This window comes from Theobroma cacao, chromosome 5 (genome assembly GCF_053813885.1).
Source record: "Theobroma cacao isolate CCN51 chromosome 5, ASM5381388v1, whole genome shotgun sequence".
Taxonomy (NCBI): Eukaryota; Viridiplantae; Streptophyta; class Magnoliopsida; order Malvales; family Malvaceae; genus Theobroma; species Theobroma cacao.
Window position 1 is genome coordinate 43,787,778 of NC_142643.1, and position 72,089 is coordinate 43,859,866.

Consider the following 72,089-nt stretch of genomic DNA (forward strand, 5'->3'; position numbering starts at 1 on the left):
ACATATATGCAAGATGTAATGTTGCCATCTGTGAACCGACAACTTATAGTGAAGCTGCTAAGGATGACAGATGGACATAAGCTATGAATGAAGAAATGGAGATCATTTTGAAGAATGGAACTTGGGTTCTAGTAGAAAAACCTATTGATCAACACATTATAGGTGTCAAGTGGATCTATAAAATCAAGTTAAATGCAGATGGCTTAGTTAACAGATTCAAAGTCAGACTTGTGTTGAAGGGTTATGCTCAAAATTCATGGAGTTGACTACTGGGAAACATTTACCCCAGTAGCAAGACACAACACAATTAGATTGCTCACAGCAGTGGCTACCAAAGAAAGTTGGAGTATATGGCATCTTGATGTTAAATCTACTTTTCTGAATGGATATTTGAATGAAGACATTTATGTTGAACAACCAGAAGGCTATGTCTCACCAAGAAATGAAGGGAAGGTCTGCAAACTAGTAAAAGCTCTATATGGGTTGAAATATGCACCCAAAGCTTGGTATGAAAGGATAGACACTTATCTAATATCAAAAGGGTTTCTGAGGAGCGTGAATGAACCAACCTATATGTAAGTACTTCTGATTATTCACATAAACTCGTAGTTTCTTTATATGTGGATGATTTGCTTATTACTAGCTCAAGTGAATCTTTGTTGAGGGATTTTAAAGCTGAGCTTATGAGTGAGTTTGAAATGTTAAACTTAGGACAAATGAAGTATTTTCCTGGTCTGCAATTTGTTCAAATTCGTGATCATATTTACATTCATTAGAGTACGTATGCATATGAGATACTGAAGAAATTCCACATGGAAAGGTGTAAGTTAATTGAAACTCCATTAGCCGCAAACTGCAAACTGATAAAGGGGAATGGTTCTTCAAATGCTTCAAACTCAATATATAGGAGTATTGTTGGAAGTTTACTTTATCTGATGGCCTCAAGACCTGATATCATGTTCTCAACTAGTCTGCTTTCCAAGTTTATGCAAAATCCTTCTCAAACTCACTTTACAGTTGCTAAACGATTGTTAAGGTACATCAGGGGAACTGTTGAATATGGTTTGAAGTTTGGCAGGACGGATTGTCATGAGTTGATTGGGCATAGTGACAGTGATTGGGCAGGGGACAGAGATGATTCCAAAAGTACAGGGGGTTATTGTTTTTCATGGGCAATGGTATATTTTCTTGAAATTCTAAGAAATAGGAAGTTGTTGCTTCGTCCTCGGCAGAAGCTGAGTATATTGCAGTAGTTGTTGCTACAAACCATGCTATTTGGCTCAGGAAAGTCTTACAGGATTTGGGATTTGGACAAGTGAAGGGACTACATTTTTTATTGATAACAAGTCAGCTATATCTATTGCTTAAAATCTTGTTCAGTATGGCAAGACTAAACATATCAAAGTGAAATATCATGCAATGCTGTTAAAGATAATGAAATTGAAGTCAAGCACTGTGGTACTGATGTACAACTTGTAGATATCTTCACAAAAACTTTGGGCAAGGATCAATTTATGTTTTTCAGATCCAAGTTGGGGATTTACAGCTGAAACACCAAGTGTGTTGAATATCTATCGTATTTAATCTGTAGTCAAGCTATTAGATGGAGGTCCTTAATGGAGGTTTGTGGAAAGCACTGTTTTTGAAAGGAAAAAGTCAAGCTGTCATATAGAGTTGTCCACAATGTTGTTTTTCAATCCGTGTAATGTTTTGTCATTTTAAGTTGTTACTTCTACTACTTATCTCTGAAGTCTGTAGCGTGTGTTTTTAGTCTTGACTAAAACTACACTGTTTAAGGAGTCTGTTAATATTTGTGCTAGGGAAAAAGCACTCCTTGGTTTTTTGAATGCCAGATGTTTTCCTCTGGTTTGTTATTGTTTTTATTTCTCTCTCATCCAACTATCTGTATAGAATATAATTTTTAAAGTTAATGAAACAGCTGCCAGACCATCGTTTTTGTGTGGCAAAGACTCTCTCTCCTTCTGCTCGACCTCCTTCTTTTTCTTCGTTCTTCACTGAAAGCCATCTTCATATTTTTCTTGAGTTACAGAGCAATCTTTTGACAGACCCTAAGCTTGCCAAAGCAGAAGATTTCTTCTTTTCAGGCCTTAACATGCCAGGAAACACATCAAATCGAGTTGGATCAAATGTCACTACTGTCAATGTTGACCAAGAACTATTAGTCCTTTTATGCCTTTGCTTTAAACCTATCTGTTGATGTTGGGATTAACAGTTGAGTTTTAGCCTACTGGAAAAGGGGCTCATTAAGTACACCCTGTAAATTTGAAAACTATTTGGGGATTGGGACCAATTTCCTATCCTAGTGGCTAGAACTTAAGCTGTATCTGTGTTTGGTGGTGCGGTGCAAGTCAGTTGAGGTTTACCAATAAGGTTGTTGCTCATCAGCATATAAAAAAATTTTTAAAAAAAAAAGGAGATTTGTTAAGCAGCTGAACCTTCTCTGCTAACTTACAGAGTTGCTAGACAATCTAGATTGAAATGTTGGCATGGATTTTCCAGAAGGGTGAATTTTCTGCAATGGCTGGATATGACTTGGTAAAGTCAATTTCTTGTTATATACGGACCTAAAAACTTGGAGTTTGGACAATGTTGCATTAACCTACTGCGAACACTAATTCTTTTACACTAAAGATGCCTTGCTGTTGCTGCAGCAGGTATTAGATCATATAATTTACTCAAAGCAGTTAGTTCGAGACGTTTCTCGTGGTCAAAGCTATAGTTACTTGAACCTTTTCTTTTCTTTTTTTAATTTACAGTTGAATTGGCTTACCAGAACTCATTAGTTCTAACTCATGACAAATACAACCTTTGAATCCATTTTTTTCATGTTTTTTTATCTAAGAAAACAGTTTCTGTGTCAAGAAAAATACTTCTGTTCCACTTCTTTTGGCATATAATAATTAAACCAGATTCTTTTCCCCAACTTGTCTACAGCTCTACCCAAAGAATTGAGCCTGAAAACTAAGAAACTCTTATCAGAACAGAAAAAAAAAAAAAAAAAACTGTGTCAAGTAGAAACAGCCATATTGGAATGAAGATTGATTTCATACCAGAAACCTAATATCAGTACCAGCCTTGCCTTAAACAATTACTGGTGACCATTTAAACAAAGAGGGGAAAGAGTCTTAGAAGTAATTTACTTTCTTCCCACGTGAAAGACTTAGTTACGCAACACTTGGGTCATTAGACACAAAATTTTCTGAAAATTAAGTAGGCTGTGAACATCAGTCTTAGATGTTGCAATCCGGTTAACATGAGTTTGGTTGCGCTTTTCCTACCAATGTTTCACCAACTCTTTTTCATTTTTCCTTGATCAAGTTGCGCCAAGAAATCTGGCTATATTCATCGCCCCTCTTTGAGCAATGTGCTTTGCTGATTAGTTCAATAAACATACATGGAAACCACCAAAGCCTCCTGAACGTTCATAGAGCAAGGATCTATGTATAATATTCAATGCTCAAATTATGTTCAATTCCTATGAGTTCCGACTGATTCATCCACAATTCTCATGCTATTTCTTGCAGCGTCAGTGCTACACCAGTCCAGTCATGCTAACTAAGTGGTCAAAATGATAAAACAAAGATGTAGCGGTAAAGCAAGGTTAATTAACCATACAAGAAATTGATGTTTTCAATGTAATAAGCATACATGTCATAGGTTAAGTATCTATGAGCATGTCAGAATAGACTTTTCAACCTGAGATATCTTCAGCCAAAAAACCAGAAGCTCTAAAATCTGTAAAATCTGTAAAAATTTTGTATATCAATTTATTGAGTTCTATGTAAAATCTGTTGGCCTGTTGCATCAACATAATAAATAATAAATGCGCATTTAGTACCTTAATTGAATTAAGGAGAAAAAATAGGCCACCAAGATAAAGAAATAGTCTTGCTATCATTAATTAATACTGTTTTAGGAAATTAACATGAGAAGATGGAAAATCATATGCAATTTCCAGATCTTGTACTGTTAAATAAGTAACATTCAACAAGGATGGTGAAATGTCAGGAAAGTGATAGATAGTGTAGACGTATACCATTGGATAAGAGCCCATACAGTTTAAGAGTAGATATAGAATTCTAAAGTCAAACGAGAGATTGGTTGCCTGACTTTCAGATGCAACCTACACTCTGAAAACATCACAGACAGAAATATGACAACTTCCAAGACCAATTTTTCAATAATGTCAGCATAAGGATGAGAAAAATAAGGCAGCATAATGAATAAATGATTGAAACTTTTTTGGAGATTAATTAATGATTCTTCTTGAAAAGTCTTTACCTGCTAGTTAATGAAAATATTGACCTGGTCATTGCCCTGCATCTATTTTTTTTTTTTTTCTTTTTGAAAAGCCACTGGCCTCCATCTATAAGTAGCACTGTCTGCCATACAAAGTTTCTCACTCTTCTCCAAAACCAACAGCATACAACTAGCTAACGCAAAGTAAGCGAAGCTTAGCTGGTATATCATAATGAAAGGAATGCGCTGCTTCCTTGTTGCTTTTACCCTCTTGGCTTTTGCTAACTCATTAGCATCGGCCTTTGACCCTAGTCCTCTCCAGGACTTTTGTGTGGCTATCAACGACACCAAGAATGGCGGTAGGCATTTAGTTTAATTATGTTTTCAGGACTTTATGTTATATTCATGATGCCAATGCCTGAGCTGAAGAACTTTCAGCTTAGGAGGAATTTTTTTTTAATAATATAATAGCATAGCTATAAGGTACAATACTTTTTGCATGGGATGATATACATATATCAACTAACCTGTCTTTCCTGCAGTGTTTGTAAATGGGAAGTTCTGCAAGGACCCCAAGCTCGCAGTAGCAGATGACTTCTTCTATTCAGGCCTCAACATGCCAGGAAACACATCAAATCCAGTTGGATCAAATGTCACTACTGTCAATGTTGACCAAATACCAGGACTTAACACCCTTGGCATATCTCTGGTTCGAATTGACTATGCACCTTATGGTGGCCTAAACCCCCCTCACACCCACCCCCGAGGCACTGAAATCCTAGTGGTCGTGGAGGGCACACTCTATGTTGGTTTTGTTACATCCAACCCAGAGAACCGTCTCTTCACTAAAGTCCTATACCCTGGAGATGTTTTTGTTTTCCCAATTGGTTTGATCCACTTCCAGTTCAATATAGGGAAAACTGAGGCTGTCGCCTTTGCTGGTCTCAGCAGCCAAAATGCAGGGGTTATAACTATTGCTAATGCAGTCTTCGGCTCAGACCCACCAATCAATCCCGATGTTCTCACAAAGGCCTTCCAGTTGGACAAGAATATGGTTGCCTATCTTCAGTCCCGGTTCTGGTCAGATTAAAAACTAATTTAAGAGCCAAATTAAAACCCAAAAGTTTGTTGCTTGTTTTGAATAATGCTGCAATTCATTTTCTAAATGAAAGTCATATTATTCTACTTACTGTAATACAATAAACAGGCTGATGGACCTCTCCAGTCTCCTCTGTCCTTGTGATCATTCTGGGTATAAAAATCAGAACATATATTGCAATTTGCAATCTCTCTCTCTCAAGCTCACATGTGTATGCAAGGTAAAAAGCAGGATAGAATTTTACAGAAACAAATCAAGTAACTGTGAAACATTAAACTTTGTATTCTTTTGCGACAGTGTCAAAACATAGAGCAAAAATAAGAGGTTGATTACCCAATGGTATAAACATTGTATGATGAAGAGGTTCAGATATGAGGAACTTCAATGGCAAGACGAGTTGATTAGTTGTTAGACAATCTAGAATTGGAATATATCCATAAGGATACTAAAGAGTTAAATCTGTAATGACTTGATTTTATGACTTGGTAAAGTCAGTTGCTTCATCTAGGCATAGCTATCAACTTCATCCGTTAGCTCAGGGCCTTGCACACAATCAAGATGTTGGTCACTTGCTCCTTTACTTTTTTTTCTGTTTTCTGCCTTTTTTCAGTAATTCAGTTGTTTTAGCAATTGAATGATCTTACAAGAACTCATGAGTCATGACAAATTTGAAGGAAAATTTCAGGCATGAGACAAGTCCCTATAAATGTCAAGAGAAATACTTCTGTTCTTAATTTCTAGTGGCATCTAATTAACTGCATATGCTTCTTTGCCTAATTTTAATCTGATGACTAGGTAGAAGCTGTCATGAAAATATGAACTCTTCTCAGAACACATTGTACGATAAACTGCCATTTCCAAATGAAGATTAATCACAAAGGATACATATATAATGTCAGCCACAAATTTGTATTAAATAATAACATGTGATCACTCAATATGATTCAAAGTCTTTGAAGTTACGGAAGTATTCAAGTTTACCGTTTTTCACGTGTGGAAGACTGACTAGGCAAATTTCAGTCGTTACACAGTCACAATCGGAAGTTGCAATCCATTAAACAGGATCTGCATAGTATAATCTGTTGATAATTTTTTGTAGCTCAATGTCATTATCACCTACCAATACTTTTAACAACTATTCTTATTGTTCATTAATGATGTTATGCAAGATAATTAATCACTTGCTATTTTGCCATTTGGCTTCCTTGGTTAGTTCACCAAATAAAGAAATCACCGAGTGACCTCAATGTTCAAAGATTATTCATGTCTGTAACAGTTAAAACTGAGTCATCACCCACAGTTCTTGAAACAGTTTCTTCCAGCCATGGTTGTGCCAATTCTAAGATCAATTCAAAGCAGCCCCAATTAATTTTTGGCTAATTGAAGATGCCTGAGTCTAGCATGGTTAATTGAACTTGCAAAAAAATTATTAATGTTGTGAATGTGATAAGCACAGATGTAATATGTTTGACTATTAATGAACATGTCAGATTAGACTTTGACAACTGAAAATATATAATATGTTGATTAGTTAGAAACCTTCAATGTGGCATAAGTTTTTGTTTCATTAGCACTTCTTAGATCATGCTAATTATAAAGAATGAATTGAGTTCAACGGACAACTTATTTACTTAGGAAACATTCATTTGCTACCTAACCCAAAATTTTTTATAAATGTTTGTAGTTTCAAAGAAGTGGCAATTAAGTTATGGCTTTTTCATGTATAATGTGGAGAATTATACCCCAACTGCAGGTTGTCAAATATATATGAACTTGTTTCTAGCATTTCTTTCCACAAAGGCAACACAGAATCAATCAACGCATAAAAACTTCAATCCAAAAAGAAAAATATAGGAAAGATTCATAGAAGTCTTAAGAGAATTAAGACCTGTTCCACGACAATATTAAAATGGTGTAAGCCATGGATGAGGAAAACGGGACTAGAAAATAGAAAATAGAAAATAACTAGTTGTAAAGGCACATGGCCAGTAGTCACCAGCTTCATTGAGAGGAAACAAGGACCATTTCATTTGTTTTACTCTAAACAATCATTTGTTCAAAGTGCTATCCATCATGATAATATCTGACAAGAAATATTGCTATGATGAAAAAGAGAGCATCACGCTTGTTAACAGATTTATAGTAATTTTGAATTCATGATTTTGACTAGCTGATTCTAATTTTAGTTTTTTTTTCTTTTAGTTCTTATTATAGAATTAAAATTTTCGGTGTTTTTAGGTTAATTGCAATTAATTTAAAAAGAAACAATTACAATTTGTAGATTCAAGTACAAAAAGATTTATATTGTACTTAAATTTTGACATATTGTCATTATTGAGGATGGTGTTCAACTACAAGTTGATTTTAAGAATTAATTTTCAAATTCAAATTATATCTATCATACCATCTTGGGAAGTTAATACAATTATAAATCTATATAGATTATAAATTAAATCAACGTGATTTATTAGATTACCATACAATCATTGTATTGTTATCTTGATTCTTTCTTAAATCATTGAGAATCCTTTATATATGTATATCTTATTACATATGTCATCTACTATTTTTTTTTTTTGAAAGTTATGTCATCTACTACTCGGAGATAAAAAAAAATGTCATGCCTCAATCCCTAGTCATGACACGACCATATTACCTTGACATTAGGTCCCAAAGTAATACAAAGCCTTTCCTTTCATCATACTTATAATAGTCCAAAATTGAAGTCATAATAATAATTATGTTCCAACATATTCGCATAATTAATGATTAAGATCTGACTAATGTCTTCAAGAAAAATAAATAAATATCTAGAAACTTAAATATCCATTGCACATAGTATGTGTTTCAAAGTAGTTAACAATGTCTTGACACTAGGACAAACTTCTCAATTTATTCTCTTAGCTCCCATGATCTTAAGGTTCATATCTTTAGTCATCTGCAAAATATAATAAAGGAATAAGCAAATCACGGCTCAGCAAGTATAGCCACACACACCTTACCAGATCAAGCATTGTTTTCAATATAACATATAAGTCATTCAAGGGCATTTCAATAAATCATGCTTCCAAATAGTTAAAGAATCATTATATACAAAAATGGATAACATATTGAGTTCTTAAATCATTGATCATCATATATTATTTTTGAAATATCATTCTAGCAAATCATAGATTCAATTTTTTAAACTCGTAAAATTTCATCATCTTAGCTATTGTCACTATTATATCCCATGACAAGCGCCGTATTGACTAATCATTTTCGTGATCATTACTAACTATTATATCCCGTTAGTAAGACCGTGTGCTAACTATTATATCCTGTTAGCAAGGCCGTAGAACTAGTTCTGGTGTCGATTATCCAACTTCCCAAGGATTATTTTGTAGCTCTTAAAATGTTCTTTAAAGATGGTCAAGGTTTCCTTTCATTCATAAATTGATATTCATCACATAAATCAATCAAAGCATTTATAGAATAATGTTCGTTATATGTATAACTCAAATCATTTGAAAATCCAATTTTCCACTACATGAGTAAACCAAATCATTTATAAGTCAATATTCATCATATTATTAAACTCAAAATAGAAAACAATCATATGCTTGACCCTATTTTCAGTATACTAAAATAATGAAATAAGACATTTAATTCATTTAAGAAATATACATATATGATAGTTTTGAAACAAGTAACGTGTGTGAAGATATACTTACCGCCCTTCGTTCTAACAAACTCGCTTCCTCCCAAAATAATCAAAAGCCTAATAATAATTATTTAAACATATTAGCAACCATCTAACTCTATAAAATTTATTTATCATCTGAAACTACACAAAATAATCCAAACTCTCCTAAATCAAAAATCTGAACAGCTTGCACGTCATTCACTAAAATAATAATATTTTAAGCTATGAAACTCAAAAACAAGATTCATTTAGTGCGTTGGAAACTAGACTTGATAAGCTTTCTATCATATAAATCTCAAAACTTATTTCACTGTAGAAAAAATGCAGAAAATTTTTGAAATTGCCCCTGGAGTTGCTGCCAGGCAGTTTGCACTGTCTTTACAAAAAAATTCATATCTTTGCATAGAAAATTCAGAATGCACTTCCATTTAGTTTTTTAGAAAATAGACTCATGTAGCTTTCCAACCGTATATAACTCAACTAGTGAAACTCCATAAATCATTTCATAATCAGACTCAAATTGACTGGACAGTACATGATACTTGATGCTACAAATAGATTTTCCTTTTCAATTTCAATCCAAATTCTTGTAAATCAATCACATGTTTTCTTTTTATTTAAAAGAGGGTTTTACTTGCCTTGTAATGATCGATTCAGAAATAGCCTTCGAATGCTTATTCTTCAAGTTGTTCTTGAAAATCCCCAAATCCTACACCAAAGTATATAGTTTTAGGTCTTTTCATTAAGGTGACTGTCTATGTTTAAATAATATGTTTATATTAACCCTAATGGTATTTTAATAACTTCAATATGAGAAAGTAATTTAGGCCCAATTAATTGTAAAGGTTTATCTGTTACTTTTTTTTTTGGTAAATACTTCAATCCAAATATTATTTAGGCTAGGGTATAACAAAAAACCAGCAGTCTTGAATCTTCTTAAAATTTTTGTTTGCATCAGTATACTTTTTAAGCCATGCTATTTATTTCCAAGTGAAGTTTGCTGGCCTGTTGCTAGAACTCTGGATATCAATTGTTTGCCAGCTTGTTTGTCATGCTATTTATCCACCTGAAGGGATAAAACCCATTGGGTGCAAGTGGGTCTTTAAGAGAAAAACTAATGTAGATGGCAAGGGATAAATCCATTAAGATATTGCTTGCAATTGCTGCATACCATGATTATAAAATATGGCAAATGGATGTAAAAATTGCATTCCTTAATGGAAACTTGTGAGAGGAAGTGTACATAACACAACCTAAAGGTTTTATATCCAATGCTAATGCTAATAAGGTGTGCACGCTTCAAAAGTCCATTTATGGACTTAAGCAAGCTTCTCGGAGTTGGAACATCCATTTTGATGAAGCTATAAAAGAGTTTGACTTCATAAAAAATGAAGATGAACCATGTGTCTATAAAAAGGTTAGTAGGAGTGCCATAATTTTCCTAGTGCTATATGTTGATGACATATTGCTCATAGGAAATGATAAACCATGGTTGCAATCTATGAAGATTTGGTTGTCCAAACAATTCTCCATAAAGGATTTGGGAGAAGCAACTTACATTCTAGGAATAAAGATCTATAGAGATAGATCTAAAAGGTTGTTAGGCCTTTCTCAATCCACATACATAGACAAGGTGCTAAAAAGGTTTAACATGATGGAGTCCAAGAAGCAACACTTGCTTATGTCGCAAGGCATTTATCTCTCTAAAGACATGTGTCCAAAGAATCAAGAAGAAAGAAACCTCATGGATAAAATCTCATATGCTTCAGCAATAGGATCTATCATGATGCGATGCTTTGCACTAGATCTGATGCATCTTATGCTCTAAGTGTCACGAGTAGATACCAAGCTAATCCTAGTGAAAGTCACTGGATAGCTATGAAAAACATCTTGAAGTACTTACGAAGAACTAAGGATGTATTTCTAGTTTATGGAGGAGGTGAACTCCAAGTTGGGGTTATATAGATGCAAGATTGTAAACTGACAAAGATGATAGCAAGTCGCAAAGTGGATATGTGTTCACACTCAATAAAGATGTAGTGAGTTGGAAGAGTTCCAAACAATAGACGACTGCGGATTCTACAACTGAGGCCGAATACATCTTTGTGTTTGAGGCAGCGAAAAAGGCAGTTTGCGTTAAGAAGTTTGTTACTAAACTAGATGTGGTTCCTAGCATTGTTGATCCAATACCTTTGTATTGTGATAACAATGGAGCCATTGCACAAGCAAAAGAACCAAGGTCTTATCATAAATCCAAACATGTATTGTGGTGTTACCACGTGATCAGGGAGATTAATGGAAAAGGAGACATTTGCATAAAGTGTATACCCATTAAGGATAATATTGGTTATCTTCTCACTAAAGCACAATCCCAGCAGAAGCATAATCATCATGTTGAAAACATTGGTATTAGATACATAGGCGATTGGCTTTAGTGCTAGTGGAAGATTGTTAGTATAAGCCCTACAAGCCAATCTGTGGTTGTATGGGAATTGCAATTTTGCAATATTCATGTATGACATTTTGTTATTCAAAATAACAATGAGGTAGTTCTTTATCCATAAGTTTGTGATTTAATTACATTTTGTGCTTATGTAGATAAAGCCTACGGAACTATATATGCCTTGCAAAGGAATTGCATTGGGATACAATTATGAGATTCTTATGCAATAAAACATTGTTCCTAAAAGTTTCTGATCATTGTACTATTGAGACAGGGTATCAATAATGCTCAAAGATTGACACATGTTATGTTCCTTACTTGTGAAGTAAGTAATCGCTTTCATAGATTGAAGTATAGAGATACTTAGAACTAGCATATGGGTGCTTGCCATAGAAGAGCGAATTCACTGAACATGACCAGCCATTAGAAGTGCACTTGGTACCTCACTCAAGTGTCTATGCAATACTTCTCATGTGTCAGTTGTGTAACTACTCCCTAGACTTGAGACACCAGGTTGTTTTGTATGTGGAGTACTATGCTTTGATTTCATCCTTATGGGTGCCTAATCAAGGATGCCAAAATAGGATGTTCTTGAGTATAGTATGAAGCATATGAAGGCAAATGAGTGGTCAAGATAAGAATCATCACCCCAAGTGATTCAAGGAAAAATATCTCATTAGTTCTTGGTTGACATTAGCTTAATCAAATCCTTGGCCAAGGTGATTAGGAGATTATGAAATGAGTTTCATAAGTCTCTATAAAACTAATGATCTAACTGCAAGAATAAATATAAAGATTAATAAGAGTAGGCACTACACCAAACTCTTATCATCTTCAGGATACATGATGATGGAATGAATTACATTGAAAAACTATACACTAAAAGGTTGTTAAAGAATCCTTTGACTCTCCTAACGATTAAGAGGCCTTGATGCATTGCTAGATACCAATCATGGTCTATAGAATTGAATTAGTTAATTTAAAATTGAATATGATTCATTTAAATTAATTAATTAATAATATTATAATTCAATTCCATTGCCAACATGTTAAGAACCTAATGGGTCACACACAAACGTTGCAATTTAGATTAAATTGAGAGTGTGATGATTTAAGTTTAACTTAAATCAAATTTTAACTTTTAACTACTAAGGACTTAATTAAAAGAGTTTAATTAGGTATTGGTTAAATATTATAATTGTTATAATATTAAGGACTTATTTTGTAAATTTGAATATGTTAGATATAAATATAACATTATAGTCACTCCTTTTTTTTTTGGGAAGGAAACAAAAAAAAAGGTTTTTCTCTTGAGTGCTGCCACTCTTGAGAAGTTTTTTTTTTTTGAAAATTTCTCCTTTGATTCTTTGTCGGAAATCAAAGAAGAAAAGAGGAAAAATTGTTGTCCACTTGCTAGCACAAGCTCGTGGCATAAAGCTCTCTCCTTAAGAAGGATCCGTTGCAATAATATGTGCATTATTAGAGGCCAAACAATTGAGTGGTTGGGATTCTTTCACATAAAATGTGTTCATATTTTGTCACCAAACGTAATCCATTTGATTACGATATCACTTGAAAGGTACAATTTTTCTGATTTTATATGGTGCTTAACTTTGCATTAAACACCCAAGATGATCCAAAGGTAGGAGGCATGGTCTTTATTTTATTTCAATTTTTGTTATTTCACTGCGTTGATGCTCTAATCATGCCGTTTCTAGCAGAGAGAAGTTTGACAGAACTAGATAGCTAATGAGCAGAAACAAGGTATTCATATTCAGTGCATGATGATCACACTATGAGGATATATATTACAAGATAATTGAGATTACAACACTTGTGACAACAGCTTAACAGGTGTGCAAGAAAGGTAAAGACAACACAATATGTATAGTGAATGTTGTCTTAATATCAAAAGTCTTACTCAGCTAGTAAGCTTACTAAGCACTAAGCATATTGGCAAAATACTTGCACATGTCCATGCAAGTGTTATTCTCTAACAGACCCTTCATGGGAATGTCCTGGCATTGCAGAAGCAAGTATTTTGTCATTGCTAACCATCTAGTCTAGCTTCGAGTTTAGGGCCCCCCTTGAAGTCAACGGATTAGTTATAACAATTGCTACAGGGATTGTCACCTTATAAATTGCAGATGATAGGCAACCATTACAAAGAGAAACAACAATCTTTAAGAAATAACTTTTTTTTATACAAGTTTTTCTAAATATATCGGTTCCACTAGATTTCTATCGTTCAACTGATAAGACCTTTTTTAAATCTTTATGGTACATTTTACTCTAAACAATCATCTGATCAAAGTTCTATCCATCATGATAATATTTGGCAAAAAATATTGCTATGATGAAAAAGCGAGCATCACATCTGTTAGCAAATTTATAGTAATTTTGAATTCATGATTTTGATTTGTTGATTCTGATTTTATTTTTTTTCTTTTAATTGTTATTATAGAATTAAAATTTTTGATTTTTTTAGGTTAATTGCAATTAATTTAACTAGAAACAATTTCAATTTGTAGATTCAAATACGAAAAGATTTTTTATTGGACTCAAATTTTGACATATTGTCATTATTGAGGATGGTGTTTAACTACAAGTCGGTTCAAATTCAAATTATATCTATCGTACCATCTTAGGATGTTAATATAATTATAAAATTGCATAGATTATAAATTAAATCAACATGATTTATTAAATTACCATACAATCATTGTACTGTTCCCTTGATTTTTTCTTAAATAATTGAAAATCCTTTATATATGTATATCTTATTACATATGTCATCTGCCATTTTTTTTAAGTTATGTCATCTGCTACTCGGAGATAAAACCAGCTATCTTGAATCTTCTTAAAATTTTCAGTGTACTTCTTAAGCCATGTTATTTATATCCAAGTGAAGTTTGCCGGCCTGTTGCTAAACTCTGGATATCAATTGTTTGCCGCCCTGTTTCACCATTAAAAGATTGAATCGGAAGAAAAAAAGAAACCAAAACAAACTTTTTCCATGAAAAGGAAAACATTGTTGATTAATAGTTCCTGTTCTATACATAAGCAGTTTCAGAGGCCATGAAATGAATACTGTTCTTACTGGGTGGCAGTGACAGATATAGTACAAAATGCTAGCAATAACCGGCAAACTTTTACTTGAGCAGATTACATAGCCCAGGAAATCCATAATTTCTAACGAGTAAAGCCACGCAAACATGGTAATACATTAACCAAAGAATGTGCAAGACCGTCTTATGTGAATCGATAGCGGCATGAGCTACCTGCCGCTCCTAAATGGGAGAATTTGTGAACAAGGACCATTCTTAACTTCATTTAATTATGAGTTAAATTTTATGGAGCGTCGGCAACCCCAACAACATTAGAAATATGCTGAAGTCAATGAATTTGTCTCAATTTAAATTCAGTAAAAATATTTAAAAAAGACATGATATGTCAGGAATGAGGTAATGAAAAGAGGGAATTAATTTATTGAAGATGTATATACATGACATGAATGGCTGCTAAAGAAGGATTCATTAAGAACTTTTTTTTATTAACAAAAAACACTGTAGACGTGTTAAGCCATTTTCCTGGAAAAAATTAAATGAAAAGGCATGGAGTTGTTCAAAGACTCCATAAATCTATAAATAGCAAGTTCTCAGGAAAGATTCATCGTCATCCCTCCAAAGCAATTAAGCTTGCAAGAATTTAAGCTAGGAAGCTGCCTTACCAAAATGAAAGGTGTTCATTTCCTAGTAGTAGCATTTTCTGTCTTGGCTCTGGCTTCCTCATTTGCCTTTGCCTCTGACCCTAGCTGTCAAACCCTGCTTTGTAAAATAATTATAATGTCATTCACATGCTCGATAGAATGTTTGTATATTTAGGAAGTTCGAGAAATCGTTAAAAGACGATATTGCCCCTAATGGTATCATTAAGTCGATTAAGCCTCGAACTAGTTCAAATAGGAATTTAAGATGAAATTAAGAGTTTCACAGTTCAAGGATGACTCAAAACGGTAATTAGGAGTTCGAGGATCAATTCGGAGTCAAACCGAAATTTTTACTATCTAGGGGCAAAATTGTAATTTTTCCACTCACGGACAAAATTTGAGATTTTGAGAGAATTTAGATCACATTTGACAAATTGGAGAATGGTATGAGTATAAGGGATGAAAAATATGTCTATGGGCAATTTTTCAGTTTTGGGGGTAAAAATGTAATTTTTCACTTTACGAGGGCAAAAATGTAATTTTTAAAAATTTGCTCCACCAAAACTTTGGAAAAGTCTAAAAATTTCATGGAAGACATGGATAAGTGAAGAGGATTGAGTGGTAGAAAAAGAAAGTAAAAAGGATGGCTAGAAAAAAATAAAATAATAAAATATTCAAAAGGTAAATAAAATAATAATATTTTATTAAGCCTATTAAAAGGCTTGAAAATTTCAGAATTTTTCATTGGGATGGTCAGCCAGAACCAGCAGGAGAGAGAGAAATAAGAACAAACCCTAGAGTGAAAAAATTCAAAGAAAAAGTGTGATTTTTCAAGGAATCAAGTGTTTAAAGGTATGATTTTTCAAGCTTAGCTTAAGATTTATCATTTCCATGCATTTCTCATCATTTTTCATGGTTGAATCATGTGATTTGAGGATGAATTCAATTCTGGAAAAATGGGTTAGGAGAGAGAAACTTGTTAGATTAATTTGATTTTAAGTTATGTTAGTGTTTTAAGTTAGTTTAGCATATTTAGGAACAAAACAATAAGAAAAGAATTTATTTTCCTCCATTACCATTATTGGCCGAATTTTCTAAGGGAATATTGGCTGATGATCTTGATGTTTATTTGAGGAATTATGATGAATAATGATGAATTATGAGTCTAGAAAAATAATGGGAATTTTCGGAGCAAAAATACGAAATTTTTACCCATTAGGGGTATTTTCGTAATTTGCTGTCGAGACTGATAATTTGCACCACACTGAGGGACATTAAGTCAATTTGGGTGCAATTGAGGTATAGAAACTAAAAAAAATTAATTTGAGATTAAATTGGACGCGTTAGTAATTTAATCGGGTAATAGGTCGAATTAGGTTAGCACCGCATTTAAGCGGTAGTCGGATAAGTTGCATGTCATATCATGCATATATACCGTGCCTGAATTGATTTTATAATGGTCAAGCATTGATGTGTTGAATTATGTATTGTACATTATGGATAGGTGGTGAGCAAATTACACTGGTAAAAGTACAGAAAATTGTGCTTGAAGACTGGGATTAGGAGTACATCGACTCCTAGAACTGTGAGTGGACAATTTATCGTCTTAAATATCTAGAGTAATTATACTTGTTTGATGCTTTTATTGAATGGTGAATTTAAATTATAAAATATTATGTTTTCCAATTAAAATGTTTTTTAATAAAAAATGAGATTTATACTGGTTTTGAAAACTAATATTGTTTTGGGAAAATTGAGTATATGGAGACTGTGTTGAAATTTATGATTTTATATGTTATTGAAATTGGGACTTATGATAATATGGTAGCATGATGGCTAAATTTTTGAGGTTGGCATGAAATATATGAATAGTTTTTGATAGGTCTCGATAGACTGGATTACATTTTATTCGCCATATTATGCTACTGGAATTTTTATGGGTCTGGTGGTATATTAAACGGTCACTGCAGTGGTGGGGGTTTCCGTGGACTGCCTATGAGAGGGGCACGGTAACTCAATTATATACTTACCTCCAAGGGGAGATGTTGGGTGAAGTATCTCCTGAGGTATGATTTGAGTGCACCTCACGTTCGGGCCACCACGTGAGAGTGAGACTCAGCCAACGCCAAGGAACGGCTGTGTATCAAATGTGAAAACATGTTTATGGGTATGGGTCATTGAACAGCCTTGGCGGTCTCAGTGGGATACCTTGACGAAGGTACCCGCGAGAATGATTATGGCAGGGGCCAAGTTTAAGAAATTCATAAGCCGAGAAATTTTGATGAAAATAAATTGTTTGGTATAGATTGAAACGAAATTTGTGTTATGAACATTATTGAGATATAACGTTTTTATAATATCTCCATCTACTCGCCTTTAGATGCTTTTGATGGTAATTGTTTACTCACTGGGATTATTTAATCTCACCCCTCTTCCTATCCATTTTTCAAGCTCAGGACAGTTTGTTGATAGTTGATTAAGACGAGAATTAATCTCGAAGTTGCATCATAGGAAGTAAGGGTTCGTAGCTCTACACTTTCTTGGTTAGTTGGGGGCCCACGTGTCACTGTAAACGAAATTTCATACTTTAATTATCTTTATTACTATATGAATAAATTTATTTTACTCTGACGCTACAAAAGTTATTTTAGGAAGACTTTGAAAATATTGTATTTTAAGAAAATAGAATATTTTATTTAATATTTTTATTATATTCAAATAGCTATAATTTTACTTTAAACGAATGTTTTAGACTTCAAAATTTAATTTAAATCATGAAATACGTGTTTCCACTTACATATTACATTTTTACGGATTTCAAAATTTCAAAAAAAAAATGATGAAAATGCCCCAGTGAGCTAGAAAATAATATTTTTATTATTTTGAGTTGGAAACAACTTATGATTTCTTGAAATGCGAGATTTAATAACTGTCGCTCACCGGGGAGATGCGAAAGTTGATGCTAAGCCTTGCGGGGTTTCGATCGGCATTCGGGGTAATGAGTGCTTATCGGGACATCGCGGCGGTTGTCACGGGCTCGATGGGAGTTCCGGGTTGTGACACTAGCCCTTTTCAGGACTTCTATGTAGCAATCAATGACCCCAAGCATGGAAGTATGTCCAGTTTTCTTTGAACTTGTATTGAATATATTTATGTCAATGACTGAACTAAAGGAACTCAGCTCAAAAAAGAGGCAATAGTTCTACACAAAAATACTACTACAAATTAGAAAGAATTTCTTTCTCTTTTTTTTTTTTTTTTGTATAGCACGGTAGCAGTTAACACATTTTTCAATCTTGTAGTGTTTGTTAATGGCAAGTTCTGCAAGGACCTAAGCTTGCCAAAGCAGAAGATTTCTTCTTTTCAGGCCTCAACATGCCAGGAAACACATCAAATCGAGTTGGATCAAATGTCATCACTGTCAATGTTGACAAAATACCAGGATTGAACACTTTTGGCGGATCTCTGGTTTGAATTTACTATGCACCTTATGGTGGCCTAAACCCCCATCACACTCATCCCCGTGTTACAGAAATCCTAGTCATCATGGAGGGCACACTCTATGTTGGTTTGGTTACATCCAACCCGGAGAACCATCCCATCACCAAAGTCCTCAACCCCGGAGATGGTTTTCTTTTCCCAGTTGGTCTCATTCACTTCCAATTCAATGTGGGGAAAACCAATGCTGTTGCGTTTGCTGCTTTGAGTAGCCAAAACCCAGATGTCATTACAATAGTAAACGCAGTCTTTGGATCAAATCCAGCAATTAACCCTGATGTTCTTGTCAAGGACTTCCAGCTAGACATCAATATGGTCAAATATCTTCAGTCACTATTCTAATAGAATAGCAATTAGAGCATTATTTTAATACACATTAAGTTGTTGCTTAATGAGGATATTGTTTGACATGTTTCCCTGATTATTTAACAATTCTTGTTGAAATTTACAAATAAATGGAATATTGCTTATGTAAGCATCTCTGTATGTTTAAACTTCATTATAATAATATTGAATTTGGTTTCAAAACTTGGACCAACTTGTCAAGGTGTGTCTCAATCTCAAGGACCAGTGTAGCAGTGAAAGCAGCTATTATAAACTACTGTAGAAGATTTTAAGGTAAACTAATTTTGGAGAAATTTGAAGAAAGCTTGAAGAACAAAGAGGAAAACGAAACAAGGGATGAAGACTTCAAATCTAAGAATCACAAGCCACACACAATAATAGTTACTTTACAAGTATTTATAAACACCTAAAACCATTCAATCTTTTGATTTAGCTTTGGAAGACTTAATCTGAGAGGATTTTTCTAGACGCAAACAACGTGTCTTTGTTTTCTGTGTTGTGGTAACTGTAACTAAACCACCCACCACACTACATAGTAAAACATGGCTGTTAAGCCTACAACAAAAGACTCAAATGACACATACATCTTATTTTACTATGTTAATTACAAGAGTTTAAAAAAGATAGGACTCGTTTGTGTTTAGTAAATCAGCAGTAAACTAAAAACGATCCCCTACTAAGAATCTTCTACAACTTTCAATTTTCAACAGGTTATAGCCACATATTTAATCAGATTGGGAATCAGTATTTCAACACAGCCCCATGATTCATAATATGGTGAACTCCAAGACATGATTTGAGATGCTCAAACCTTTCTCTTCCCAAGCTCTTGGTAAAAATGTCAACCAACTAGTTCTTTGTCTTGTAATGTTTCAACTCAACTTTATTCTCTTTTACAACTTTTCTCAGGGCATGATATTTGACCTTGATATGTTTAGTTCTCCCATATTGAACTAGATTTTTAGCAATTGAAACAGTAGACAAATTGTCAACACATATCAGAGTGCCTTGACTTTGTTCAAATCCTCAATCCAACAACACTTTCCTCAACCACAATGCATGATTTGTAGCTACAGCACAGGCAATGTATTTTGTTTCAGTCGTGGACTAAGCTACAACATGTTGCTTCTTAGAATTCCAGGCAAAAACAGCACTCCCAAAAGAAAAACAAAATCTTCCTGTACTATTAGAATCATCCAATGACCCCGCCCAATCACTATCACTATAGCCTATAAGATTACCACTGTCTTGTTTAACATAAGTCAAGCCAAAGTTTAGCGTTCCTTTGACATACCTTAGAATCCGTTTGGTAGTTGTGAAGTGTATTAGTGAAGGTTCTTCCATAAACCTTGACAACAAACAAGTTGCAGACATTATGTCTGGCCTGGTAGCAGACAGGTATAGGAGAGATCCAATAATGCTTTTATAAATCTGTACATTGGCCTAGGTAAAACCATCTTTTTTGCAAACTTAGGTCCAGTAGTGAGAGGAGTGCTTACCACCTTACACAAGCTCATATTGAACCTTTTCAGCAAGTCCTTAGCATACTTAGCTTGATGCAAGAAAATCTGTCTTGTAGATTGTTACACTTCCATCCCAAAAAATAGCTCATCTCCCCTAAGTCAGTCATTTCAAATTCCTTCATCATTTAAATTTTAAAATCAGTTAGGTAACTGCTATCAGGACTAGTAAGTAGTAAGTCATTTACATAAAGAGCCACAACAAATAAGACTTTCCCATCTGATTTCTTCACATATAATGTGGACTCATTGCTACTTTTCTGAAGTCTTTGGCCTTTGAAATACTTGTCCACCTTGTCATGCTAGGCTCTAGGAGCCTGTTTTAGGCCATATAAGGCTTTTATCAATTTACAAACCTTACCTTTAGAGTTCCACTGTTCATATCCCTCAAGTTGATCTACATAAATGTCTTCAGTCAAATAGCCATTTAGAAAAGCTAATTTGACATCTAGATGAAATAGCTTCCATTCTTCTCTAGCTACCAGTGCTACAAGCATTCTTATTGTGTTGTGTCTGGCTATAGGAGCATAAGTTTCCATGTAATCAGCCTCATACACTTGAGCATAACCTTTGACCACTGGTTTAGCTTTATACTTATTTATAGAACCATCAGAATTTAATTTTGTCCTATAAATCCACTTAACTCCAATCACATTTTTCTCAACAGGTTTATCAACTAATGTCCAAGTACCATTCTTGATGATCATTGACATTTCAGCATCCACAGTAGCCTTCCACTTACTGTATGAAAATAGCTTTTTTGCAACTTGTCGGTTCTGAAATAGCTACATTGTATCTGCTGTAGATATCTCCAAGACTCCTAACTCCTTTTACTGCTTTTGATTCATCTTTACTATTTGAGTCATCACCAGAACTAACTTGGGTTGATTCTTCATCTAGAGTGATCATTTTCTTCAGGTTGTCAGATGTTCCTTTTTCTCAATTCCAATACTGTCTTTCATCAACTCTGACATTTCTACTGATCTCAATCATGTTAGCTTCAATATTGTAGATTCTATACCCCTTTGAAACTTCACTATAGCTAACTAATATAGCCATATTAGCCTTGGAGTCAAACTTAGATATTTTCTCATCAAGTATCTTTGACTAACACAAGCAACCAAATGTCTTCATGTATGAAACAAATGGCTTGTATCCAAACCACAATTCAAATGGGGTTTTATGCTCCTATACCCTTGTGTATGACTTGTTCAAGATGTAATTGGACGTATTTACGGCCTCAACCCAAAACTCTTTAGGTAAATGCACTTGGTAGAGTAAGCATCTACCCATATCTGCAATTCTTTTTTCCTTCAGCTTTCCCATTCTACTGAGGGCTGTATGTAATTATGAGTTGATGTTGAACCCTAAATTCTATCAAAAAAATTCTTGAACTCTTCTGAAGTGTACTTTCTCCCATTGTCACTCCTAAGTGTTTTGATTTGCATACCAGAGTAATTCTCAGCATGTGCCTTGAATTTCTTAAAGTTTCTCAAGGCCTTAGATTAGAGCTTCAAGAAGTATACCCAACAATATTTAGTCAGGTCATTTATAAACAGGATATAATACTTACTCCCACTTAGAGATGGTGTTCTCATTAGCCCACAAATGTCAGGGTGAATCAATTCTAGCTTCATAGTAGTCTTTCCCTTACTGATCTTAGAAAATGGCATTTTAGTCTATTTTCCAAATTAACAGCAAAACACAGCTTATTTGGCTTGGTTATCTTGGGTAGACCTTCTACTAACTCATTTGAAGCCATAACTATTAGTGAATTATAATTCACATGACCTAATCTGTTGTGCCATATTTCAGACAAATCATATTCATTATACAAGGCTATGAAGAAGGATTTAGCCAAGTTCACAAGATAACAATTATTTTTCATCTCAACAATGAACATTTCATCTCCACAAGGATCAAACACTTTACAGTAGTTTTCTTTGAATAATAAAGCATACTTATCTCTAGCTAATTGTCCAACACTAAACAAGTTGTGATTTACTTCAGGAACATAATGCACATTATGAATGAGTTTCAAACCAGATTCAGTCTCTACAGTCACTATCCTTACTCCAAGTACTTTCATAAATTCACCATTTCCTATTTTCACTTTAAAACTGTAATTGGTATCTATCTAGGAGAATAAATTTTTGTTACCTGTCAAGTGATGAGAGTAAGCACTATCCAATAACCAGATGCTTGATTTGGTAGAATCTTCACCCTTTTTAGCCATGAACAGAACCTCTTCAGTCTCCTTTACTCAATTACATCAGCTTGATCTTCTGTTACTGACTTCTTGGCCTTGCACACTTTTTATACATGACCCATTTATTGACAGGCCTTGCACTTGACATTTAGCCTATACCAATAGTATTTTGCTATGTGATTTCTCTTTTTACAACTGGGACAAGAAAGGTACTTGTTAGTTGCTTTACCCTTATTTCCCTCTTCAGCTTTGCTACCTTTTCCATCATTTTTCTTTGAGCTATTTCCCTTGACTTTCAAGCCCTTTGTTCTTGCCACTAAGGCACTCTCAACAAAGTTTTCATCTCTAAGAGCTATTCTCTGCTCTTGGGCTAATAAAGCATTGATGATCTCATTAACAAAAATCTTAGTCAAGTCCTTTAAGTCTTCAAGGGAGAAGATTTTTGCTTCAAATCTCTCAAGAATACTGACGAGGATTTTGTTAACAATTCTTTTGTCACTAACTTCCTCTCCAAGTTGTCTGAGTTGATTCACAAGCTTTAAAAGCTTGTCAGTATAGTCTTGAATGACTTCATCTTTATTCATTTTCATCAGCTCAAATTGTCTTAAGATATTCAACACCTGAATAGATCTTGTTCTATCACTACCTTAATACTCTTCTTTCAAACTATCCCAAACCTTTTTCAAATCCTCATAGTTCATTATTTTTGCAAAAATTGCTTTCGAAACAGCTGATTGAAGGCAGATAAGGGCTTTATACTGCTTAGCCACTTATTCACTGTGTTGCTTGATTTGGGCTAAAGTAGGATTGACATGCCTTTGTACTGGTATTTCACCAGACTAAACCACATCCCACAAGTCAAAAGCCTTAAAATAGGAGTGCATTTTGACTGCCCAAAAAGAATAATTATCACTAGAGAAGATCGAAGGAGCAGCTGCACTGAAATCGGTTGTAGCCATGGGGTTAAATCAAGAATATCAATTGAAAACTTTGTAGAAGATTTTGATCACAAGTCCTTTGAGAAATGTTTCTCTGATACCATGTAGAAGATTTTAAGCTAAATTAATTCTGGAGAAATTTGAAGAAAGCTTGAAGAAAAAAGAGGAAAACGAAAACAAGGATGAAGACATCAAATCTGAGAATCACAAGCCACACACAATAACAGTTACTTTACAAGTATTTATAAACACCTGAAACCATTCAATCCCTTAATTCAGCCTTGTAAGACTTAACCTGAGAGGATTTTTCTAGACACAAACAATATGTCTTTGTTTTCTGTGTTGTGGTAACTGTAACTAAACCACCCACTACACTACCCAATAAAGTGTGGCCGTTAAGCCTACAACAAAAGACTCAAATGACACATACATCCTATTTTACTATGTTAATTACAAGAGTTTAAAAATGACAAGACTCGTTTATGTTTAGTAAATTAGCAGCAAATTAAAAATGATCCAATGTTGAGAATCTTCTACAACCTTTAATTTCTAGTTGGTTCCAGCCACATATTTAACCAGATTGGGAATTAGAACTTCAACAAATACTTTATTTGAGATATAAAATGTGTTAATATTTGGACAAATGAAAAATTAGCTAAAGAAAGTTATAGCAGTAGCAAAGAATTTCCATAAGGGATGTTTTTTTCATATGAACAATACAGAAGACACTCCAATCTCGTTTTCCAAGATAGAGTAAGTAATGAAATTGCTAAAATATTATCACTGTTTCAATGGTCTAGAGAAGACATAACGAGAGGACTTGTTCCGGCTAAGATTCGAAATCTACCAATGAAAACGAGTAACACCGACAGAGGTAGTGTTCAAAACATACATAGCGAGTAACCGCAGCAAAAGTAGTGCTCCTAACATACATGAGAATGTGATTTTCAGAGTCAATTAACTGACTACATAGAAACCTGAAAACATACCATTCTTTTTCTTGTTCCAATTGTGAGCTGCACAAATGACAAACGAACAAGTCATAAACCCTTGCATTTACTCATGAAGATGGAGTTATGCAATCCCATATGTTATAGTTGGCAGCTATGTTTTATGGACTCTACACTTTACCCTAATATGATCATGCCCAGTACTTTTTGGACAACTTCAATCAACATCGACACAATACTTGGATACTTAAACCTAATGAAAAATTTCCAAAAAAATGACATAAGCATGACAGATTAGTACCCATGTTTGACCCAGGAGCGTCAAACCATGTTAAATATGTTGGTATCTGTAGTATTTGTTGGACATTTTCAAATAAAAAACATGATTTCATATCGAAATAGGAGGAAAAATTGTGACTGCTGGAAATTAAAATTAAAAGAAAGGTTATGTCTGTTGAAAATAAAAATAAATAAATAAAAAGAAAAAGAGTCACGTCTGTTGGAAAATACCAACAGGAGCAACTCTTTGAAATAGACACAAATGGTGTCTGTTAGGAGCAGACATCTTTGCCTATAAAACAGAACCCTCTTTGTCCAATAAAATGTACATCAAAAAACAAAAACTTTCCTTCCTTTCTCAAATGTCTCAAGTTTTCTTCTATATTATTTTCTTTTCTTCTATACTATTTTTTTGTAGAAAAATCATATAGAAGTTTGATAATCTTGTTATACTTCAGTGAGTGCTCAGTGGATTGATTTCATCATTGAAAAAGCCGTCAATCATTGGGATTCATTGTATCTTCAAGGTTTATACGCTGGTAACTCTTTTGCACACTACAAGTGGGGGTGAATAAAACCTTAAGAACAATGCATTGATACACGTCTTGAAGCCAATTTTTAAGTTTTTCTAGTTTAGTGTTCTAACAGTATTGGCCCAATTCAATTTTGCATCGTTGCATGTATATCACCAAGAACTATTAGTCCTTTTATGCCTTAGCTTTAAACTCGTTCAACACTATCTGTGGATATTGGGATTAACTATTGGGTTTTAGCCTAGTGGAAAAGGGGCTCATCAAGTACATTCTGTAAATTTGCAAACTATTTAGGGATTGGGATAAATTTACTATCCTAGTGGCTAGAACTTAAGTTGTATCTGTGTTTGGTGGTGTGCTACAAGTTGGTTGAGGTTTACCAATAAGGTTGTTGCTCATCAACATATAAAAAAAATTAGAAAAAAGAAAAGGAGATTTTGTTAAGCAGATGAACATTCTCTGCTAACTTACAGAGTTGTTAGACAATCTAGATTGAAATGTTTGCATGAATTTTCCAGAAGTGTGAATTTTCTGCAATGATTGGATATGACTTGGTAAAGTCAATTTCTTCTTATATAAGGACCTAAAAATTTGGAGTTTCGACAATGTTGCATTAACCTACTGCGAACATGTTGAAAAATGAGATTTAACTTGAAGAAGCAGATTCAATTATTTTCAACAATTTTTTAGTTTATTAGTTAATTTTAATTTATTTTCTATTTTACAGTTATTGTCATATTGAGTTAGTTATTGTTATGTTGGGTAGTGGGTTTGGATTGTAAAGTAGGTGGTTATGCAAGACATGGATAGTGCACAGTTATTTTACTTTACGTGTTGTTTTATTTTATTATTATTTTCTGTCTCCTAAATGTATTTATAAGTGTTATTATTGAATGAAAAGATTGAAGAGAGACTTTGAGTTCAATTATATTTTCTCTCTCCTTTAATCTTTCTCTGATTCTCTAATTTTATCTTTCATCATTCTAGCAGATAATAGTATGCAGATATAATAAAATCTTTGAGATTACCAACAGAACACTAATTCTTTTACATGAAAGATGCCTTGCTGTTGCTGCAGCAGGTATTATATCAGAAAATTTACTCAAAGCAGTTAGTAAGAGACCTTCCTCGTGGTTAAAGTTATAGTTACTTGAACCTTTTCTTTTTTTAATTTACAGTTGAATCGGCTTACCAGAACTCATTTGTAGTAACTCATGACAAACGCAACCTTTGAATCTATTTTTTTTCATGTTTTTTTAACTAAGAAAACAATTTCTGTGTCAAGAAAAATGCTTCTGTTCTAACTTCTTTTGGCATATAATAATTAAACCAGATTCTTTGGCCCCTACCTGTCCACAGCTCTATCCAAAGAATTGAGCCTGAAAAATATGAAACTCTTCTTTGAAAAGGAAATAAAAAAAAAAAAAACTGTGTAAAGTAGAAACTGCCACATTGGAATGAAGATTGATTTGATACCAGAAACCTAATGTCAGTACCAACCTTGTCTTAAACAATTACTGGTGAACATTTAAACAAAGAGGGGAACGAGTCTCAGAAGTAGTTTACTTTCTTGCCACGTGAAAGACTAGCTACGCAACAATTGGGTCTTTAGACACAAAATTTTCTGAAAATTAAGTAGGCTGTGAACATCAGTCTTAGATGTTGCAGTCCCTTTGACATTAGATTGGTTGTGCTTTACCTACCAATATCTTACCAACTCTTCTTTATTTTTCCTTGATCAAGTTGCGCCAAGAAATCTGGCTATATTCATTGCCCCTCCTTGGGCAATGTGCTTTTCTGATTAGTTCAATTAACATATATAGAAACCACCAAAGCCTCCTCAACGTTCATAGAGCAAGGATCTATGTATAATAGTCAATACTCAAGTTATTTTCAATTCATATGAATTCCGACTGATTCTCATACCAACTAAGTGGCCAAAATGATAAAACAAAGATTTAGCGGTAAAGCAAGGCTAATTAATCTTACAAGAAATTGATGTTTTCCATGTAATAAGCATAGATGTCATAGGTTAAGTATCTATGAACATGTCAGAATAGACTTTTCAACCCGAGATATCTTCAGCCAAAAAACCAGAAGCTCTAAGTCTTAACGTAAATTTATTGCAACTGTGTTCCATGAATCATGCTATTAATTTGTATATCAATTTATTGAGTTCTATGTAAAATCTGTTGGCCTGTTGCACCAACAAAATAAATAATAAATTCACATTTAGTACCTTAATTGAATTAAGGAGAAAAAATAGGCCACCAAGAGAAAGAAATAGTCTTGCTATCATTAATTAGTACTGTTTTAAGAAATTAGAATGATAAGATGGAAAATCATATGCAATTTCTAGATCTTGTACTGCTAAATAAGTAACATTCAACATGGATGGTGAACTGTCAGGAAAGTGATAGATAGTATAGAGGCATACCATTGGATAAGAGCCCATACAGTTTAAGAGTAGATATAGAATTCTAAAGTCAAACGAGAGATTGGTTGCCTGACTTTCAGATGCAACCTACACTCTGAAAACATCATAGACAGAAATATGACAACTTCCAAGACCAATTTTTCAATAATGTAAACATAAGGATGAGTAAAATAAACCAGCATAATGAATAAATGAGTGAAACTTTTTTGGAGATTAATTAATGATTCTTCTTGAAAAGTCTTTACCTGCTAGTTAATGAAAATATTGACCTGGTCATTGGCTTCCATCTATTTTTTTTTCTTTTGAAAAGCCATTGGTTTCCATCTATAAATAGCACTGCCTGCCATTCAAAGTTTCTCACTCTTCTCCAAAACCAATAGCATACAACTAGCTAACTCAAAGTAAGCAAAGCTTAGCTGGTATATCATAATGAAAGGAATTCACTGCTTCCTTGTTGCTTTTACCCTCTTGGCTTTTGCTAACTCATTAGCATCAGCCTTTGACCCTAGTCCTCTCCAGGACTTTTGTGTGGCTATCAACGACACCAAGAATGGCGGTAGGCATTTAGTTTAATTATGTTTTCAGGACTTTATGTTATATTCATGATGCCAATGCCTGAGCTGAAGGACTTTCAGCTTAGGAGGAATATTTTTTTAATAATATAATAGCATTGCTAAAAGGTACTATGCTTTTGCATGGGATGATATACGTACATCGACTAACCTGTCTTTCCTGCAGTGTTTGTAAATGGGAAGTTCTGCAAGGACCCAAAGCTCGCAGTAGCAGATGACTTCTTCTATTCAGGCCTCAACATGCCAGGAAACACATCAAATCCAGTTGGATCAAATGTCACTACTGTCAATGTTGACCAAATACCAGGACTTAACACCCTTGGCATATCTCTGGTTCGAATTGACTATGCACCTTATGGTGGCCTAAATCCCCCTCACACTCACCCCCGTGGCACTGAAATCCTAGTGGTCGTGGAGGGCACACTCTATGTTGGTTTCGTTACATCCAACCCGGAGAACCGTCTCTTCACTAAAGTCCTAAATCCTGGAGATGTTTTTGTTTTCCCAATTGGTTTGATCCACTTCCAGTTCAATATAGGGAAAACAGCGGCTGTCGCCTTTGCTGGTCTCAGCAGCCAAAATGCAGGGGTTATAACTATTGCTAAGGCAGTCTTTGGCTCAAACCCACCAATCAAGCCGGATGTTCTCACAAAGGCCTTCCAGTTGGACAAGAATGTGGTTAGCTATCTTCAGTCCCGGTTCTGGTCAGATTAAAAACTAATTTAAGAGCCAAGTCAAAACCCAGAAGTTTGTTGCTTGTTTTGAATAATGTTGCCATTAATTTTCTACATGAAAGTCATATTATTCTACTTACTGTAATACAATAAACAGGCTGGTTGATGATGGACCTCTCCAGTCTCCTCTGTCCTTGTGATCATTCTGGGTATAAAAATCATAATATATATACGTCAATTTGCAATCTTTCTCTCATGCTCACATGTGTATGCAAGGTAAAAAGCAGATAGAATTTTACATATACAAGTCAAGTAACTTCGAAGCAATATACTTTGTATTCTTTTGCGAGTGTCAAAATACAGTGCAAAAATGAGAGGTTGATTACCCAGTGGTCTGAGGTGTGCACTAGTAATGATAAACATTGTCTGATGAAGAGGTTGAGATATGAACTACTTCAACATAACATTATAATCAGAGAAATCAGATTAGGGTGAAAATTAGACAGGATATTAATTTGCTGACTCTTGGGGTTGAATCAATTACATATTCAACACCAAACCCTGCCTTCCCCTGCAAGGTACACTGCATATAAAATAATTCTGAAGGTGGAATTCTACAAAACCAAATGCCTTACCTGTTAGATAAGTTGGTATGTTCAACTTCGATCCAATTAATTGTGTCCAAAACATCACTAAGAAGACAAGACATGTCCCTCACTTTGTAGAGTAGCCTGGTAGATATTAGGTGGAAAAAAAATTTGAGGTGCAGAACGTTCTCTCAGTATGCTTGTGAGACTAACTAAGGTTTTTTATTTTTATTTTCTTTAATGGCCAGACAAGTTGATGAGTTGTTAGACAATCTAGAATTGGAATATATCCATTAGGATACTAAAGAGTTAAATCTGTAATGAATTGATTTTGTGACTCGGTGAAGTCAGTTGCTTATTGATGTAATTAGATCTTGGATACTGGTGTATGAGCCTAAACCGAAGCTGTCAGTTTGTCCATATATTAAAGTACAAATGCCTTGCCCTTGCTGCTACATTTTGCCACAGCTATCTACTTCATCTGTTAGCTCAGGGCCTTGCACAATCAACATGTTGGTTACTTGCTCCTTTACTTCCTTTTCTGTTTCGGCCTTTTTCAGTAATTCAGTTGTTTTAAAATTGAGTGATCTTACAAGAACTCATGAGTCATGACAAATTTGAAAGACAAGTCCCTATAAATGTCAAGAGAAATGCTTCTGCTCTTAATTTCTTGTGGCATCTAATTAACTACGTATGCTTCTTTGCCTAATATTAATCTGATGACAGGTAGAAGCTGCCATGAAAATATGAAACGCTTCTCAGAACACATCATAAGATAAACTGATTAATTACAAAGGATACATATATAATGTCAGCAACAAATTTGAATTAAATAATAACATGTGATCTCTCACATAAATATGATTCAAAGTCTTTGAAGTTACAGAAGTCTTCAAGCTTACCTTTTTTTTTTCACGTCTGGATGACTGACTAGGCAAATTTGAGTCATTACACGTTACACAGTCACAATTGAAAGTTGCAATCCATTGAACAGGATCTGCATAGTATAATCTGTTGATAATTTTTTTGTAGCTCAATGTCATTATCACCTACCAATACTTTTAACAACTATTCTTATTGTTCATTAATAATGTTATGCAAGATAATTAATCACTTTCTATTTTGCCATTAGGCTTCCTTGGTTAGATCACCAAATAAAGAAATCACCAAGTGACCTCAATGCTCAATGATTATTCATGTCTGCGAGAGTTACAACTGAGTCATCACCCACAATCTTGAAACAGTTTCTTCCAGCCACAGTTTTGCCAATTATAAGATCAATTCAAAGCAGCCCTAATTAATTTTTGGCTAATTGAGGATGTTTGAGTCTAGCATGGTTAATTGAACTTGCAAGAAATTACTAATGTTGTGAATGTGATAAGCACAGATGTAATATGTTTGAGTATTCATGAACATGTCAGATTAGACTTTGTCAATTGAGACTATATAATATGTTGATTGGGGATAAAGTTAGAAACCTTAAATGTAGCATAAGTTTTTGTCTCATTAGCACTTCTTAGATCATGCTAATTACAAAGAATGAATTGAGTTCAACGGACAAAACTTTGCCAGTTGTTAGCAGCAACTCCAGATATAAATGAAATTATCTCACTCAAATAATGAATAAAAAAAAGGACAAAGTTGAAGGTATGAAGAAGAGTATGTAAACCTGTTTATGATGAGTTCATATTTGATGGTATGTGATGCACTTCGTAAATATCTATAAACTTATTTACTAAGTAAACATTCATTTGCTACCTAATCCAAAATTTTTTATAAATGTTTGTAATTTCAAAGAAGTGGCAATCAAGTTATTACTTTTTCATAATGTGGAGAATTATAACCCAACTGCAGGTTATCAAATATGAACTTGTTAATTTCTAGCATTTCTTTCCACAAAGGCAACACAGAATCCATCAACGCATAAAACTTCAATCCAAAACGAAAAATATAGGAAAGATACATAGAAGTCTTGAGTGAATTAAGACCTGTTCCACGACAATGTTAGAATGATGTGAGACATGGATGAGGAAAACGGGACTAGAAAGTGTAGTTGTTGTAGAATGATTCATCTCCCAAATAGAAAATAACTAGTTGTAAAGGCACATGGCCAGTAGTCACTAACTTCATTGAGAGGAAACAAGGACCAGTTCATTTATTTTCCATATATAAATAGACCTTTCTGCCATGCGGGATTTCTCACCCCTCTCCCAAGTACTAGCATACAGCTCCACAAAGTAGGATAGATTTCCTGCCAGCGGAATTCTAATGAAAGGAGTTCAACTTTTCGTTGTAGCTTCTGCCTTCTTGGCCTTCGCTTGGTCATTGGCCTCAGCTTCTGACCCTAGCCCTCTCCAAGACTTCTGTGTAGCCATCAATGACACCAAGGATGGCGGTATGTTATAGTATTATGTTTTGTTTCTCAGGACTTTCATGTTAATTATTATTTTATGTCAATGACTATAATGGATGCAAAGGCTTCCATTCCGAGCAATATTTTTCTTCATAATTAACTAGCATTGCTTTCATTGATGCAGTGTTCGTAAATGGGAAGTTCTGCAAGGACCCAAAGCTTGCCAAGGCAGAAGACTTCTTCTATTCAGGGCTCAATATCCCCAGAAACACATCAAATCCAGTGGGATCAACTGTGACTCCTGTCAATGTTGCACAAATACTAGGACTTAACACTCTTGGCATATCTCTTGCTCGAATTGACTATGCTCCGTACGGTGGCCTAAACCCCCCTCACACTCATCCTCGAGCCACTGAGATCCTAGTAGTTTTAGAGGGCACACTTTATGTTGGCTTTGTTACATCGAACCCGGAGAATCGTCTCATCACCAAAGTCTTGTACCCTGGAGATGTGTTTGTTTTCCCAGTTGGTCTCATCCACTTCCAGCTTAATATAGGGAAAACCAATGCAGTTGCCTTTGCTGGTCTCAGCAGCCAAAATCCAGGAGTTATCACTATTGCAAATGCAGTCTTTGGCTCAAAGCCTCCCATCAATCCTGATGTTCTCACCAAGGCCTTCCAGCTGGACAAGAATATCGTTACCTCTCTTCAGTCCCGGTTCTGGTGGGACAACAATTAATTTGAATAATGTGTCATGAATCCATAAGATATTGAAATTTTTTATTTTGAATAATGTGTCATCCATCTTCTTTCCTATTGTCGTGAACCTAATTATAAGGCATCAAGTGATTACATTTGTACCTCTCCTTTGCTGTGTTCAGCATTCTATATATTAAAATTTTTTAAGCCATAACATTGCATTCTATGTATTCTGTGCTCCTTTGAACATGTGGAGGGAAATTTATAATTAGTGGTTAATTGTGCAATGCTGTCAAGAGTGAGAGATGTACAATTGGTGAAGTTGATATTTGCAGACCTCATTAGAAAATTAATGGGGCAAGTTAATCAGTATAGTTAGCAAAAAAGACTATAACTTTGGCAAATAAAGAGTGCAGCGAAGGTTAAATAAAATGTGTACAATTAACATCCCACAACCTCTCCTCCTTTTTCCTCCTAAGGAAACCCTAAAGGAATAATAATTCTGATCCCTTCAGATGCATGCATGATAAGCATGTTTCCTAGTTTACAGGTCAATTCTCCAAACTATAAGACCTTAAATGCAACCAGAGGAAAAAACAAGATCAGGAAGCATTAGGTGTTAACATGATCTGGTGAGACGACAGCAATTATTAATATAAATGATCACAGTGAAATGAGACCTATTAGTTACTAAAGCTTTTAATTGAGTGTGTGGCCTGCAACATCGATCCTTGAATTTGGGCAAATGATGTCTAACCTTACAAGAACTTAAGGGTAACTAATGTGTGCATGCCAAACTTTTATCAAACAATAATGTGAATAATGATTGTGTTAGAACACCAAACTGAAAACTTAGAAATTGGCTTCGAGGCGTGTATCAATGCCACTGCCCTTGAGGTTTTATTCGCTCACACTTGTAATGTGCAAAAGAGTTTCTGGCGTATAAACCTTGAAGATACAATGAAGCCCAATGATTGACGGCGTTTTGCACTGACGAAATCAATCCACTGAGCACTCACTAGAATATAACAAGATTATCAAACTTCTATAATATTTTTCTACAGGAAAATAGTATAGAAGAAAACTTGAGAAATTTGAGAAAGGAAGGAAAGTTTTTTGTTTTTCTGATGTGTGTTCTGTTGGATAGAGGGAGTCTCTTTTATAGGCATAAATGCCTGTTCCCAACAGACACTGTTTGTGTCTGTTTCAAAGAGTTGCTTCCTGTTGGTCTTTTCCAACAGACGTAACTTTTTTTCTTATTTATTTATTTATTTATTTTTTATTTATTTCCAACAGACACAACCTTTCTTTTAATTTAATTTCCAACAGTCACAATTTTTCCTTTTATTAAGTTATGAAATCATATATTTTTTTTTATTTGAAAATATCCAACAATCCCCCACCATTTTCAAATTAATTCAAATTTTCGATAATCTTGGAAATCAATTGCATAAATGAAGGTGTCTTCCGATTGAACCTTCACTTAGTGAAAACATATTAAAGTTAATCGAAATTGCATGGTAGACTATGCTTTGAACCAGCTATTCCATTTGGTTAACCGAATACATCTCACACAACGATTTCAATATCAATGAATGCACAGTATCTCATGATGCTTTAATGGCCATGCGTTTGTATCTTCTTTTCATGAGTGCTGTTAAAGCCAAGCTCTTGAACTCCTAGAAGCGGCCACACTTCACACTCACATAGGTAGATCCCATGAATGCCCCTGTAACTAAAACATTATAACAAATTATGTTATGGGTCTATTAAGATATATAAATCATCCTTTTCTTATCATTACAGGTACCTAGCACTTCACTTAAGATAAAATATATTATATTATAGTGCTAGCAGCCACATACAAATGATGTACTTTATCTCATTGAACTCAAGACTTGACGTTATACCAAGCGTTGAGTCGAGTTTCCACCATTGGTGACTTTCAATTTATGAGTTTGAGTCCCATCCCTTTTGAGGTCTTATTTACAAGATCTCTAGCAAGATTTTTTGTTAAAAGATCTATCAAGTTTTCACTAGACCTCACAAAAGTTATAGTGATCACTCCATCAAAAATTAACTGTCGAACACAGCTATGTCTTAATCCAATATGTCTAGACTTTCCATTATACACTTGGCTATATGCTTTTGCTAGAGTTGCTTCACTATCACAATGGATAGAAATTGGAGAAATTGGTTTAGGCCATAAAGACACACCATAGAGTAAAGTTCTTAGCCATTCAGCTTTTTTGGTGGCAGCAGCCAATGCAACAAATTCGGCTATCATGGTAGAATCAGTTATACATGTTTGTTTCTTGAACCTCCAAGAAATGGCACCCCCACCAAGCATGAAGATCCATCACTTGTAGAAGCATGATCTTCTAAACTTGTAATCCAACTAGCATCTAAATATCCTTCTAGTACTGATGGATATCCATTATAGCAAAGTCCATAATTAATTGTTTTCTTTAAATATCTTAGTACTCGATTTATGGCTTGCCAATGCAAAGTACCTGGATTACTTGTATATCTACTTAACTTTCCAACAGCAAATGCTATATCTGGCCTTGTACATGTCATTGCATACATCAAGCAACCAATTACTCTTGCATATTGTAATTGATCAATAGTCCACCGGCATTAGGTACTAATTTAATTTGAGGATCCATGGGTGTAGATGCTAGTATACAATTAGTAAGATTAAACTTTTCAAGCACTTTTTCAATGTAGTGAGATTGAGATAAAGTTATGTTATTTTCATCTCGAAATATTTTAATTCCTAAAATGATATCTGCTACACCCATATCTTTCATTGCAAAGTTTTTTGACAAAAACTTCTTTGTTTCCTCGATTTGTTCTAAATTCGTACTAAAAATTAACATATCATCCACATATAAGCAAATTATAACACCTTTACCATTTTGAAATTTGCTATATATGCACTTGTCAGATTCATTTATGTTGTAGCCATTAGCTAAAACAATTTTGTCAAATTTTTTATTCCATTGTTTGGGTGCTTGTTTAAGCCTATACAATGATTTGACAAGTTTACAAACTTTATACTCTTGTCCTGAAACAACAAACCTTTCTGGTTGTTCCATGTAGACTTCCTCTTCTAATTCACCGTTTAAAAATGTTGTTTTGACATCCATTTGGTGAATTGCCAGCTTATTAATTGATGCAAGGGAGATTAAAAGTCTAATTGTAGCAATTCTTGCTACTGGATCATAAGTATCAAAGTAGTCAATCCCTTGCTTTTGTGTAAATCCTTTGGCTACTAATCTAGCTTTGAATTTGTCTATGGTTCCATCTACTTTAATTTTCCTTTTGAAAATCCATTTACAACCAATTGGTTTGGAACCTGGTGGAAGATCAACCAAAATCTAAGTATTATTTCCCATTATTGAGTCTGTCTCATCATTGATTACTTCCTTCCAAAATGCAGAATCTTGAGACTTCATTGCCTCATCATATGTAACAAGGTCTGATTCTAAATTAAAACAATAAGGAATCTTGTTGTCAATATTTTCCCCTATTCTTTCTACTAGGAACATATAAAAGTCTGGATCAAAATCTTTTACCTTTCTAGCCCTTTTGCTTTTCCTTATTTCCAGTCTAGATTCATCATTATCTTCATTTTATTCCAATGGAATGACATTTGACTGAATTGATTGTAGTGGCTGTAGTTGTCTTAAAACAGATTTGAATCTATTTTCATCAAATATTGCATCTCTTGATTCAATAACAGTATTGACAGGAATTGAATCATTTGGTTCAATTACCATGAACCTGTATGCTTTACTATGTTGTGCATATCCTATGAATATGCATTCTATTCCTCTTTCACCCAATTTTTTTCTTTTAGGTTCTGAAATTTTAACTACAGCTCTACATTCCCAAACTTTCATATAATTAAGGTTTGGTTTCCTTTTCTTCCATTGCTCATATGGGATCATTTTGGTTTCCTTTATAGGAACTTTATTTAATATATGACAAGCTGTTAACAAAGCTTCTCCCCAAAAACCTTTTCCAATTCCTGAATATGATAACATAGCATTTACCATTTCAGTCAAGACCCTATTCTTCCTTTCTGCTACACCATTATGTTGTGGTGTGTAAGGTGTTGAAATATGATGGATTATCCCAATTGAGGCAAAATAACTTGGACTATAATATTCTCCACCTCTATCCGATCTTAAACACTTGATAAAAGATTCACTTTGTAATTCAACTTCTGATTTATAAACCTTAAATTTATCAAGTACTTCATCTTTAGAATGCAACAAATATACATAGCAATATCTAGAGAAATCATCAATGAATGTGACAAAATATTTCTTTCCAGCTAATGTAGGTGTACTATGCATATCACACACATCACTATGTATTAATTCAAATAATTTGGTATTTCTTTTAACTTTAGAAAAATGATTTCTAGTTATTTTTGTTAGCATGCATGTATTACATTTATCAATATTTGGACTGAATTTTGGAATTAAGTCCATTTTATACATGTCATCCAATCTTCTATAATTTAAATGTCCTAATCTATAATGCCATAAATAAGAAGATTCAACCATATAAGCAGAAACATCTATCTTATTATTGACAATATTTAGTTTGAACATTCCATCACACATGTAACCTTTCCCAACAAAAATTCCCCTTTTGTACAGAATGAATTTATCTGCCTCAAATACAAGCTTGAAACCAAACTTATTTAATAGACTTCCAAACACTAAATTTTTCCTAACTTCTAGAACATAGAATACATCTTTCAAAGTTAAAGTTTTTCCAGAAGTGAATTGAAGTTCAACAGTCCCTTTGCCTTTAATCATTGTTGTAGAAGAATTTCCCATGTATAGGAAATTTTCACACTCACTTGGTACGAAATTCTTGAAAAGACTCTTATCATTGCACACATGTTTTGTTGCTCCAGAATCAACCCACCAAGCATCATTTTCTTCAAGCACATTGATTTCAGAAATCATAGCAATAAAATTTTCAGAAGCTATTCTTTTTGAAGAATTATTTTTCTTCTTCAATAATCGACATTCATTCTTGAAATGTCCTGGTTTTCCACAATAGAAACATGTGCTTTTATTTTGTCTTTTGAATTTCGAACCATTAGCAATCTGCTTGAACTTCTTTTTGGCAAGTTTAGTGGTTTGTCCTTCCTCTACAACATGTACTTTGGCTTCACCAGAAACAACAACTTGTTCTTGTTTCTTATATTCCTCTTCAATTCGAAGATGATTTGCCAAAGCCTCAATAGTTATTTCTTCCTTTTTGTGTTTTAGACTTCTTTTAAAGTCTTTCCATGATGGAGGAAGTTTGTCTATAATGGAGGATACAATTATAGTTTCATCCATTTTCATTTTATATTGTCTAAACTGATTAAGCATTCTTTCAATTTCTCATAGTTGTTCTATAACAGAACGCCCATCAACCATTTGATACTTAATAAAGCGACTAATTATAAATTTCTTACTTGTTGCATCTTCTGTCATGTACCTAGCTTCCAGTTTGTCCCATAATTCTTTTGCAGTAGCCTCATCTGGTCTGTGTCAAATAAACCATCAGCCAAACCATTCAAGATGTGACCTTTGCACATATAATCGACATTTTCCATTTTTTCCTTTCTCTCGTTGCAGCAACAAACTCATTTTCTTCTTCTTTTGGTCTAGGTGTAGTCAAAACATAGACAACTTTCAAGGTTGATAGTAGGAAATGCATCTTCTTTTGCCATCTTAGAAAGTTACCACCATCAAACCGATCTAATTTTATAAAGTCAGAAGCCAATTTTCTTAGTGTCCCACTTGCAGCAACCATTGTTGAAACAAAAATAAAACCTTAAGATTGTTAGAACACTAAACTGAAAACTTAGAAATTGGCTTCAAGGCATGTATCAATGCCACTGTCCTTAAGGTTTTATTCGCCCCCACTTGTAGTGTGCAAAAGAGTTTTCGACGTATAAACCTTGAAGATACAATGAAACCCAATGATTGACGGCGTTTTGCACTGACGAAATCAATCCACTGAGCACTCACCGGAATATAACAAGATTATCAAACTTCTATAATATTTTTCTGCAGGAAAATAGTATAGAAGAAAACTTGAGAAATTTGAGAAAATAAGGAAAATTTTTTGTTTTTCTTATGTGTGTTTTGTTGGATAAAGGGAGTCTCTTTTATAGGCATAAATGCCTGTTCCCAACAGACACTGTTTGTGTCTGTTTCAAAGAGTTGCTTCCTGTTGGTCTTTTCCAACAGACGTAACTCTTTTTCTTATTTATTTATTTTTTTAATTTTATTTATCTATTTCCAACAGACACAACCCTTCTTTTAATTTAATTTCCAATAGTCACAATTTTTCCTTTTATTAATATATGAAATCATATATTTTTTTTATTGGAAAATATCCAACAAATTGTTGAATATTGATGACTTTTTTATCTACAAACGAAGCTACTGCAGAGGAAGAGGTAATGGTGATTTCAAGGGCCTGAAGTTCAAAAGGAACAAGAAGATGTCAGATTCAATTTTACTTGTTTGTTTTTATTGTTTATTTTATGTTAGTTGAAAAGTCAAAATTTAGCTACTTGAATTAATTGGTAGTGTATGATTCATTGTGCCAGGGTATCTTTCATTCCAACACCCTCGGTCGTTGTAATGCTAGATGGCTTCATTTGGTTTGCTATTTCTTTTTACATGTTCTTTCTGTTTGAACAGCATATTTATTGGTTGTTAAAATGAAATGCAACGGAGAAGCCGTTTTTGAGGAAATAGTATTTTTCTCTCTCTTCTCTCTTGACTATTCTCTCTCCTATTCATCATTTTCATCCTTTGAATATTCAAAGGTTTTAACATGGTATCAGAACAAATATAAGGATCTTAAGGGATTATTGGTGCTATTTACTTGTTAATCTACCTTGCTTTGTTTGTTGTTCATCCGATTGTGATTGTTTTTTTTTTCATGGCCATAGCTGGGTTCGGTACATCAGCTCCACTGGTTTTTTTTTTGGAAAAACTATGTTTTATGGTCAGTCAAAATGAAGTCCTACTTGAAGGCTTTCAACATTTGGGAAGCTATGGAAACTAGGGCTGAGCCAATGCTAAGACATGCCAACCCAACCATTGCACAGATGAAGCAACATGAAGAGGACATAGCTAAGAGGTATAAAGCTTTGTCTTGCTTGCAATCTACTGTCACTGATGAAATATTTGCAAGAATAATGCATTTCAAAAATCTAAAAGAAGTTTGGGATCACTTGAAGGATGAATTTCAGGGTAGTGAAAGAACCAAACAGATTCAGGTTTTGAACTTAACCAGGCAATTTGAAATGCTAAGTATGGATGAAGATGAACCTATTAGAATGTTTTCTAGAAGATTAATGGCTATAGTGAACCAACGTAGGTTGTTAGGGAAAACGATGCTTGAAGACAAATTAGTTAGCAAAATGCTAGTGAGTCTTTAACATCGGGGTGCTGTAACGACACTTGGGCATTGTGAAAGACAACAATCGTGGCGAGGATGAAAACTAAAGTGAATCACCAATTTTGGCAAGGTTGGAAACCCCATTGAGGTGAAAAATAGCCAAAATCCCACTTTGGTTAGATAAGCCAAAGATACTAAAACCTCTTACTCTTTAAAAAGAGCATAAAGAAATAAGCACTCTTACTTAAGAAAATATTATTTATTAACTCTCAACTTAAATGTGTATAATAACTAAGCCTCAAGTCCTATTTATAGTATTATAGACCCATATCCTAATAAAACTCTACTCCTAGTTGTCTAATATAATTAGAATAAGTAATAAAAGATTTAAATAAAATAGGTGTTCTATTCCTAAATAGAACATGACTATCCTAATTAAATACTAATTCTTAAAAGTATTAAAATAAAAATAAGAAAAGAATCATAATTTAAATAGAATAAAAAACTAAATCCTAAATCAACTAAATTAGCAAAAACTAAATTAATAAAATATAATCTTAGATGCTCCTGCGTCATTCTCCTCGGGTCAAAAAAACTTGGCTCTGAGGAGTAGGCTTTGACAAAGTCCTCATAATGTCTAGATCCACATACTGTCATAGTCCATACCAACCATTCGAACAATTCATCCATTGTTTTAAAGGTTGTTTTCCATTTATCTCCAAGTTGTATTCGAATTTGATGATATCCTCTCTTCAAATCTATCTTCAAAAACACCTTAGAACCAATGAGTTGATCAAGCATGTTATCCAATCGAGTAATAGGAAAATCATACTTAACTATAGTCTTGTTAACGGCATGGTTGTCCACAAAACTTCTTGATAAGTTTCCCAAACTTTTGTTGACCAATTTTGTTTAATCATGCTTGGATAAGGGTGAAGATATTTCATTCTCCTTAAAGACTAATAAGAGACATAAATGGTTTGACTCACAATAAGCTTTGTTTAAGCCAGATACAGTGATGAGTGCTTTATCTTCCACTTATCTCTTTAGTCGGTCTTCTGGCTTTAATGGAGTCAACATAATTTTTACTCCATCCTTAATAAAGGAATAAGTATTCTTGTATCCATCATGGTAAGCTCGACGATCATATTGCCATGGGTATCCTAACAACAAATGGCATGCATCCATTGGAATAACATCACACCAGACTCTATCTTTATACTTATTTCCAATAGAGAATTGAACACAACAACGCTTTGCTACCTTAACTTTGTTTCCTTTTCTCAACTATTGTAGCTTGTAAGGATGAGGATGTACTTCAGTTGGAAGTTTCAACTTTTCTACCATGTAGTTAGCAACAACATTCTCACAACTTCCACTATCAATAATGACATTACAAACTTTCCCTTGGGATGTGAACCTTGTATAGAATATGTTATGAAGAAGCCAACTTTCATCTTCAGTCATCATGGCAGTGTTAAGGTTATGATGAACAACGAGAGCTTTTCCATGGTCAGCAGAAACTTCTTCTATCTTTTCGTTGTTGAATATTTGTAGCTCATCCTTTATTTCGTCATCATATTCATCATCTGGTTCTAATTTTTCCCAATCCACACAATCTTCTTCTTCTACTAAGGAAATAATTCTTTTCTTCGGACAATCAGAAGCAATATGCCCAAATCCTTGGCATTTGAAGCATTTTTTGTTGACATTAGAAGCACGAGTAAAAGTAGTCTCTTTATCGTTTCTGCTTACAGTTTTGGAAGAGTTTACCTTTGGAGGCGGATTAGTTGTTGAACTTTGACTTCCATGGTTTGAGGTAGATTTTTGTTGTCTAGATGAACTCATTGAGCGTTTCCTTGATCGTTGTTTCTCAATCTTTAGTGCTAATTTGATGACATCATTTAAGTTTCAATATGGTTGTAGTTGACCAACAGTTGCAATTTCAACATTGAGACCCCTACGATAACGAGTTACAGTTTGTTCTTCTGGTTCATGGACATCACACTTCATGTGTAGTTATTTGAACTCCATTGTATATTCTTCCACCAATATTATTTTTTGCCTCAAGTTATGAAATTTAATAAAAATTTCTTGTCGATAATGCTTAGGAAGGAACTTACGTTTGAGCTCTCGACGCATTTTATCCTATATTCTGATCTTATTGCACCCTTTTCTTTCTCGTTGTTGTTTGAGATTTTCCTACCAAATAGAGGCATGCTCCTTCAATTTAATTGCCACAAGCTTCACAAGTTTTTCATTAGGAATATCTTTGAGCTCGAAAACTCTTTTCACTTTGTAGAGCCAGTTAAGGAAGTTATTAGGATGAAGTCTTCCTTTAAACTCAAGAATGTCGACTTTGATTCCCAAATCTTTGGTAGCAATAGTTTTCAAGCGACGAATAGGTACTTATTCATCAAAGGATGAATTTTGATGAAACGGGTTTGTGTCATTCTCTTCATCACTAGAGTTATTATTGTTTAATTGAGCATCACGTCTTACGAGTTGCACATGTAATTCTTGAATTTGCTGACGTAATTCTATAATCTCAATCTTGTGATCATCTTTTTGACTATTTTGACATCTTGGCGGCATTTTATTGTATGGTGATAATGTGGTGATGTAGAAAAAAAAAGTCGACGATATAACTATAAAGCAATAAATAAAATTACCCGAACAGGGAGTATTGAAACTCGACAGCGAACCTAAACTTATGCAGCGAACAATGATTCAATCGCTCTGATACTAAACTAACACCAAGGCATTGTAAAGACACTTGGGCGTTGTGAAAGACACCAATCGTGGCGAAATTGAAAACCCCACTAAGGTGAATCATTAATCTTGGCAAGGTTGAAAACCCCACTAAGGTGAATCATTAATCTTGGCAAGGTTGAAAACCCCACTAAGGTGAAAATTAGCCAAAATCCCACTTTGGTTAGCTAGGCCAAAGATACTAAAACCTCTTACTCTTTAAAAAAGGCCTAGAGAAATAAGCACTCCTACTTAAGAAAATATTATTTATTAACTCTTAACTTGAATGTGTATAATAATTAAGCCTAAGGGTCCTATTTATAGTATTATAGACCCATATCCTAATAAAACTCTACTCCTAGTTGTCCAATACAATTAGAATAATTAATGAAAGATTTAAATAAAATAAGTGTTCTATTCCTAAATAGAACATGACTATCCTAATCAAATACTAATTCTTAAAAGTATAAAAATAAAATAAGAAAAGAATCATAATCTAAATAGAATAAAGAAAATAAATCTTAAATTAACTAAATTAGCAAAAACTAAATTTAATAAAATACAATCTTAGACGCTCCTGCATCAATCTTCCTGAAAAATATGAATCTAAGATCTCCTCATTGGAGGATTTTAAAGATTTAGCACAAATCACCTTAAAGGAGCTTATGAATGCTTTAGAAGGGTTGGAATAGAGGAGAGCTTTTAGACAGAAGAAAGCAGTTGATAGTGCTCTTGTAGCTAGAACTAAGAACTTGAAATTGGGTGGTAATAGTTCAAAGAAAACTGATAGAGAGAAAAAGGAGAAAGGGAGGAAAGTGAGTGAAAACAAGTCAGGAAAGCAGAAATCTAAGTTTCCTCCTTGCACACACTGCAAGAAGACCACACATACTACTAAATTTTGTTGGTTTAGACCAAATGTCAAGTGTAGGTCCTGTGGTTAGCTAGGACATGTTGAAAGAGTATGTAAAAACAAGAGTTCACATCTTGATGAGAATGTTGCAATTTCAGAGGAAGTGCAAAGTACAGATGAGGTGTTGCTCATGGTTCGAGAGGTCAGTAGTTCAGACAAGAAAAATTTGTGGCTGATAGATAGTGCTTGTTCAAATCATTTAACTGGAGATAAAAGTCAGTTTACCTTATTGAACAGGAGCTATAAGGCTAAGGTGGAGATTGGTGATGGGTCATTTCTTAGGATTTTTGGTATAGGGATAGTAGCTGTCCAGACTCAAGTAGGCAACAAATACATACGTGATGTCTATTTTGTCCCTCAAGGCACTCAAAATTTACTTAGTGTTGGTCAGCACACCGAGAATCATTATTCACTTTTATTTAAAGGTTAATATAGTACCATTTTTTATCCTAAAGGTGAGAAGGCGTTGACTATAGAGATAAAGAATAAATGCTACCCTATTGACTGAAAAAGGGCAGCAAGCAAGGCTTTTATCAACTGTGTTGATGATTTTGAATTATGGCACAAGAGATTTAGACATGTCAACTACCTTTCTCTACAAAGGATGTACTCTCAAAAGTTGGTTGATGGCTTACCTAAGTTTGAAAAACCTGAGTTACTATGTGGGATATGTTAGATAGGCAAGCAATGCAGGCTTCCATTCCCAAAAGAAAGGAAGTGGAAAGCATTCAAAAAGCTGTAGCTCATACATACTGATTTAGGAGGCCCCATGAAAACTGTCTCTCTAGGTGGCAGTAAGTATTATATTATATTTATTGATGATCTAACCAAGTATTGCTGGATTTACTTTCTTAAGCTCAAGTTAGAAGCTTTATCTTATTTTGTTAAGTTCAAGAACTTGGTAGAAAATCAAGCAAATGTGAGTATAAAGGTTCTCAAGAGTGACAATGGTAAGGAATACACTGCTAGAGAGTTTGAAAATTTCTTGTCTGACTTTGGCATCACTCATCAACTAACTATTGCACATAGTCCTCAACAGAATGGAGTTTCTAAGAGGAAAAACATAACTCTAATGTAGATGGCAAGATGTTTGTTAAATCAGAAGCACTTGCCAAAACATTTTTGGGCAGAAGCTATGAATACAGCAAACTATATTTTGAACTTGACACAAACATGAACTTTTGATAGATATAACACCATTTGAGGTATGGTTTGGGTACAAACTTTCAATAACTCACTTAAGAGTATTTGGAAGCATTTGTTATGCAAAGGTTCCTAATTAAAGCAAGACTAAGTTGGATGAAAAAAGTATTGTGGCCATTCATATTGGATACAGTGAGGTCTCGAAAGGATACAAACTGTATAATGTGAAGACTCATAAGATTTTTGTTAGTAGAGATATCAACTTTGATGAACATTCTTACTAGAATTGGGAGAAGTTAGCTGTTGATTCCTTGAATTTTTCAAACTTGGCGCAAGAACTGTCAATGAGAGAAGATGATGCAGAAGTAGATATTGAAGATGAAAGTCTTGTTGTGAGGGGTACAAGGTCATTGCAAGATATTTATACTAGGTGTAATATGGTAGTGTGTGAACCTGTTAGTTATGCAAAAGTTACAACAAACAGAAAGTGGGTGCAAGCAATGGAGTAAGAAATGCTGATGATTGAAAAGAATGGTACTTGGTTAGTGGTGGATAAACCAACAGATCAGCATGTAATTGAAACAAAGTGGATTTTTAAGACAAAGCTTAGTGCTGATGGAACAGTGAATACGTACAAAGCAAAATTGGTGGTAAAAGGGTATTCTCAGATTTATGGAGTGGACTATTGGGAGAATTTTGCTCCGATTGCAAGACATGACACAATAAGGTTGTTGGTTGCATTGGCTACTCGAGAAGGTTGGAATATCTAGCATCTTAAAGTGAAATTAGCTTTTTTGAATCACTATCTTACTGAAGACATCTATATTCATTAACCAAAAGGGTTCATCAAACTAAGGATTAAGGACAAAGTCTGCAAATTGGTGAAAGCATTGTATGGTTTAAAACAAGCTCCAAGGGCCTGGTATGACAGAACTGACTCATTCCTTATTGCTAAAGGCTTTCAAAGGAGTCAAAATGAGCCTACACTATATGTTAGTAGTCTTATAGTTTCTGTCAAGGTAATTATCTCCATGTATGTTGATGATTTATTACTTACTGGTTCGGATGTTAGTTTCTTAAGTGTTTTTAAGAACAAGTTGATGAAAGAATTTGAAATGACTGACTTGGGAAAAATGCACTATTTTTTGGGATTACAATTCATTCAAAGGTCAGATTATATTTGCATACATCAAAGTAAATATGCAAATGAAATTCTAAAGAAGTTTCACATGGAGAAATGTAAAGCTATGGATACTCATTTAGCTTCAAACTATAGATTAACCAAGGATGATGGTACCCCGAAAGCTCAATGTACAGAAGCATCATTGGAAGTCTACTTTATTTAACTGCTTCAAGACCAGATATCATGTTCTCTGCTTGTTTGCTGTCTTGATTTATGCAAAGTCCTTCACAAACTCACTTTGCAGCAGCTAAGAGAGTTTTGAGGTACAATAAAGGAACAATAGTTTTAGGCTTGAAGTTTGAGAAGAAGAAAAGCTCTGTTCTTATGGGATATTGTAGTAGTGACTGGGCAAGAAGTCTTAATGGCTCTAAAAGCACATCTGGTTATTGCTTTTCACTTGGCAGTGCAGTTTTTAGTTGGAATTAAAAAAAGCAGGAGGTGGTGGCTCAATCTTCTACAAAAGCAAAATATATTGCTGCTACTACAAATCATGTGATTTGGTTGAGAAAAGTCTTCCATGATCTGAGGTATAACTACGGGAAGGGTACACTATTATACACTAACAACAAATTTGCTATTTTAATTGCTAAAAACCCTATGCAGTATGGTAGGACAAAACACATTAAAGTGAAGTTTCATGCAATTCGAGAGGCTGTGAAAGATGAAGAAGTTGATATTCAGCATTGTGGCACTACACTACAGTTAGCAAATATCTTAACTAAAAGTCTAAGTAAGGATCAGTTCATGTTTTTGAGATTTGAGTTGGGTATTTGCAGTTCAAACACCAAGGAAGTGTGTTGAATGTTGACGACTTTTTAATCTACAAACAAAGCTACTGCAGAGGAAGAGGTAATGATGATTTCAAGGACCTGAAGTTCAAAAGGAACAAGAAGATGTCAGATTCAATTTACTTGTTTGTTCTTTATTGTTTATTTTATATTAGTTGAAAAGTCAAAATTTAGCTACTTGAATTAATTGGTAGTGTATGAGTCATTGTGCCAGGGAATCTTTCAATCTAGCACCCTCGGTTTTTGTAATGCCAGATGGCTTCATCTGGTTTGCTATTTCTTTTTACATGTTCTCTCTCTTTGAATAGCATATATATTTGTTGTTAAAATGAAACGCGGTGGAGAAGCCATTTTTAAGGAAATAGCATTTTTCTCTCCCTTCTCTCTCGACTATTCTCTCCCCAGTTCATCATCTTCATCCTATGAATATTGAAAGGTTTTAACAATCATTTAATAATAAGAGTAAGTCTCACCCAGCAAGGACAAAGTGAATTAAAGTAATAGCAATTTTCCAATACTTTCTCATCTAAATGTTTGAATGTTGTGAACACTCATGTTTGGATGTTGAATCAGCTCAACTTAGTTTGCCTTTTATAGTTATCAGATATTATAAAAGAAGATAAAAGGAACAAATATATTTACTTATTCTTCTTTCTAAAACCATATGTTTATACTTAGTAAAACAAAGTTTAGAAGATTTTCCTGACAACTTATAATTTTTGTTTATGTTCAGGATTTCTGTGATCTTTCGATAATTATTATTATATGTTTATCTTTGTAGTATTTAGCAAGTTAACTGACTGATTCACCATTTTGCCTTTCTGCTTAAACAACAGTTCAAAAAAGAAACGAAAAAATAATAAAAGGAAAAACATAGCCTAATCGATCCACTTTAGCCTACTCAGGCCAGGGTTTAATATGCACTTCAGAAGTTAACTAACTGATTTACCATTTTGCTTTTCTGCTTTTCTTCATTGTTGCTCACATCTAAAGTTCTCAAACTGTTGCGTTAGTGATTAGTTCAAATTTCTCCGCTCTTCAAGAAGTGGTCAAATTTTGCAATTTGCCAATTCAAGCTAGGTTAATCTTGCAAGAAACCTTGCTTTTTTAGTCAAGTGGCCATATGTTTTATTGTCCAGGAACATGTCACATTAGACTTTGTCAACTGAGACAAAAACTTTACAGAGTCTCTCTGCCTTACAGGTTTGGTACGTCCTTTTTGCTACATTCAATTTTTGGCAATAGTACTACTTCAGTCACACTATTGGTTTGAGTACCTTTTTCTTTCTGAATACAGAACATTATTTTTTTATCTGAGCTGCTCTCCAAATATGATTTATTGAATCATAAATTTGTAGCCCGAATTTCCGTTGAAGTGCAATGGACTACTTACATGTGTCATCTGCCACAGCTGCAAATGCAAGCATGTCTAATTTAAATATTATGAAAAGGAAGAAGTACCTGTAAGGGAAACTGTCAACTTTTGAATTGCAAGATCAATTAGCTGAAGTGCCGGCATCCTGCAGCAATTATCAATTTGTGCTAAAGTCAAGGAACTAGGTCAGTTTAAATTCAGTACCAATGTTCACAAACAAGGAAAGGAAGGAAACTTTTGATATGTACAACAAGACCACTTCCATGTCTAAATGCTGTGATGTAAGCATTGGAAGTGGGCATTCGAAGAGGATATAGATGCATGGTTGCTGAGGAATTATTCGTCCACAAATTTAAAGGAAAAAAAAAAAAAAACCAAGTCACTGCTGACTTGGTAAGTCCTTGATGAGAAAGATCAAATACTTGTTCAAAGACTCCAACCTATAAACAGGCATGCTTTCAAAAGGTTTACTCACCCAAAGCAAGAAAACTTGGAAGACTTGAATCTAGTAACCTGCCAAGCTACAATGAAAGGTGTTTATTTCCTGGCATCTTTTCTCTTTTTGGCTCTGGCTTCCTCATTTGCCTCTGCCTCTGACCCTAGCCCTCTTCAAGACTTTTGTGTAGCCCTCAATGACACTAAAAATGCAGGTATGTTTTCCCTTAATTTCTCTGTTTTCATTTGAATTTACCGGGGTATGCATAAACTAAAGACATTCAGCAAGGATGCAATAATGCTTCTATTCTCCAGAACAATAATAACTAAAATGAATCTTTTCTTTCTTGCGTGCTTGGTATCAACAAACACTTTTCTCTTTCATGCAGTATTTGTGAATGGGAAGTTCTGCAAGGACCCAATGCTTGCCAAAGCAGAAGACTTCTTCTTTTCAGGGCTCAACGTGCCAGGAAACACATCAAATCAACTGGGGTCAAAAGTCACTCCTGTTAATGTGGAACAAATTCCAGGACTTAACACTCTTGGCGTATCTCTGGCAAGAGTTGACTTTGCACCTTATGGTGGGCTAAACCCCCCTCACACTCACCCTCGTGCCACAGAGATCCTAGTTGTCCTAGAAGGCACACTCTATGTCGGCTTTGTCACATCCAACCCGGATAACCGTCTCATCACCAAAGTCCTCTACCCTGGCGATGTTTTTGTCTTTCCGGTTGGTCTCATCCACTTCCAGCTCAATATAGGGAAAACTAATGCAGTTGCCTTTGCTGCTTTCGGCAGCCAAAATCCAGGAGTTATCACTATTGCAAAGGCAGTCTTTGGCTCAAACCCTCCCATCAATCCTGATGTTCTCACCAAGGCCTTCCAGCTGGACAAGAACGTAGTGAAATATCTTCAGTCACAATTCTGGTGGGATAACAATTAGACCAATATTCAACATCCATGAAGCAGTAGATAGTTTGGAGCAATATCTTACATGTTTCCATCATTATTTAAGTAATTCTTGTTGAAGTCAAATAAAGAGGTTGCTTATGTATCTCCACTGATGTAATTCTCCCTGTATGTTGGTTTTGGATTTATTATGTTATTACGGTTTGCTCCAAATTAGTACCAAATCTCAACTTTTATCTAGATCTCATTAGAAGCACTCTTTCTGAGAATTCTTTAATTAAGGTCTTGGAATCTGATATGCGAAGATTTATGCAAAACATCAGAGGATTTCCAGAATTGGGCTAACTCAATGTTTCTTGCGGACGAACTATTTAGGAATGTTGCAACTTTATTTGCCAGAATCTAGAACACACTAAATTTTGTTAAGAAGAAGTCGAAGACCTAGTGCTAGTACATTCTACAAAGAATGCATGGGAAACATATATAGTTAGGAGTCAATCAACTTGTCTTCGCAAGACCTGAAAACATGGTGGACCTTATGTCAAAGACACGATATATTACTATAACACAAAGCAGAGAGAAGTTTGAGGGAACTAGACAGCTAATGAGCAGAAACAGGGTATTCATATTCAGTGCAGGATGATCACACTGTGAGCATATATATTACAAGATAATTGAGATTACAACAGCTGTAACAACAGCTTAACAGGTGTACAAGAAAGGTAAAGACAACACAACGTGTATAGTAAATGCTGTCTTAATATCAAAAGTCTTAATCAGCGAGTAAGCTTACTAAGCACTAAGCATATTGGCAAAATACTTGACGTGTCCATGCAAGTGTTATTCTCTAATAGACCCTTCATGGGAATGTCTTGGCATTGCAGAAGCAAGTATTTTGTCATTGCTAACCATCTAGTCTAGCTTCGAGTTTAGGGCCCTCCTTGAAGTCAATGGATTAGTTATAACAATTGCTACAGGTATTGTCACCTTATAAATTGCAAATGATAGGCAACCATTTTAAAGAGAAACAACAATCTTGAAGAAATAACTTTTTTTAATACAAGTTTTCCTAAATATATCGGTTCCACTAGATTTCTATCATACAGCTAATAGGACCTTTTTCAAATCTTTATGGTACATTTTACTCTAAACAATCATCTGATCAAAGTTCTATCCATCATAATAATCTCTAGCAAAAAATATTGCTATGATGAAAAAGCGAGCATCACATCTATTAATATATTTATAGTAATTTTGAATTCATGATTTTGATTTGTTGATTCTGATTTTAGTTTTTTTTCTGTTAATTCTTATTATAGAATTAAAATTTTCGATGTTTTTAGGTTAATTGCAATTAATTTAACTAGAAACAATTACAATTTGTAGATTCAAGTACAAAAAGATTTTTGATTGGACTCAAATATTGACATACTGTCATTATTGAGGATGGTGTTTAACTACAAGTTGGTTCAAATTCAAATCATATCTGTCATACGATCTTGGGATGTTAATATAATTATAAAATTGTATAGATTATAAATTAAATCAATGTGATTTATTAAATTACCATACAATCATTGTACTGTTACCTTGATTTTTTCTTAAATCATTGAAAATCCTTTATCTATGTATATCTTATTACATATGTCATCTGCCATTTTTTTTTTGAAAGTTATGTCATTTGCTACTCGGAAATAAATATCAGCAATCTTGAATCTTCTTAAAATTTTCAGTGTACTTCTTAAGCCATGTTATTTATTTCCAAGTGAAGTTTACCGGCCTGTTGCTAGAACTCTGGATATCAATTGTTTGCCGCCCTGTTTCACCATTAAAAGATTGAATCGGAAAAAAAAAAAAAGAAACCAAAAAAAACTTGTTCCATGAAAAGCAGCTAACATATTTTTCAATCCTGTAGTGTTTGTTAATGGGAAGTTCTGCAAGGACCCTAAGCTTGCCAAGCAGAAGATTTCTTCTTTTCAGGCCTCAACATGCCAGGAAACACATCAAATCGAGTTGGATCAAATGTCATCACTGTCAATGTTGACAAAATGCCAGGACTGAACACTCTTGGCGTATCTCTGGTTCAAATTGACTATGCACCTTATGGTGGCCTGAACCCCCCTCACACTCACCCTCGTGCCACAGAAATCCTAGTCGTCATGGAGGGCACACTCTATGTTGGTTTTGTTACATCCAACCCGGAGAACCGTCTCATCAGCAAAGTCCTCAACCCCGGAGATGGTTTTGTTTTCCCAGTTGGTCTCATTCACTTCCAATTCAATGTGGGGAAAACCAATGCTGTTGCCTTTGCTGCTTTGAGTAGCTAAAACCCCGGTGTCATTACAACAGCAAACGCAGTCTTTGGATCAAATCCAGCAACTAACCCTGATGTTCTTGTCAAGGCCTTCCAGCTGGACATCAATGTGGTCAAACATCTTCAGTAACAATTCTAATGGGATAGCAATTAGAGCATTATTTTAATACACATTAAGTTGTTGCTTAATGAGGATATTGTTTGACATGTTTCCCTAATTATTTAACAATTCTTGTTGAAATTTACAAATAAATGGAATATTGCTTATGTAAGCCTCTCTGTATGTTTATGCTTCATTATAATAATATTGAATTTGGTTTCAAAACTTGGACCAACATGTCAAGGTGTGTCTCAATCTCAGTGACCAGTGCAACAATGAAAGCAGCTATTATAAAATACTTTATTTGAGATCTGAAATGTGTTAATATTTGGACAAATGCAAAATTAGCTAAACAAAGTTATAGCAGCATCAAAGAATTTACATAAGAGATGCTTCTTTCATATGAACAATACAGTAGACACTCCAATCTCGTTTTCCAAGACAGAGTAAGTAATGAAATTGCTAAAATATTATCACTGTTTCAATGGTCTGGAGAAGACATAACGAGAGGACTTGTTCCGGTTGAGATTCGAAATCTGCCAATGAAAACGAGTAACACCGGCAGAGGTAGTGTTCAAAACATACATAGCGAGTAAACCCAGCAAAGATAGTACTCATAACATACATGAGAATGTGATTTTCAGAGTCAATTAACTGACTGCATAGAAACCTGAAAACAGACCATTCTTTTTCGTGTTCCAATTGTGAGCTACACAAATGACTAACCAACAAGTCATAAACCCTCGCATTTACTCATGAAGATGGAGTTCTGCAATCCCATATGCTATAATTGGCAGCTATGTTTCATGGACTCTACACTTTATCCTAATATGATCATGCCCAGTCCTTTTTGGACAGTTTCAATCATCATGGACACAATACTTAGATACTCAAACCTAACGAAAAAAATTGCCAAAAATATGACATAAGTATGTCAGATCAGTACCCATGTTTGACCCAGGAGCCTCAAACCATGTTAAATAAGTTGGTATCTGTAGTATTGGCCCAATTCAATTTTGCATCATTGCATGTATATCACCAGGAACTATTAGTCCTTTTATGCCTTAGCTTTAAATCCGTTCAACACTATCTGTTGATATTGGGATTAACTGTTGGGGTTTAGCCTAGTGGAAAAGGGGATCATCAAGTAGATTCGGTAAATTTGCAAACTATTTGGGGATTGGGATCGATTTCCTATCCTAGTGGCTAGAACTTACGTTGTATCTGTGTTTGGTGGTGTGCTGCAAGTCAGTTGAGGTTTACCAATAAGGTTGTTGCTCATCAGCATCTAAAAAAAATTAGAAGAAAAAGGAGATTTTGTTAAGCAGCTGAACGTTCTCTGCTAACTTACAGATTTGTTAGACAATCTGGATTGAAATATTTGCAAGGATTTTCCGGAAGTGTGAATTTTCTGCAATGACTGGATATGAATTGGTAAAGTCAATTTCTTCTTATATAAGGACCTAAAAATTTGGAGTTTGGACAATGTTGCATTAACCTACTGCGAACACTAATTCTTTTACATGAAAGATGCCTTGCTGTTGCTGCAGCAGGTATTATATCAAATAATTTACTCAAAGCAGTTAGTTCGAGACCTTCCTCGCGGTCAAAGTTATAGCTACTTGAACCTTTTCTTTTTTTAATTTACAGTTGAATTGGCTTACCAGAACTCATTTGTCATAACTCATGACAAATACAACCTTTGAAACCATTTTTTTCATTTTTTTTTATCTAAGAAAACAATTTCTTTGTCAAGAAAAATGCTTCTGTTCTCACTTCTTTTGGCATATAATAATTAAACCAGATTCCTTTCCCCCTACCTGTTCACAGCTCTATCCAAAGAATTGAGCCTGAAAAATATGAAACTCTTCTTTGAAAAGCCAAAAAAGAAACTGTGTAAAGTAGAAACTGCCACATTGGAATGAAGATTGATTTGATACCAGAAACTTAATGTCAGTACAAACCTTGTCTTAAACAATTACTGGTGAACATTTAAACAAAGAGGGGAACGAGTCTCAGAAGTAGTTTACTTTCTTGCCAGACTAGCTACGCAACAATTGGGTCATTGGACACAAAAGTTTCTGAAAATTAAGTAGGCTGTGAACATCAGTCTTAGATGTTGCAGTCCCTTTGACATGAGATTGGTTGTGCTTTACCTATCAATATTTTACCAACTCTTCTTTATTCTTCCTTGATCAAGTTGCGCCAAGAAATCTGGCTATATTCATTGCCCCTCTTTGAGCAATGTGCTTTTGTGATTAGCTCAATAAACATATATAGAAACCACCAAAGCCTCTTCAACGTTCATAGAGCAAGGATCTGTGTATAATATTCAATACCCAAGTTATTTTCAATTCATATGAGTTCCGACTGATTCATCCACAATTCTCATACCAACTAAGTGGCCAAAATGATAAAACAAAGATGTATCGGTAAAGCAAGGTTAATTAATCTTGCAAGAAATTGATGTTTTCCATGCAATAAGCGTAGGTGTCATAGGTTAAGTATCTATGAACATGTCAGAATAGACTTTTCAACCTGAGATATCTTCAGCCAAAAAGACCAGAAGCTCTAAGTCTTAACGTAAATTTATTGCAATTGTGCTCCATGAATCATGCTATTAATTTCTATATCAATTTATTGAGTTCTATTTAAAATCTGTTGGCCTGTTGCACCAACATAATAAATAATAAATTCACATTTAGTACCTTAATTGAATTAAGGAGAAAAAATAGGCCACCAAGAAAAAGAAATAGTCTTGCTATCATTAATTAGTACTGTTTTAGGAAATTAGCATGAGAAGAAAATCATATGCAATTTCTAGATCTTGTACTGGTAAATAAGTAACATTCAACATGGATGGTGAAATGTCAGGAAAGTGATAGATAGTATAGAGGCATACCATTGGATAAGAGCCCATACAGTTTAAGAGTAGATATAGAATTCTAAAGTCAAACGAGAGATTGGTTGCCTGACTTTCAGATGCAACCTACACTCTGAAAACATCATAGACAGAAATATGACAACTTCCAAGACCAATTTTTCAATAATGTAAGCATAAGGATGAGTAAAATAAACCCGCATAATGAATAAATGATTGAAACTTTTTTGGAGATTAATTAATGATTCTTCTTGAAAAGTCTTTACCTGCTAGTTAATGGAAATATTGACCTGGTCATTGGCTGGCATCTATTTTCTTTTCTTTTGAAAACCCATTGGCTTCTATCTTAGGGATGTCGATGGGTACCAATTGGGTTCGGGTAGGTTTCGAGTATCACTCTTTGAGTACCCGTGACCCGAACCCGATTATTTGTTGCTTTATTGCTGATGTGATTCAAATCCAAATAAGGAAGGAAAACACCTAAAGCTTGTACCATCTTGACAAATAATTTTTTTTTAAATGTTGACAAATATATTAAAAATATAGTTAGCTAAATTATTAATGTGATGACATTAATATATATAAATAAAAAATTATTAGATTATTAATTATGTTTAAATAATATGAATATCATATAATATTACAAAAGAATATAATTACTATTATATACATTTTTAATATAAATGTATTTACTTTTTATTTTGTGTTAAGATTAAAAAAATTATAACTTATAAGATATATACTTAAAGAGAGTCTTTGAGTTTAGAATAGTTTTGGAATCTAACTTTTTTTTTAATTTCATGTAATTAAAGACAAACTCATATAGTTAATTAAATTAATTCATTAAACTATGATTATTAATTAACTTGGAATGTTTTTAAATATATATACATTATATATATTGAGTTCAGTTTTAAGAAATATAATTACTATATTATATATATATACTAATACTTTTATATATATATATACTTTAAATATAATATATTTATTTTTTATTTTATGTTAACATTATAAAAATTATAACTTATAAAATTACTAATTGTAATATATATATATATATATATATACATTTATAGTATATAACTTGTATTGTCTTTTAACACATACACTTTATATTATATATTATGTTCATTTATAAAGAATATAATTACTATTATATAAATTAATTACTAAATAATATATATACCTTTGTTTATATAAATCTATAACATATAAACTTAATTATCTAAAAAAAAGTTGTGAGATTAGAATAGTTTTGAAACTTAGCTATTTTTTTAAATTCCATGTAACTAAGGACAAATTCATATAATTAATTAAATTATTTAATGAAATTATGATTATTAATTAAATTGTAATATCTTTTAATAGCTATACTGTATATACATTGAGTTCATTTATAAAGAATATGATTACTATTTTGTCTATATACTATAATACTTTTAGTACATATACTTTAAATATAAGTATATTTATTTTTTATTTTGTGTTAACATTATAAAAATTATAACTAATAAAAATTATAATTTTTGTTATTTAAGTTTATGTTATTTGTTTGGATCTTTGTGTTTAGTTATTTAAGTTTATATTGTTATTTGGATATTTATGTATAGTTATTTAAGTTTATATCGTTGTATGGATATTTATTTTTAGTTATTTAAGTTTATGTTTAAGATCTTTGTTTTTGATTATTTAAATTTAAATTCTTTTATTTTTTTTTATTAATTTAATTAGTAGTTAATTTTATAAAATACATAGAGAAATATTACTATATATGTAAACGGGTTTAGGTAATTGGAAACCTATGAAAAAGATTCTAATAATTTTTTAATCTAATCGGGTTTTTAAACGGGTTACAATAATTATAGGGTAGTAAAAATGTAATAGGGTTAGGGTTAGGGTAGTAATTTTTAAAATTATTCGGATAGTTAATAGGGTTAAGGTAGTTATTTTTTATAGGGTTGGGGTTCGGGTATCTCAAAATTAACAAGTACCCTACTCGTTGACATCTTTATCCATTTATAAATAGCACTATTTGCCATACAAAAATTCTCACTCTTCTCCAAAGCCAATAGCATACAACTAGCTAACGCAAAGTAAGTAAAGCTTAGCTAGTATATCATAATGAAAGGAATGCACTGCTTCCTTGTTGCTTTTACCCTCTTGGCTTTCGCTAACTCATTAGCATCGGCCTTTGACCCTAGTCCTCTCTAGGACTTTTGTGTGGCTATCAACGACACCAAGAATGGCGATAGGCATTTAGTTTAATTATGTTTTTAGGACTTTATGTTATATTCATGATGCCAATGCCTAAGCTGAAGGACTTTTCGCTTATGAGCAATTTTTTTAATAATATAATAACATTGCTAAAAGGTACTATACTTTTGCATGGGATGATATACATATATCAACTAACTTGCCTTTCCTGCAGTGTTTGTAAATGGGAAGTTTTGCAACAACACAAAGCTCGCAGTAGCAGATGACTTCTTCTCTTCAAGCCTTAACATGCCAAGAAACACATTAAATCCAGTTGGATCAAAAGTCACTATTGTCAATGTTGACCAAATACCAGGACTTAACATCTTTGGCATATCTCTAGTTCGAATTGACTATGCACTTTATGGTGGTCTAAACCCCCCTCACACCCACCCTCGTGGCATTAAAATCTTAGTGGTCATGGAGGGCACACTCTATGTTGGTTTTGTTACATCTAACCCGGAGAACCGTTTCGTCACTAAAGTCCTAAATCCTGGAGATGTTTTTGTTTTCCCAATTGGTTTGATCCACTTCCAGTTCAATAAAGGGAAACTAAGGCTGTCACCTTTGCTATTCTCAACAGCCAAAATGTTAGGGTTATAACTATTGCTAAGGCAGTATTTGGCTCAAACCCACCAATCAATCCAGATGTTCTCACAAAGGCCTTCTGTTGTGTTTTGTCAAAATTATGAATAGTGTGAAAGCAGAGGAAGTGAAAAAGAGTTTATTGGAATAACAGAAGCTAGATTTTCTGATATTCATTGACTTAGTTTTTAATACATAGTAAACTTAACTAGTAAACTTAGATTAGTACAAGGCACAAGAATACATACCAATCATTACATAAGTCATTCACTAGATGCATAGCTATCATAATATGATAGAAATCTAGTTGTCTTAATACAAAATGGTCACATATGACCCTAAGGTTAATAGCATGCACTGATATGGTTTTCAATGCAAGTTCTATTTCAACAAGCCTCCTTAGAACTTGCTTTGCAAACCCCTACCATAAATCTAAGGTCTTCAAACGTTTTCTTTGGTAGTGTCTTGGTGAAGATGTTTGTTACTTGCTTATTTGAGTTGCAGTAGTTGAACTACACTTCATTTAAATTTTTAGCTTCTCGAATGGCGTGAAACTTCACATTGATGTGCTTGGTTTTGCCATGGTTTACAAGGTTCTTGACAATGGTGATTGCTGATTTACTGTCCAAGAATAGTTTTGTAACTTCCTTTTGTTCAAATTTCAAGTCCAAACACAACTTTCTAAGCCACATAGCTTAGTTCACAGCAGCTGCAGCAACGATATATTCTACTTCAGCTGTTGATTGAGCCACTACCTCTTATTTTTTTGAGTTCCAACTAAAGGCTGCTCCTCCCAAATAAAACACATACCCTGATGTGCTTTTGAAATCTGTTGGATCTCCAGCAAAATCACTATCACTGTATCCAATCAGTTTGACTTCATTTAAGTATTTGAAGTGCAAGCCAAGATCAAGAGTGCCCTGTAGATACCTAAAAATCCTTTTAGCAGCTGAGAGATGCTGAATAAAAGGACTTTGCATAAATCTTGAGAGATAACTCACTGAAAACATGATGTCAAGCCTTGATCCACATGCATAAAGTAGACTGCCAATTGAGCTTCTGTAGATAAAACAATCAATGAGTTTGGGAGAGTTAGCATCATCGAATTTATCATTTACAACCATTGAAGTTGCAATTGATTTGCATTTCTCCATGTTAAACTTTTCCAAGACTGCAACAATATAAGTTTTCTAACATAGGAAAATACCCTAGTCAAACTGATCAATCTGAAATACCAAGTAGTACCTCATTTTTTCTAGATCAGTCATGTCAAACTCAGTCTTCATCGCTGCCTTGAACCGAGTTATCAGTTTGCTACTAGAACTTGTGATAAATAGATCATCAACATATAAAGAAACCATCAACATTACTTGATCTTGGACCTTTAAACCACAAAGTGTAGGTTCATTTACACTCTTGCAGAACCCTTTTGACTCAGATAGTTGTCCATCCTACTGTACCAAGACCTAGGGGCTTGTTTGAGACCATACAAGGCTTTATGCAACTTGTAAACCTTGTTGACTCCGTCATTGACTTTCAACCCTTCAGGTATTTTAACATAGATATCTTCCTGTAGGACTCCATTCAAGAATGCTGATTTGATATCAAGGTGATGAACCTCCTAACCAAGACCACTAGCTATAGCAAGTAAAAGTTTAACTGTTTCAAATATAGCCACTGGTGCAAATGTATCAGTGAAATCAATTCCTGGTCGTTGAACATAACCTTTTACAACCAGCCTAGCTTTATGCTTGTTGATTGAGCCATTAGCATTAAACTTGGTTCTAAAAATCCATTTAGTGCCAATGATGTTCATAGAATCTGTTCCGTTAACTAAGGACCAAGTTTTGTTTTTGTCAATCACCCTTAGCTCTTCTTTCATGACAGCCTGTTAGTGAGCTAATTCTTTAGCTTCTGAGTAACTTGTAGGACTTGTAATGGCCATATTGCATATATCATATATGCTTTCTAAAGTCCTAGTGCTCCTGACAGCAAATTCCTCATCATTAGGATCTTCAAGAGGTTCTTAAACCAATTCTAGTAATGTCCCTAGACCAGGTAACCTGTCATTTGAATCCTCAATCACTTCTGACTTTCAGTTCTAGTAGGCTTGCTCATCAAATCTAATATCCTTTGCTACTTGAACCTTTTTGGAGCTTAAATTGAACACCTTATAACCTTTGGATTACAAACTGTAGCCAAGAAAGACTCATAGCTTAGCTCTTGGTTCCAGCTTGGTTCTTTTGGCGTTTAGAACATGCACATAACAAATGCATCCAAAGACTTTGAGATGGTCAATAACGGGTTTCACATTATACCATGCTTCATAGGGTGTTAACTTCTCCAAGGCTTTTGTTGGTAGAATATTTGTAAATAAACAGCATTAATTGCTGCCTCTGCTCAGAATTCCTTAAGTAATGATTTTTCAAACAGCAAGCACCTAGCCATATTCAATATAGTTCTATTCTTTCATTCACAGACCCTATTGTGTTGAAGTGAGTATGGAACAGTGAATTGATGCTTAATATTAGCAGCAGATAAAAGGGCTTCAAATTCATCTGAAGTGAACTCCCTTCCATTGTCAGTTCTCAAACATTTCACCTTGCACCCTAATTCAAGCTCAACAGAAGCTTTGCACTTCTTAAATATAGAAAACACATCAGATTTATACTTAATGAAATAAATCCAAGTCATATTGGCATAGTCATCAATGAATAACATTAAATACTTGCTACCATTGAGTGATTCAACACTCATTGGACCACAAACATTAGAATGGATCAGTTCATGCTTCTCATAGGCTCTCTTAGTTCTCTTCAAAGGAAATGGTAGCCTTGTTTGCTTTCCTAGTTGGCAGACTTCACAAATATCAATGTGTTCATGTATAAAAGGTAATTCTGTCACTAAATCGTTAGATTTCAGCAACTTCATTGTAGAATAGTTGCAATGCCCAAATCTCCTATGCCATAACTCAGACGCATCATAACCATCCTTTTCAACAGCTTTTAGACTCATGTGATGCCAATCTAGAGGGAAACATCTATTTCTCATCTTAACAGACATTAAAACATTGCCTGAAAGTTCAATAATAGTGCACTCTTTGTTTTTAAACATCAAGGTATAGTCATTGTTGTTGGCCCCAAGTAAATGTGCTAGAGGGGGGGTGAATAGCACTTTTTGGCTCTTATAAGAATTAACTTCTAATTGAGGACAAAAGCAAGATAAAAGAATATTTAAAAATGAATGAAAAATAAAAACAGAGTAGACAATCACACCAGAATTTATAGTGGTTCAATCCAAGACCTACATCCACTACTTTAATTATTCAACCAAGGATTTTCGAAATCAAATCACTAAAAAAGGTGAAATTCCTAAACTCCCACCAAACTTTATAATGGCTTTTAGCAGGCTTAGCCACAACCTTTTACAATAGTTTTTCCCGAGATCAACCAAAACCCAAACTAACTTTTCTGGGCTAAGTTAGAACCTATACACCTAATCAAGCAATCCAAGCTGGAATAAATTCCCTTAAAGTGTCTCGCACACTCTTAAGTATATAAAGAGAAGAGAAATAAAGGTGTACCTATGATCACTGACTTGATCTAAGTGGTATAAAGTGAAGCGCTTGAATCTTTTACAATAATAGGAGTGGAGTGCAGAAAATATGCCGAAGGTTTTTACAATTTTTTAGCTCTCTTTGGATTTGGAAGCCTTAATTACATTTCTAGCCGTTGGAAGTCCTTTTTATACTTGGAAAATCAGCTCTGAAGTGTGTTAAACAATTTTTGACCATTGGAAACAGTTTTGTTACAATTCTAGCCATTAATCTGTCTTCTAGTGCACAATTCAAATTTTTTTGACAGAATGCTCTTAGTCGACTAAGTTGTCTATGTTTTCTGTTTTCAATTTCTAGCATTGAGCACTTAGTCAACTAACTTATTTCTTGGTCGACTAAGTTGGTTTTGTCTTGAAGTTCATATTTTTGACAGTAGCTTCTTAGTCGACTAACCCGTTCCTTGGTCGACTAATTCTTTTTTATCTCTCAATACTCTTCAGCCCGCCAACTTCTGGTTTGAATTTTAGCTGATTAACTCTTCATTAATCGACTAAGGTGCTTCTGTCTTGTTGATCAATTATGACTTTCTTATTCCTATGCTCTTTGATATGTGCATTTGAATTATTGATTAATTATTTGCATACAATTTTTATCCTGCACACTCAAGTAGAGATATTAGACACAAAATTAATAAGAATCTTTTATTATCATCAAAAACTAATGGAGCCAACAATCTCTCCCTTTTTGATGATGACAAAACATTCCTTGGTTAACAGCACAATGTCCTTTTATTCTTTTTAGTTCTGCACAAAATGGAGGTTTTCCTCCCCCTAAGTGTGTGCTCCCCCTTAGTGTGTGCATAGTTTTATTGTTCATCTCAGCATGTTTCTATTCTTGTCATATAGAAAATGACAAGTAAGAGTTCAAATTTTTGACAGAATAATTTATACAGGCTTATGGAATAATGAGCAGTATGTGACGAGATGACAGCACATTATTACTGTTTCAGCTTGTTGTCTGTCATATTGTTTCTAGACTTAATTCATTTCAAAGCTAAATGCCATAAATCATCCAGTCAAAAAAATCAGCATTCACATTTATTTTCATCCAAATTTTGCTCATAGTATTATATTAGTAATTAATTGTCAGTATAACAGCTCAATATCAACACCAAAGCAGAAGTAAAAACTCAATAGCAAATACTTCAATAACAGATTTAAATATTCAATCATCAACTTGTAAACATAAACAGCAATAAACCACAATGTCTTTCAGCATTCAAAAACATCTAACAGCAATGTTAAATTTAATTGTTCAACTGTCAAGGCAAAAACAACAGGAAAATAAAAAATAAAAGTCAATATTCCTAAATTACCCCTAGTTCTCCCTTAAACTCTATACCCCAATTTTCCCAACTTTCTATCTCTTAATTCTCCCTCTTTTTGTCATCATCAAATCTGAAGGGGGTTTCAATCCTCTGAAGAAGCTGAAGAAGTAGATTCATCAGTGCCACAAAAACATTTAGAGGTTCGGGAGAAGGTTTTAGTGGTGATTGTTTAGGGGATAATTTGTTAGAAATTTCCAAGGAGTGTTGAGGAGAGGAAATGGTTGTTGGTCTAGCCTTTTCAGCAATTTTGAAGGATTTTCTTCTTGTGAGGAATTTGTTCTTGGTGGCCATTGTTTTTATGCCTTTGCCATATGGTTTTAATTTGGCTTGTGGAGCTGCAGCAGCTTTTTTTTTCCCCTTAGCAGCTTTTTCTTTCTCCTTACCCGATTATTCTTCTGTTGTGTGAGCTGGTTCAGTGGATGCAGACTTCTGAACTTGTGCTTTGGCTACTTCTTTTTCTACTAGTTTTTCCTTAACCATCTAATGGAAGACATCCATAATCAATACTTCCTCTGAATTGGGAGGAGAAGGTTGCTCTTTCTCAAGCTCTGGATAAAATAGGGGATTTCCATCAAGTGAGCCAATCACCTCAATCCCTTGTTTTGACTCAGCTTCCTTTTGAGGCTCAAGTGAGGGTGTTTTCTTTGGTTGATCTCCATCAAGTTCATGACCCTCGGCTTGGAAAGTAGAAGTTTCAGCACCTTGTCCTTCTGTAAGACTTGGAGTTGCAGAGGTATCTGCAACTACAGGTTTAGAAGGCATTTTTCCTTTTTCTTTCACCATATTTTCAAGCTCTGCCAATTTCTCTTCAATTTTTAGCATCTTTACTCCTTGGTCAGTCAACTTTTTCATCAATCCTCATGAGTAGGTTAAAAAGCATCTCATTAGAGAACTAAGATGAGGATGTTTCAAGATATGCGGGTAGAGAAGTTTCTTTTTCGGTAGCAACCTTGGGGGTTTTAACAAAGGTTTCTCAATCTAGCTTATACCCCATTTAGGCAATCTAGCTTGGTCTCTGCTTTTTACTTTATTTGCTTCATACCTAGAGGTCCAAATACCTTTTTTTTGCACCAAAGATGTGATGATATTTCCATAAGGCAAATTTATTTTCTCTAGTCTAGTGCTCCTCTCATTCTCTCAATCAAAAATCTGTCCAAGTTCAGTGAAACACCACTAAATGCATGCTCTATTAGCCATAGATCTTGGAGTCTAATATAGCCAAAACTTCCACTCCTGCCATGAATGTTCGTAGCAATAAAGCAATGCAAAATTCTAATTTGAGGACTTGTAATAAGGTCGATATTACTTTTAGAGGGGTACTTTTCTTTCTTCCCGGTGATAATTTCCCACAGGGATGAGGGGTCATAATTTTCTGGGAACTCAAACTCACCTTCCTCACATTCGATTTTGAGTGGGTTCCCTAAATTTGCAGTAGTAATAGTAAATTCCTTTCCATTCAAAAAGACATTCAGACTATCCTCAATATAATCATCAAGCTCCTCTAGTTCATCCTTGTCTAGTGCTGTAATTGTATAAAATTCTTTAACTAAACTAGCACTGCAGGATCAATTCTTAAATGTACTGAACTCCTTCAACTTTAATTCCTCAAAATAATCTGATAAGCTTGTTTGAATTTCTGTAATTTCATTAAAACTATCCCAGTCAATGAATTTACCACAAGTGGTAAGGGCATTCTCTAATTTTTTGTATCTATCTTCATGGGCTTTATTCCTAAACTTGGAAAATGAGATGTTACCTTTCTTAGATGATTTTCCCTTCTCTTTCTTCTTCTCTACTTTCTATTCCTTTTCTTTCTGCGATTTTCTAAATTTTCACTCATAAATATAGACACAATTTTCATTTTCTTTTTTTGCATTTTCGATTGCATGCCTTCTTCTAGTGGTCGTTTACCTTTCTTCTTCTCAACAATATCTTTCGTTAGAGAGGATTTTGCCATTTTGTTTTGAGAGATTTCTGACCGAGGGTTTCGAGAATTTGAATGGGAAGGGCTTTAGTTTCAGGTGGGTTGGTTTCAAAGGAGAGAAAATGTAGAGGAAATGAGTTAATGGCAGTTTAATCTCTCCAAAAACCGTTTGTCTCCCCTTTAAATATTGTCACTTTTTCTCCTATTCAAAATTTGAAAATTGTTTCTCATTTTTATTTTTCAGTTGGGTGGTATTTTGTGCCAATTTCCTTCACCAGGTATATTATTTCTTTTTACTATTTTATTCATTCTCTTCTAACTGACTGAGTCTTATTATTTAAAGAGACAAAATGCTCTTAGTTGACTAAGTGCTTCTCTTAGTCGACTAAGTGCGTACTGTCTTTTGAGAAAATTTCAAAATTTTTTCTAAAGCTCCTGCATACTAACAATTCTTAAATATCTTCTAATTTCACAGAATTTATCCTTATTTAAGGGTTTTGTGAAGATGTTAGCTAATTGATGTAAAGTATTTACAAACTCAATTTTAATGTCACCTTTCACTGTGATCTCTAACAAAATGGTGTTTAATCTCAATATGCTTAGTCTTAGAATGCTGCACAGGATTTTTTGAAGTGTTGATTACACTTGTATTGTCACAATATATTGGTATGTTATGCATTTAAATTCCATAATCTTTTAGTTGTTGTTTAATCCACAATATTTGGCACAACAACTACTTAGAGATACATATTCGGCTTCAACTGTAAAGAGAGAAACTAAATTTTGCTTTTTGCTTGACCATGACACAAGCATACTTCCTAGAAACTGGCAGGTTCCACTAGTGCTCTTTCTATCTATTTTGCTGCCATCAATATCTGCATCAGAATATCCAACTAAACTAAAGGATGATTCCCTAGGATACCATATTCCTAAAGTCTGTGTATCTAAGAGGTATCTAAAAATTCTTCTAATAGTAGTCAAATGTGATTCCTTGGGTTGAGATTGAAAACGAGCACACAAACACATAGAAAATTGAATATTAGGCCTTTTGGCTGTTAAATAGAGTAGTGATATGATCATACCTCTATAAAGCTTTTGATTAACATCCTTTTGTTTTTCATTTACATCAAGTCTGGTGGATGACTCATTGGTGTGCAAATTGAATTCAGCTTCAACATATCAAATCTTTTGAGGATGTCTTGAATGTATCTTTCTTGGTTGATGAAGATTCCTTTTTCACTTTATTTGATTTGGAGGCCAAGAAAATACTTCAGCTCACCCATCATGCTCATCTCAAATTCCCCCTACATCTCTTTAGCAAAATTCTTGCATAAGCCTCATTAGTTGCACCAAACACAATGTCACCCATATAAATTTGAACAACAATTAAATCATTTAAGTATCTTTTGATAAATAATATTGTATCAATGCTACCTCTAACATAACTCTTTTCAACCAGAAATTTTGAAAGCCTCTCATACCAAGCTCTAAGAGCTTGTTTCAATCCATACAAGGCTTTATATGAAAACATGATATGATTTTTCAAAGTTCTCAAAACCGAGGGGTTGCTCAACATAAACTTCTTCGTGGATGAAACCATTTAAGAATGCACTCTTTACATCCATTTGAAATAACTTAAAGTTCATAAAGCAAGCAAATACAAGTAGTAATCTTATAGCTTCTATCCTAGCAAACGGTGCAAAGGTTTCATAATAATCTATTCCTTCCTCTTGGTTATATCCTTGGGCTACCAATCTAGCTTTATTTCTAACTACATTCCCTTACTCATCTACCTTATTTCTAAACACCCATTTTGTTCCAACAATAGGGTGGTTTATAGGCCTAAAGACTAATGACCATACATGATTTTTTTTGAATTGATCAAGTTCCTCTTGCATGGCCAATATCCAGCTTTCCTTTTTTTTGCTTCCTCAAATGTCTTAGGCTCAATTTGAGATATGAAAGCTGAAAACTCATGAGTCTCTCTTATTGCTCTCCTAATTTTAACACCTTGTGAAATATCACATATGATTAGTTCTTGTCAGTGGTCTTTTGCATATCTCTAACTCCTTGAAAGATCATTATGCTGATTTTCAGTTCTTTGCAAGGTTTCTATGGGTGGAGGTTTTATTTCTCTACCTAGGGTATTTTTTTCACTATTTTTCTTATTATCTAAACTCATCTTTTCCATTTGTTTTTCAAGATCATCCGAATCATGTTCATCATCAGCAATTTCCTTTTGCAAGGTATTGGATTCAGCAAAAACTACATGATGGATTCTTCAACCATTAAAGATTTTTTGTTGAAGACTTTATAGGTGTTTGAGTTTAATGCATACCCTAAAAATATAGCTTCATCACTCTTTGCATCAAACTTTCCTAAAGGTTGTTTACCATTGTTCAATACAAAACACTTACAACCAAAGCTCCTAAGGTGAGAGATATTTGGCTTTCTACCCGTGTAAAGTTCATATGGAGTTTTTGATATCATGGTTCTAATTGAGACTCTATTGAGGATATAAGCTACTACGTTAACAACTTCAGCCTAAAAGTATTTAAGTAGTTTATTCTCACATAGCATAGCTTGATCCATTTCTTTCAAGGTTTGATTTTTTCTCTCTACAACTCCATTTTGCTGGGGTGTTCTAAGTGCAAGAAAATTGTGATCCAACTTCTTTTCATTACAAAAATTCTCAAATTCATCTATTTCAAACTCTCCTTCATGATCACTCCTAAAACTAACTATAACTAGTCCTTTTTCATTTTCAACCTTCCTACAATGACTTATGTGTGCTAGTAAAGCATCATTTTTATGAGCAAGGAAATATACCCAAGTATACCTAGAGTAGTCATCAACTATTATAAAGCCATAAGATTTTCCTTCTAGACTAGTTGTACTTATTGGACTAAATAGATCAATGTGCAGCAATTCAAGAGGTCTAGATGTGAAGACAACTTTCTCGGTCTTAAAGGATGTTCTAACTTATTTTTCTAATTGGCAAGCATTACATATCTTATCATTCTCAAACTTAAGATCTGGCAGTCCAACAACTAAATTTTTTCTAATCAATTTTGACATGGGATGCATGCTCACATGTCTTAATCTCCTATGCCATAACCAACTATCATTTTCAGCATTTGCTACAAGACATATTTCACAATCCATTTCAAGATCTCAAAGAAATACAATATACATATTCTTTAATCTTTTTCCTATAAATGAGACTTTATTAGTGCTTATGTCTATCACTTCACATTTGGTTGAGTTAAAACATACCTTAAATCCTTTATCACACAGTTGACTAATACTCAATAAATTATGTTTCAAACCTTTAACCAACAACACATGACTAATTTGAGTTTGAGAGTTCTTATCAATCATTCTTATGCCATGAATTCTACCTTTTGAATCATCACCAAAGGATACAAATCCTCCCTTTTTCTTATCTAACTGTGAAAATAGCATTTCATTACCTGCATGTACCTTGAGCAGTCACTGTCCATATACCAAGGCTTCTTCTTTTTAAGTTGAGCTCTTGAACATGTATCTTTTAAGTGTAGCTAAACCTACAAACCAAATATTTAGTTTTTCTTTATAGGTACCTATACCTTGATGGGTCCTTGATTGTTGCAGCAACATAGGATCCTTTTGGAACCCATATTTTTCTTATTTTTTGCACATTTCTTTTTCTACTACAATCATAGGATAAATGGCCAATTTTATCATAATTATAACATCTAGATGATGCATTAGCAGAATTTTTCTTATGGTAAGCTTTTATTTTTGAAGTTTCATTTTTCATACTTTTGAGTGCAGCATTTTCTTCACTTACCTTTTGTAAAGCTTTTATTTTTCTTTCCAATTCTAATTTTAGAGTTTCAAAATCTATTTTTGAATGTTCCAATTCAATTAGCAGATAATTTCTATGTTCAAAAATAGAGTCAAAGTCAAGTTTAATCCTTCCCAAATCTAATTCTAAAGATGCAGATTTTTTTTTGAAATCTTTTATTTCAAACAAGTTTATCAAATTCATCATATAAACATTCATATTCTTCCTGAAGTTCATCAACAGAAATATTACAAAGGGATGAAAATACCTCAGATTCATTATCCTGTGCCATCAAACACATATTTGCTCTTTTTTCAGCTTTTTCTTCCTCAGCTTTAGAACTTGAAGTATCACTGTCTGACTAAGTAGCTACCACCATTGCCTTCTTTGATTTCTTGTTTCTCTTTCGAGTTTCTTCTTTTAGCAAAAGGCATTTGGACTTGAAATGTCCAGCCTTCTTGCATTCGAAGCATGTAAGCTCTTCATTTTTGTTGGAGTAGTTTTTGTTTTTGGTTCTCCATGAAAAACCTTGGTCTTTACCAAAACCTTTTCTAGCTAGTCTTCAATTTCTTTTGCCCATCAGTTTTTTGAATCTCCTGGCAATCAGTGCTAGTTCTTCATCATCATCACAAGATAGCTCGTCCAGTTCTTTTTCAAGAATGTTGGCTTTGAGGGCGATGCTTTTCTTTTTTTTTTTTTGGCTTTCCTCCTATTTTCTTCTTCCTCTTCCTTGAGTGCTAGCTCATAAGCAATGAGAGAATCATAAATTTCATCCAAAGTTATAACATTTAAGTCCTTGGCTTCTAGGATGCATGTCACCTTAAGCTTTCAATTTTTGGGTAGGCTTCTAAGAAGTTTTTTAACAATTTCATGCTCTGGGATTGGTTTGCCTAGCTTACTAAGTTTGTTTGTGATGTTTGTGAATCTATTTAACATGCTAGTGATATCCTTACCAGGCTCCATCTTAAACATTTTATAATAATGAGTCAAGAGGGCTATCTTAGACTCTTTGACTTGAGAAGTCCTTTCATGGATAATCCTAAGTTTATCTCACACTTGTTTTGCTATGGTACAACTTGATACTTGATTGCATTCGGTGGGAGTTAGAGCACAATGCAATGTATTGGTTGCTTTGAAATTGGTTTGGACCTTTTAGTTTCAACCTCGGTCCATTTAGACCTTGGCTTAGGTATCGTCTCATTGGTCACTAGATTTAAGGTTGGGGGAATGAATGGTCCATCAGTTATGACATCCCACATCTCATAATCAATTGCTCTAATATATATTAACATCATAGTACTCCAATAAGGATAGTTAGAGCCATCAAATAGAGGTTGTCTATTTATTGATTGTCCCTCAGCAACTACCAACTTTTGTAGAGCCATTTGGATCTTTTCAAGGGTGTTAGACCTTAATAACAAGAGTTAGGCTCTGATATCATTTGTTGGTCCTAAGTAAATGTGCTAGAGGGGGGTGAATAGCACTTTTTGGCTTTTACAAGAATTAACTTCTAATTGGGGACAAATGCAAGATAAAAAAAAGATTTAAAGATGAATAAAAAACTAAAAACAGAGTAGACAATCACACTAGAATTTATACTAGTTTAGTCCAAAACCTACATCCACGACCTTGATTGTTCAACCAAATATTTTCGATATCAAATCACTAAAAATGGTGGAATTTCCAAGTTCCCACCAAGCTTTACAATGGATTTTAGTAGGCTCAGCCACAATCTTTTACAATGGTTTTTTCCAGGATCAACCAAAGCCCAAATTAACTTTTATAGGCTAAGTTAGAACCTATACACCCAATCAAGCAATCCAAGCTTGAATAAATTCCCTTAGAGTGTCTCGCACACTCTTAAGTATACAATCAAAAGAGAAATAAAAGTATACTTATGATCACTGACTTGATCTAAGTGGTACAAAGTGAAGTGCTTGAATCTTTTACAAGAATAAGATTAGAGTGTAGAAAATATGTTGAAAGGTTTTTGCAATTTTTGAGCTCTTTTAGACTTGGAAGCCTTAATTACATTTCTAGCCGTTGGAAGTCCTTGTTATACTTGGAAAATCAGCTCTGAAGTGTGTTAGACAATTTCTGATTGTTGGAAATAGTTTTGTTGCAGTTATGGCTGTTAATCTGTCTTCTAGTGCATAATTCAAATTTTTTTGCAAAATGCTCTTAGTCGACTAACTTATGTCTTAGTTGACTAAGTTGTCTCTGTTTTCTGTTTCCAGTTTCTGGCAGTTTGCACTTAGTCAACTAACTTATTTCTTGGTCGACTAAGTTGGTTTTGTCTTGAAGTCCAGATTTCTGACAGTAGCTTCTTAATCGACTAACCTATTCCTTGGTCAACTAAGTCTTTTTTATCTCTCAATACTCTTCAGCTCGCCAACTTATAGTTTGAATTTTAGCTGACTAACTCTTCATTAATTGACTAGGGGGCTTCTGTCTCATTGATCAATTGTGACTTTCTTATTCCTATGCTCTTTGATATGTTCATTTGAATGATTGATTAATTGTTTGCATACAATTTTTGTCCTGCACACTCAAGTAGAGATATTAGACACAATTGAATGAGAATGTTTTATTATTATTAAAAACTAATAGAGCCAACAATTGTCTACCATTTGACCAACACTCAATAAGTTTTGTCATGCTTGAGGCACTAAAAGAACATTTGAGACATACCTAGTTCCATTTGATGTTGGTACAACAACTGTTCCTCTGCCAATGGCATCCAAAAACTCTCTATTCCTAATTTCTATCTTTGCACATTGATTCTAATCAATTCTAGTGAACAAGGATGCATTTGGTGATATGTGACTTGAACAAGCACTATTAATTAGCCAGGTTTGATCTGTTTTTCCCTTTTTACCCTTTGTTGCGATAAATAATAACTCTTTTGTTGTCTCGGCTTCCTTTGGATACTTTAGCTAGCTGGTTTTGTTGAGCAGTTTTGTTTTTGCATACCATTTCCACATGACCAAGTTGATTACACTTCCTAAACTTAATGTTTGACCTAAACCAACAATACTTTTCAGCATGGTTAGTCTTTTTGTAGTAAGAGCACACTGCATTTCTAGTTTCTTACTCTGTTGCCTCTGATTTGAAATTGCTGCCTTCTTTTTGTTCCTCGTATCATTTTGGAACTTTTTGTTGCCATCATGACAGACATTCTTGTCCTTAAACTTTGTTTGCAAAGCTGTTTCAATATGCTCATCAAGCCTGATTTGTCTTTTTGTTTCAGCAACTTGAAGGGCATTTACCAACCCGTACACTATCATTAAGGTGAGGTCCTTGGATTCCTCAAGAGCTGCTATCTTTGACTCAAATCTCTCAAGAATACTCACCAGCACCTTCTCCACTATTCTTGCATCCGAAAGCTCAGCTCCCAAGAGCCTAACTTGGTTGACTATCTTCATAAGCTTATCCACATAATCTTTCACAAACTCATTCTCCTTCATCTTCAGCACTTCAAATTGCCTCATCAGATTCAGAACCTACATCTTCTTGGTTCTGTTTGACCTTTGAAAC

The 72,089-nt window shown here is 34.1% G+C and overlaps 4 protein-coding genes and 3 pseudogenes across 4 annotated transcripts; all 7 read left to right on the plus strand.

Moving 5' to 3' along the window:
• Window positions 1–4,407: 4,407 nt before the first annotated feature.
• LOC18599989 (germin-like protein subfamily 1 member 13) lies at window positions 4,408–5,546 on the plus strand. The gene is made up of 2 exons (XM_007030211.3): window positions 4,408–4,619; window positions 4,803–5,546. The coding sequence occupies exons 1-2, from the start codon at window positions 4,493–4,495 to the stop codon at window positions 5,348–5,350; spliced, it is 675 nt and encodes a 224-aa protein (XP_007030273.3). The 5' UTR covers window positions 4,408–4,492; the 3' UTR covers window positions 5,351–5,546.
• Window positions 5,547–15,206: 9,660 nt separating this feature from the next.
• LOC108662310 (germin-like protein subfamily 1 member 14) lies at window positions 15,207–19,036 on the plus strand (annotated as a pseudogene).
• A 9,216-nt stretch (window positions 19,037–28,252) lies between these two features.
• On the plus strand, window positions 28,253–29,396 carry LOC108662309 (germin-like protein subfamily 1 member 14). Its single transcript, XM_018122004.2, has 2 exons — window positions 28,253–28,461; window positions 28,644–29,396. Exons 1-2 carry the CDS (start codon window positions 28,335–28,337, stop codon window positions 29,189–29,191), a joined length of 675 nt encoding a protein of 224 aa, XP_017977493.2. The 5' UTR covers window positions 28,253–28,334; the 3' UTR covers window positions 29,192–29,396.
• A 2,537-nt stretch (window positions 29,397–31,933) lies between these two features.
• On the plus strand, window positions 31,934–33,003 carry LOC18599990 (germin-like protein subfamily 1 member 13). Its single transcript, XM_018120817.2, has 2 exons — window positions 31,934–32,133; window positions 32,276–33,003. Exons 1-2 carry the CDS (start codon window positions 32,007–32,009, stop codon window positions 32,827–32,829), a joined length of 681 nt encoding a protein of 226 aa, XP_017976306.2. The 5' UTR covers window positions 31,934–32,006; the 3' UTR covers window positions 32,830–33,003.
• Window positions 33,004–48,835: 15,832 nt separating this feature from the next.
• On the plus strand, window positions 48,836–49,933 carry LOC18599992 (germin-like protein subfamily 1 member 13). The gene is made up of 2 exons (XM_018120727.2): window positions 48,836–49,026; window positions 49,201–49,933. Exons 1-2 carry the CDS (start codon window positions 48,903–48,905, stop codon window positions 49,752–49,754), a joined length of 678 nt encoding a protein of 225 aa, XP_017976216.1. The 5' UTR covers window positions 48,836–48,902; the 3' UTR covers window positions 49,755–49,933.
• Window positions 49,934–50,246: 313 nt separating this feature from the next.
• Window positions 50,247–52,164, plus strand: LOC148762972 (germin-like protein subfamily 1 member 14 pseudogene; annotated as a pseudogene).
• Window positions 52,165–57,103: 4,939 nt separating this feature from the next.
• The window catches only part of LOC108662070 (germin-like protein subfamily 1 member 17), a 15,839-nt pseudogene continuing 853 nt past the window's right edge, over window positions 57,104–72,089 (plus strand).

What these genes read in the sequence shown, in the direction of transcription:
- LOC18599989 (XM_007030211.3), top strand. Translation starts at nt 4,493, where the DNA reads ATGAAAGGAATGCGCTGCTTCCTTGTTGCTTTTACCCTCTTGGCTTTT. An exon ending in CAACGACACCAAGAATGGCG is followed by an intron (nt 4,620 to 4,802) that starts GTAGGCATTTAG and finishes TCTTTCCTGCAG; the next exon opens with TGTTTGTAAATGGGAAGTTC.
- LOC108662309 (XM_018122004.2), top strand. Translation starts at nt 28,335, where the DNA reads ATGAAAGGAATTCACTGCTTCCTTGTTGCTTTTACCCTCTTGGCTTTT. An exon ending in CAACGACACCAAGAATGGCG is followed by an intron (nt 28,462 to 28,643) that starts GTAGGCATTTAG and finishes TCTTTCCTGCAG; the next exon opens with TGTTTGTAAATGGGAAGTTC.
- LOC18599990 (XM_018120817.2), top strand. Translation starts at nt 32,007, where the DNA reads ATGAAAGGAGTTCAACTTTTCGTTGTAGCTTCTGCCTTCTTGGCCTTC. An exon ending in CAATGACACCAAGGATGGCG is followed by an intron (nt 32,134 to 32,275) that starts GTATGTTATAGT and finishes TCATTGATGCAG; the next exon opens with TGTTCGTAAATGGGAAGTTC.
- LOC18599992 (XM_018120727.2), top strand. Translation starts at nt 48,903, where the DNA reads ATGAAAGGTGTTTATTTCCTGGCATCTTTTCTCTTTTTGGCTCTGGCT. An exon ending in CAATGACACTAAAAATGCAG is followed by an intron (nt 49,027 to 49,200) that starts GTATGTTTTCCC and finishes TCTTTCATGCAG; the next exon opens with TATTTGTGAATGGGAAGTTC.